The sequence below is a fragment of the Lytechinus pictus genome, chromosome 7 (genome assembly GCF_037042905.1).
Source record: "Lytechinus pictus isolate F3 Inbred chromosome 7, Lp3.0, whole genome shotgun sequence".
NCBI classification, from domain to species: Eukaryota; Metazoa; Echinodermata; class Echinoidea; order Temnopleuroida; family Toxopneustidae; genus Lytechinus; species Lytechinus pictus.
Window position 1 is genome coordinate 43,750,686 of NC_087251.1, and position 72,089 is coordinate 43,822,774.

General features: G+C 36.6%; 2 protein-coding genes across 4 annotated transcripts; one reads left to right on the forward strand and one right to left on the reverse strand.

The window, feature by feature from the left end:
• The first annotated feature begins 785 nt into the window (after positions 1–785).
• On the forward strand, positions 786–31,857 carry LOC129264372 (U4/U6.U5 tri-snRNP-associated protein 1-like). Its single transcript, XM_064102770.1, has 18 exons — positions 786–1,244; positions 4,052–4,130; positions 5,217–5,411; positions 6,775–6,877; positions 8,589–8,672; positions 10,415–10,511; positions 11,728–11,867; positions 12,609–12,755; positions 15,531–15,694; positions 17,714–17,826; positions 19,318–19,472; positions 22,300–22,444; positions 25,064–25,224; positions 26,529–26,701; positions 27,392–27,527; positions 29,901–29,990; positions 30,157–30,278; positions 31,220–31,857. The coding sequence occupies exons 1-18, from the start codon at positions 977–979 to the stop codon at positions 31,236–31,238; spliced, it is 2,391 nt and encodes a 796-aa protein (XP_063958840.1). The 5' UTR covers positions 786–976; the 3' UTR covers positions 31,239–31,857.
• A 7,118-nt stretch (positions 31,858–38,975) lies between these two features.
• Positions 38,976–58,458, reverse strand: LOC129264370 (uncharacterized). Of its 3 annotated transcripts, none has more exons than XM_054902238.2 (12): positions 58,175–58,458; positions 50,612–50,728; positions 49,996–50,163; positions 49,193–49,452; positions 48,290–48,695; positions 47,655–47,909; positions 46,957–47,162; positions 46,136–46,401; positions 44,891–45,093; positions 44,270–44,606; positions 42,972–43,849; positions 38,976–42,382 (listed from the first exon to the last, which is right to left on the reverse strand). In XM_054902238.2, exons 1-12 carry the CDS (start codon positions 58,236–58,238, stop codon positions 42,024–42,026), a joined length of 3,519 nt encoding a protein of 1,172 aa, XP_054758213.2. In that variant the 5' UTR covers positions 58,239–58,458; the 3' UTR covers positions 38,976–42,023. The 3 variants fall into 3 exon arrangements, with proteins under 3 accessions (XP_054758213.2, XP_054758212.2, XP_063958841.1); XM_054902237.2 differs by lacking the exon at positions 58,175–58,458 and adding an exon at positions 53,030–53,179; XM_064102771.1 differs by lacking the exon at positions 58,175–58,458 and adding an exon at positions 51,211–51,450.
• Positions 58,459–72,089: the final 13,631 nt, after the last annotated feature.

The following is a 72,089-nucleotide window of genomic DNA, read 5'->3' on the forward strand; positions in this document are numbered from 1 at the left end:
CTCCCCCGAGAGGACTTATCATAAAATTAAAAAGTATTTGATCTGACCAGGGTATTTCCTTATTCGACCAAAGAAATCTCCATGATCTAACCAGGCTCATCAAAAAAATATTTTTTTTTACGTTTCTTACCCTTTTAAACATGCCCAAGTTAATGGTTTGATGAGCCTTGGAATTAATTCAGCCCTATGTCAGAGGGAAATTGTTGGGGGCACATTACATTACTAATCTTTCTGAATTAGATATTGAATCGAAACCGGCCCCGGCTAAAAAAATGAAAATAGCCCTAATTCACAATTTTATCGTTACCAGATTCAGTTATAATTCAATTCATAACATTAAAACACTGATTTATCCTGAATACAATACAATTAATAATCTGTCCTTTTCCATAAACAAATGAAAAGATAACTTAAAAAAAAACTTATATTAAATGTAAACAATTGACACAAATTTATGTAGATCTGCATGAGGAGGACCATCCGACCTTTCTGAATAAAAGAGATGGATTTGTCTACAAAATATATGGGAACTTGAGACACTGCACTTCAGGGCGAGGAACCATAGGCCTTTTGGGGCTATGCCCCCTAAAAAACGGTAAAGATAAAAAAACAACGAAAACTTGAAATAGGAAGGAGCGAGTAATTACGTTATATCTTTTAATTGTTTTAATGTCAAAATCTACCCCAAAATTAGATTTTTGTAGTTAAAAATATGACAATTTTTGTTCACTCGCTTCGCTCATATAATTTGAAACCTTTTAGGCCTAAAATTGACAACACTCGCCAAACCAAATCGAATCACAATCAGCAACCGGCCGAAAGTTTTCCGAAAGAGCGCCAGCTAGAGTCTAGTCTATAACGCTCGCTGAAAATATACGATTGGAAAACGCATTTCATTTTGCGAATAAATTCTCATCAACGTTTATATATCTAATTTCTTTGGATTTTCTGGTGTACTTTATCGATTTCATTCAACATGGGGTCGTCTAAAAAACACAAGGAAAAGGACAAGGATCGGGAAAGGAAACACAAGCATAAAGACCGTGATAAGGACCGAGATAGAGAGCGGAAACACCGGAGCAAACACAGCCACAAACACAGGGATAAGGACAGGGATCGTCGTGTCGTTGAGAAAGACGTCGAAGCCGGGGAAATTTCTTCACCAGAACAGAAAAATGACCGAAAACGCGGGAGGAGTCTTAGCCCATCCCACATAAAACTTGAGAAAGATGTTGAATTACAAGGTATCTTGACAATAATAGGCCTATTTTAGGTCAATCTTTCAAAATTGTGACAAACTTTTACATCACAAAAATGCACATATGGGACTGAACTTTAGCATATGATTTGCACCATCACCATGCACCAGCGAATATAATAGTAATAGTAATACCGGTATTCCTGAACAATTGCCATGACCATGCATGCCCATGTCATGATGAGACCTCTAAATTAAGGTTTTGATCATAAAGAAATACATTGTCATGACTCATGGATAAAGTAGACTTAACCAGTAGAGGCGCACGGCCAATATGGGAGACTCTCTCCAATAGCAATAGGGGAGACAATCTCCCACATTGGAGACTTGCTTTGCAAAAGGACAAAAGAAACAACACCAACAAAAGCATGATTTTTTCAACCAAAAATTTTGTCTCACTGAGGTCAGAAGCCCATTTGTTTTGTGTGTGATTGACAACAAAAATCCTTATCAAAACAAAAGTAGACGGTGAATTTTTAAAGTAGAAGGTGAAAAAGGGTAATTTTTCATGAGGAATCTCCTTATCACATTTTTATTTGCCGCCAAGGTAATCCTTTTGCAGCAAATGTAAACAAAGGAAATTGGTCGCCAAAACTGGAGACCGTCTCTGAAATTGGATACCCAAATTCTTTACAAAAGTCTCTGATATTGGAGATAATCTCCCACATTGGAGACAGTCTCCAATATTGGCCGTGCGCCTCTACTGTTAACTTCTTGACTTAAAGTACATAATGCATAACAAAGTCTCAAAAGACTCAATGCTCAAAATCAAAATTTTTTTTTTTTAATTCATCAGGTTTTTTTTGTACTAAAAATTTAAAAGTCTAACTTCTCTAACTCTAAGTAAAACAGAGACCAGAGTCAGAAATTTTTGATTGTCAGACTGAGAGGAGAAGAGAGGCCTTCCCCTTTTAAAAACGAAACCTGGAATTCCAGTGGAATTAACTCTAAAACTAAAAGTTCCTGGAATTTTACAAAATATCTCAGAATTTTACAAATGTTCTCCAGTCTTTCATAGATGTTATGTACTTCTTTTCTAAAGTATGCAAAAAAGATGAAATATAGGGCCCAGTGCTGTAATGAGTCAAAAATATTGAGGGGGCAAAATATGACCAAAGACGTATCGGGGAAAAGAATTGCTAGTGAAGCGAGTGAGCGAAAATTTTGACATTTTCATTACAAAGATCTAACTTTGAGATAGATTTTGACATAATGTTCAGAAAATAATATAATTCCTGGAAATGATAACTTCCCGAAATGATCTTGGAAAAGGGCAAAACTTCCCGGAATTTCCTGGATTACGGGAAGAGTGGAAGCCTTGAGGAAGGCTGACGTTAGAGCCTAAGTTAGGCTCAGCTCAGTCAGACTCAGTAAGATCCCTTAGAGCTTCGCAGAGGCTCATGGCATGGCCAATATTGGAATCAATTGGAAGATTTACTTCCATAATGGTGTACTAGTATTGATTCTTATTATATTGATTTTATTTGACCTTTATATTGGCTTAATTTGACAAATTGACCTTATTATATTGACTTTATTTGACTTTTATATTGACCAACGAACGTAGAGGGCAGCGACACAGCAGTGTTGCTTTTAGGAAGGTCCACTCGATACGCGCATACAATTGAAGTTTGCGAACAAGGCATGCCAACAAAACCATGCATCAACACAATACAATCTCGGATAAATAGCGAAATATAGACAAAAATGACAGATTATCACAAAAATACATTTAACTAATAGAAAAACAAAAGTATGGCAAGTTCCCTCAAGTCTGTGCACATGCGTACATGTATCTGCGCGATTCTAGTAAAAGAAGATATGCAAGGAACACAGACTTTACACATGCAATACATAGACAGATATTCATTGAAAAATCTGACTCAAATGGTGGGAAAATAATGAATTTAGGGCGTTTCATGTGACGACCTCAAAATGCAGCCTTTCTCATCAAAATCCCTGAATCGTGTGCAAAGTGAATGGGTGCGCAGACATGGGGTACCATTTTTTTTTTCAATCTGAAAATAACTGCCCGAGGTTTTTATATAAGAAATTCCTATATTTCTTTCAAATTTTTATGAGATATTTGTTACACTTACTCATAATAATATAAGGAACATTATTAAATGAAAGATTTTGTGAAATAAGAAGTTCATGTTAAATCTTAACTCAAATTGTTAGGTGCGCAGACTTTGGGACCACCATCGTATTAATCAAATTCGTTCAATCAATCTTGCCTTGGCGTTGCTAGTGTATTGGCCAGATTCGATCACTGCCTGATGGATTGCCAAGAGCTAGCCCGGATTTGTGGATACATGTACAGCATACTTATTTTTCATATTTTCAGACTCTTGATGGATTGCAAAGAGCTAGCCTGGATTTGTGGATATAACATACTTATTTCATATTTTCAGACTCCAATCTGCATTGAAAGTGAAAATTAAGATTCTAACCTTGAACATTCATCGTTGCTCAACTGCTTTAGTGCCACAACAATGACAGACCAAGTCCATGTCATTCAAGTCCATATGTAGCTAAGTCAAATCTACCAAAAAAGTGCACTGAGAGAAAACGGTCACAAAATCTTAGCCAAGAGGATCTTTCTAATACATGTAGCAACAATTCCGTGTGTTGCTGCCCTCTACGTCCGTTGATATTGATTTTATTTGACCTTTTTACATGTAAGTTGTAATGGGCTATATACAAACTTTTCAATCATTATTATTATTCATCTCTATAAATATTTATATTATTATATTAATATTGGCTCTAATTTTATCTTGTTGCTTTCAGATGAGAGACAAGACAGTGCACCAGCTGGTGGTGGTGACTCAGGAGGGTTTACTGGTAGTCTCAGTATTGAAGATACAAAGTAAGTTCAGTTTACTAATTTTATGCCTTCTGAAAGTCTGCATAAATATGTTTAAAAAAAGTATACTGTCATCTGTGTCAGGATCATTCAAAATGTATATCAATATAGATCTTGTTAATAAGTAAATGCAATGACAATCCACTTAGATACCATAATTCACAGCTTTGAATAGAAGTTGTTTGGGCATGGTTTCTCTAATTGTATTTCAACTGTGTGTGTTTTTTTTTAAAAGTAAATGTTATAAAGTTCTTCCAAATTTCCAACAATGAACATTGTTGCATAATGATCAAGGTTACATGTACTTTGCATTTGTCCACTCAAACTTGTAAGCAAATTTTGAAATAGTGGAGAAATACTTGCCCAACATTGAATTTAATTACCCAAAACATATGAGTATAACAACATTTTCAAGAGGGGGGGGGGGGGGGGGGGTGGTGAGTGGTGTCTTCACTTTATTTTTATCCAGTACATTCATATTGACTTTTTAAACTTAAAAACCACAAAGCAACATCAAACTGATAAATTCAAGATTGTTTTATCTTACAAACTCAAGACCAATTATAAGACATATATATGTATGCTCCTGCTTGTTGCAGTTAATTTTACATTGAGAAATTTTGTGTTTTGAAGGATGAATTGTGTAGTGTGAAAACTTTAAAGAAAATACACTTTTATTAGTGAATTATTGATCGCCCAATTCAGGCATTTTGCTCACTATATATCCTTTAAGTTGTCATTAGAGTGGCGGTGCAGTACCACTGGTGCTCAATTGTTATTTTTTTCAAGCAATCTCTTTATGATGACATTTTTGCATTTTTTTTTTGAAATGATATATTTTAGTACACTTATTCAATGATTCACCATTCAAAGTATCACCATATCATGTTTATTATGTTATGAAAAATGTATTACATGAATGCCAAAGAGAGCAAATTAAATGAGTATGAAATAAAATATATAAAATCAACTGAAAATATATGTAAAATAATATCAAGTCAGTGCACATATTCCAAAGTTCCTAAAAACAAATAGATGAGTAATAATATCAGTTTACTGATCTGTGAGATTTGTATTGACCTTAAACAGCAAACTTCGAGCCAAACTAGGGCTTGCTCCATTGGATGTTGACGGTGAGGGGGCTGGAGAACCGGGGGAGATCGTGGAAGAGAAGAAAGATGTCCACAAGCCCGCAGTCAACATTTCTGATATCAAGAAGACAGAGGCTCTTAAAGAGAAAATGGCACAGATTCGTGAGAAGAGACTCATAAACAAGAAGCTACAGTAAGTGTTCTGTAAAAAGCTTTTATGTGTGTAAGTCGATATAGTATAGAATCAAACCTTAAAGAGAAATTCCAGTAGTTGCAGTAAACACTGATTTCATGAGAAAGTCTGTAAAACCAGGTTTAATTGTCAGTATATCATCGAGGATCTAGATCTGGTACAGTTACATAAACTGAACTTTGTGAAATCTTGAAATCTACGCTGAAAAATGTTCAGACTGAACTTCCCCAACACAGATAAGCGCACGTGGGACAGTGTATAATTATTGCTTTGAGCGTCGGGCCCGACGCTCTACCCGAATCCTGTGCTTATTTGCTGATTTCTCAGCAATTACACAATTTCTTCCAGAATCCTTTGGCACATGCGTTTTATTTATACAAACAGACACTTTGGTGGTCATTTCATTGGATTCTGTACGAACTCATTTTGATATCGTTACCAAAACTAGCATTTACCTTTAACCAGGGCTCGACATTAGCAGTGGCCCGGTGGCCCTGGGCAACCAAAAGTGAGAGTCGGGCCACCAAAATTCTGTAAACGCCAACACTTGGTTTATTGTTTTAGGGCCACTAAGTTTGCTTTGCGGGCCACAAAAAATGTGAAATTGATGATCCTGGTGGACCGATCGGGCCACAGAGAAAAAAAGTTAGTGTGGAGCCTTGCCTTAACCCTAAGCACAAGATAGAAGCTCGATTTTTCCTACAACATTGGACATAATATGATTGAGTGATACATAAAGAATTGATGCAATACCCACTGTCCCCTTAATCATTTCTGAAAATATTCAAGGACAAGTCCATGCCAACAAAAAGTTGATTTGAATAAAAAGAGAAAATTCCAAGAAGCATAACACTGAAAATTTCATCAAAATCGGATGTACTGTAAAATAAGAAAGTTATGACATTTTAAACTTTTGCTAAATTTCACAAAACAGTTATGCACTTTCTGGTTGGTATGCAAATGAGGAGACTGATGACATCACCCACTCTTTCTTTTGTATTTTATTATATGAAAAATTCTATTTTTTTCCTCATGGTCATGTGACACAAAGTTTAACCCCCCCTGATCATGTGAAATTACCAGTTTTTAGAACATTTTATGGTTCAGTCCAGTTGGTCTCTATTGTCTAATCTGTAGATATTAAAATATTGTATATAATCCAAAAAAAAAAAATAGTGAGGGACATCATTGACTCCCTCAATTGTACATATAACTGTTTTGGGGAAAATAAACCAAAATTAGGTAAAATGAATAATAGAATATGCAATCAAATACTTTGGTCGGGTGACTGCAATTTGTGTGTATGTTAATTCAAGTCAAGATATTGAGCAAGGTTTTGACTGTAATTGTATGTTATTTACAGCAAAGTCAAGACCTTAGCTGATGATGATGACGATGATGATGCCGCAGCTTGGGTGGAGAAGATGAGGAAGAAACAGGTTGCTAAGGCTGAAGCAGACAAGAGGGTGAGTTATCAGTTGGAGGAGAGAGAGAGAGATAGAGAGAGGTAGAGGAAAGCGATAGAGAAAGGGGATAGAGAAAGAAAGAGAGAGAGAGAGAGAGAAAGGAAAGACAAGGGAACATAAATAAAGGAGGTAAAAAAAACAATATGAAGCATACTGGTTTTGCCATATCAACACAGATATTCAGTCAGACCGCAGGTCCCTATGCTAATGAGCAAAAAGGCCAGATTCATCCAAATCATCTCGTGGCTGAATCCTCCTTCTTGCAAAATCTCGTGATTCGTGAGATTTTCTTTCTCTAAGAATTTACCTGTTTTAACCTCAAGTTAAATGAAATATTATTGCACCATCAGATAGAGTAAATGTTACTCTTTCATATTGGTCATTTATTTTGTATACAATATTTTGTTAAATAAGTATATTTCTAGCCTGAAATTGTGCCTCAAAACTGAATTTTCTTCCTCTGTTTTCTTTTGCAAATTGTGCAAAACTTTTTATTTTGAGCCTCAATGATATCTATATCACCATAAAGCTGAACTTCTGTATTTTCTGACAATACCACTCTTGATATGCGGCACCTTTTAATCGGGTCAAGATCACACATTTCCCACCAAGGTACAAGACGAGATTTCTGAAATTTTGTACTTGCATGAAATCCAGAGTTCTGATTGGCTGGATAAGGTTCACAGAACAACAGGCGCAGGGTATTTGAGGAGATTACCACATGGGAAGTGTGACCTTCCCATGAACCCAGGCACTGGAACCGTTGGAATTGCCAGTGTGTGGTCTCTTTGACCAATCAGAGTGCAATATTCTTGTTTTCAAGCTGCTTTATGTACTTGGCAAATGAAAAGTGTGATCTTGACCCGATTAAACCAATTCTTATTTTGAAACCTATATCATTTTAAAGCATACATATTCAGCTTTATCATGATCTAAAAATCATTTGGGCACAAACAAAAATAAAGTGTGAAAATAGCAGCTTTTGTCAGGTGAAAATAATTATTTTGTAGCATATTTTAGATCAAAATTTTAACCTATTTACAAAATCTTTGAATAATTTCAAACACATGACCTGAAAGAATGATTCTTCTTCTTTACAATGATACCAAATTCATGACATTCGATGCACAATTAGAGCAGCAATGACCGAATGAAAAGAGGTGTTCTGGTCCGCATCAAGCTCATTAAATATGCAAAACATCTCAAGTCATGAATATCACTTGGATGAAAGAAGCCACTTTCTTGGGACCTGCCGTCTGACTGTATTTTGGTAGAATTTGTAAGAATTTCAGTTGAAATTGTAAGAAATTCCAAAGGAAATTTGTATCAAAGATGACTTCATATGCAGAAAAAGAGACTTTTTGTAATAATTAAGTGTTGCGTTGTGAGAAACAACTGAAAAGCCTGGGGTTTTGAGGGATAACGTAAAGTGACATGATATGTGGAATCTTAGGGAAGGGATTATTATCTGCATATTGTAAACATCTTGAGGGAAGAAAAAAAATATATATTTTTTGTTTTTGTGTTGAGTAGTTAGTTCGCAATTCAGGATTCAGATGTTGTTTGAAGTGAAAAATTTTGACATTGTTTCCACGTAGAAAACAAATATGAAAAACAGTTGACTGTAGTGAACCATGTTTTATAATTGAATAGAAAATAACTTGAATTACTCACAACATTGTAATAATTTCTTTCTACGTTCATATTTCAGGCAAAGATGCTGGAGGAGATGGATGCAGAATTTGGTATTGGAAAAATTGTCGAGGATGAATTCAGCAAGACTAAAGAGCAAAGTGTAAGTATGCTTGTCATCATGATCAATCCAATGTTTTAAATCCGGTTTTGTCCCCGTGAATGGGGGTGGCCGATTTCACCTCACACTCGCCCTTACCCCCCTCCCTCCACTTTGCCCGATTCAGTGCATTCTCCATCCTCTACCTAACCCTCCTATTCTCCTCCTCCACTTGCCTCTTCCATGTCTTCTTTGGCCGTCCCCTCCTCCTCCTCGAACCACCCACCTCAAACTCAAAAGCCCTTCTCAATACACGCCCGTCATTCTTCTTCAACTTAAGTAAAGCGGTGAAATCATACTTCTTGAAGTTCAATGGAAAATGTAGTTTATAGAATCACCACATACCCAACTTTGTATTTTATTGATTTCAAATGTACAATTGTTTTACAGGAAGTATGGTTGAATTGATTGGAACCATAGACTCATCTTTTCCATCTCGCAACTACCACCACTGTCATCACCTTCACCACCACCACCGCCATGAAAACAATCGTCAATGTCACAGCAAGCACCGCCTTCAACCATCACTACCACCACCACTATCACCAATACCACCACCACCAATCACCCTCATCACCACCACTACCACCACCACCAATCACCCTCATCACCACCACCACCACTACCACCAATCACCCTCATCACCACCACTACCACCACCTCCACCACCACCACCAATTACCCTCATCACTACCACCACCACCACCAATCACCCTCATCACTACCACCACCAATACCACCACCACCAATCACCACTATTACCAATACCACTACCACCAATCACCCTCATCACCACCACTACCACCACCTCCACCACCACCACCAATTACCCTCATCACTACCACCACCACCAATCACCCTCATCACTACCACCACCAATACCACCACCACCAATCACCACTACTACCAATACCACTACCACCAATCACCCTCATCACCACCACCACCACCACCACCACCTCCACCACCAATTACCCTCATCACTACCACCACCACCAATCACCCTCATCACTACCACCACCAATACCACCACTATTACCAATACCACTATCACCAATTACCCTCATCACTACCACCACCACCAATCACCCTCATCACTACCACCACTACTACCAATACCACTACCACCAATCACCCTCATCACCACCACTACCACCACCTCCACCACCACCACCAATTACCCTCATCACTACCACCACCACCAATCACCCTCGTCACTACCACCACCAATACCACCACCACCAATCACCACTACTACCAATACCACTACCACCAAACACCCTCATCACCACCACCTCCACCACCACCACCAATTACCCTCATCACTACCACCACCACCAATCACCCTCATCACTACCACCACCAATACCACCACCACCAATCACCCTCATCACCACTACTACCAATACCACCACCACCAATCACCCTCATCACCACCACTACCATCACCACTACCACCCCCACCACCAATCACTCTCATCACCACCAATACCACCACCTCCACTTCACATTTATTACCAACAACCTCAACCTCACTGCCACCACCATCATGACTACCATGCACTAAAGACTGTGATATTTATCGCAATATGAATGAGTGTGACAGTGATTATATTGATGCTATTACACTGCTTTAATTATTTATCCCTTGTAAATGGACTAATGTGGTTTTTTAATGATATATTTCAGATACATAAATGAATGCAAAATAATGTATTTTATTTGACTTCCTCAAAATAATACAGAAATACTCTCGGAGAAACTTGGAAGGTTTTAAAGTGGAACATTCGATGAAGAACTTTCAAGAAGGACAAAATGTCATTCTTACATTAAAAGATATGGGTAAGTAGTAAGTCTACATGTTTGAACTTATGAAATCGCTTTATATGGAAAAAAAATGTACTGGAATGTTCTTTCTAGTTTCGATACTAATATTTATTACCATTTACTGTTCTGTAAAGATGATATGTTTGCGGAAAATGGTATGCCATAAACCTAAACCATAGGCATAGGGACATTGGTGAAGTTGTTAAGAGACGAGAGGAAGTTTGGTTTATGAGGTCAATATTCGAGTACAGAATGTAAGGCAATGTTGTATGAGACCCTTTGCAATCAATTACAAATTTCTGTTGCAATTTTACAATTGATAGATCAATGTTAGCTTTTTTTAAGCCAGCATACACTCCTTGTAAGAAGCAGATTAGTGATCAAGTGTAAATTAGCTATTAATTGCAAGACATACATATGATTGATGTTTGAGACCCAAAATAGATGTGCAATTGATTGCAAGTTTCTTGCAACGCCCCATAAGATTTTTATGCCCCGCAGACGAAGTCCGAAGGGGACATTAAGCGTTGCCCTTGACCGTCCGTCCCCCACTGGTTTCCGCGCAATAACTCGAAAAATATTTAATGGATTTGAAAAATTTTTAGTGTGTAGGTAGATGACACCAAAATACAAGCTAAGTTTGAATTTGGAGTGTGCAGGTCAAAGGTCACAGCTCATTATATATGCGAGTTTTTTTTCCACATGATAACTTTGGAAATATTCACCAGATATTAAAAATGTTTGGTGTCTGGGTAGATGACACCAACACCAAAATACAGGCTAAGTTTGAAATCGGAGTCCAAAGCTCACAGCTCATTATATATGCGAGTTGGTTTCCGCATGATAACTTTGGAAGTATTCACCAGAATCAATCCCAGTTCAAGACACTGCTGCAAGTAGCTGTATTGAAAAAATTTATGAGACAGCAAGACCACATTTTCATATGACACAATGAAGTGAGGGATTATCCACATCAAATGACCTGACTGTCATATCTTCTGTCAGAGATTATTATGGAAAGGATGAGTCTTTAGGTCAAAGGTCTAAATTTGTTCATTATATATGCATATTGGTTTCTGCACGATATTAAGTTCAGTCATATTGAATGAATTTCTGATCGCGTTATGCGGGGCATCTGTGTTTTTTTGAAAACATCAAATTTCTAGTTTAATCAAAGGTTGTTTACTTTTTTAAACACATAATTCCTTGTCTTTTCTTTTACCATATGTAGATGGCCTGCAGGAAGAAGAAGATGTATTAGTGAATGTTAACATGATCGATAACGAGAGAGCTAAGAAAAATGTCGAACTGAGAAAGAAGAAACCAGATTACAAGGCTTACCAAGAAGATGACTTTGATGAAGATGGAATGGTGAGTCAATTCTAACATTATCTGGAGATACAAAATAAAAGATACTTCTATCGGTCCTTGAATGCAGGCACAACATAAAAATTTTGGTGATTCCAATGGCTTCAAATACATATAAAAAAAAACCAAGAGATGGGAAGAAACTACATATGTACAATATATTATAACATTGTGCAAATATCTTTCTGCAATATATACCCTTTGAAATTCATTAGTCAAAAGTAAGATGACTGTCTACTCCTGAATTCATGTACTTGCCCCATGAACACTTTATTTTTGTGACTTAATATTCAATTTTCTCAATTTTAAAGCATCCATGATTATGTGTGCAGGCATTGTGATATCACAAGTTTTGGCCGTGGTTCAATGCATATGAGTAACAAGCCAGTAAACATAGGCGTAAAACCTGCCTTAGTTTCTATACCATTGGCTTGTTATATGATATAGGGCCATATTGTCCAAAAGTTGAAGGACAAGCTATTCTTGTTTTCAGTTTTGTAATATTTGGAGCGTGTAAAGTAATAATAATAATAGTAATATTCTGCTTTGATTTAGCACTCTACATATTTAAAGTGTCTTACAATGTATTATTACCATCGTAATCAGATTTACCTAGATATACCTTGATTTTCAATGCTCAGCCAACTTGTCCACGAATATGCCCATTTATATACAGATTTCTTAGAAGTTTGTCTTTTAATGTGAAAGTAATGTTAGTTTTCCAAACCTATCTTCCTGTAACAGTTCCGGCACAAGACACTTCTTGGCAAGTATGATGAAGAGATCGAAGGAGAGCAGAAGAGATCGTTTCGTCTCAACCAATCAGGAATTGCCAATGTGGGTGATGAAGATTATATGCAGAACATCCGAGATCAACTTAAGCAACAGGCTGTAAGTATCTGTTCCATTCGGTGGATTCACAGTATGGTGCGCCACCTATCAGTTGCAGCGGACAGGCTGATATTCGCAATGCCTAATGGGAAATAAGTTGACATCTGTAGTGCGCGCTAGTGCATGCAAGGATTATGCTGCGCTGGCCGACGCGGCTCGGCCGGCTTGCATAAAATTTTACTGTTAACCAGGGTCCAGGAAGTGGGAGAGAAATTTGCCGCATATTTCTTTGCGAATTTTAGACTTTTTTTGTCTCACCTGCATAGCAGAGTGAGACTTTAGGCGCCGCTTTTCCGACGGCGGCGGCGGCGGCGGCGTCAACACCAAATCTTAACCAAAGGTTAAGTTTTTGAAATGACAGCATAACTTAGAAAGTATATGGACCTAGTTCATGAAACTTGGCCATAAGGTTGATCAAGTATTACTGAATATCCTGCTTGAGTTTCAGGTCACATGACCAAGGTCAAAGGTCATTTAGGGTCAATGTACTTTGGCCAAATTGGGGGTATCTGTTGAATTACCATCATAACTTTGGAAGTTTATGTATCTGATTCATGAAACTTAGACATAATAGTAATCACGTATCACTGAACATCCTGTGCAAGTTTCGGGTCACATGATTAAGGTCAAAGGTCATTTAGGGTCAATGAACTTTGGTCAAATTGGGGGTATTTGTTGAATTACCATCATAACTTTGAAAGTTTATCGGTCTAGTTCATAAAACTTGGACATAGAGTAATTAAGTATCACTGAACATCCTGTGCGAATTTCAGGTCACATGACCAATGTCAAAGGTCAATGAACTTTTTCTATAATGGGGGTATTTGTTGAATTACCATCATAACTCTGTAAGTATATTGGTCTAGTTCATAAAACTTGGACATAAGAGTCATCAAGTATCACTGAACATCTCATGCGAGTGTCAGGTCACTTGACCAAAGTCAAAGATCATTTAAGATCATTGAACTTTGACCATTTTAGAGGTAATCATTAGATTGCTGTCATAACTTTCAAAGTTTATAGATATAGTGTATAAAATGTGGATATAGGGGTAATCAAGTATCACTGACAAGTTTTAGGTCACATGATCAGGGTCAAATGTCAATGAACGTAGTATTGTATCATTATATGAATGGTGTTTGTTGTGAATAATTATTTTATAGTAGTTTTCAGAGTCAGCACTGCTGCTACATGTATATTGAAATGCTTGAGGCAGGTGAGATCGCCAGAGGCATTCCACTTGTTTAATGACTTAATCGGCTTTTGGCATATGGTTTTCATTTTTGAAGCATCACTGTACATTAGCACTGTGCGCTGTCTGCGCCTGCGTGTGATGTCGACCTTAGAACTTAGAAATTGGCCTGTCTGCTGCAACCGATAGATGGCGCAACATTTTGTGAATCAACTAATTTCATTGATAAACCTCAATAGACTTTCAGCAGGACCTATTTTTTTCTGCATTCAGTGGGGTATATGGAGATCCAACCATGTTAACAAGCTGCTGTAGATATGGTAAATGTTTGATAAAAAATAAAATGAGAAAAATACAATTGGGATAGATTGTTTTCATAAAAAGTGGGAGAGTTAGATGAATATCTTGTGCCTGATGCATCAAACTTTTTCCTTAAAAAAAACTCTTGCAAAAAAAAATTGATGCCTTTGACACGTAACATATTAAAAAAGTCTGCCAAAAATTGCTAGAGTTTTTCTTTTACGCAGCGGGTCCTTTGATGGTTAATTTCAATCAGAAAAGTGTAAGAGATGGAAAACTTTACAATTTTTTAAGTTCATCATTTAGACTGTGTATTCCACTCGGAATTAAGTATCTGTAGTAACAAGATTAATTTGTTGTGGTTGAGAGAGAATCAAAGAACTACATCTCTCTACTTCTATTTGAATGTTTCTATATTATCATACACTAAATAGAAGATTTTACACAGTTGATTTCCTGGATTGCAAATGTGAATAATTCTTTTTATGTTTGATGTGATATGAAACATGTACAGGTGATAGTGTTAGTGGAGATGAAGTGCGTTCAAGAGTATTTGAAATGGTGCAATAAGCATGGGGCTTGCTGAGTGCTTTTCCACAACATTGTAAATACACAAGATATCTTTGTACCCACGAGCATCATGAAATGAAACCTGTGCATTATCTGTTTTATCAAGCGGGTCAACAATATAAATATAAAGCAGGAAAAATGGCTACAAATTTGACTTTTTATTAAAAGAAGGCAGGTTGCGTGGCTTATCTATTTGCACCACAAAGCCCTTGCCTCTAATTATCTTGGCGAATAAGACTGCATGCAAAATCTGTTTGCTGTTATGCTTATCAAAGTATGTAGTTCCAGTAAACACTGTTTTAATTAGAAAGTCTTTTATTAAAATCAAGGTTGATTGTCACCATATCATCATAGATCTAGATCTTGTACAGTTACATAGTAAACTGAACTTAAATCTGAGCTGAAAAGCGATTGCCAACACAGATAACCACATGTGGGACAGTGTATTATAATATTGCTTGGAAAAAAACCCTTATATCTGGCTGTAATGCCATGTTTATTTTGCTGATTTCTCAGCAATTACACAATTTCTACTTAAGTCCTTTGTCACATACTGTATATTTACTTATACAGACTAAGACTTGGATGATAATTCTATTGGATTCTTTATGGACTCATTTTCAGATTGTTCCCACAACTGGCATTTATTTTTAAGCAAATTTCATTAGCTACAATCTCTTAACCATTTCATAAATCCTGATCCAAACCTATAGGTCAGTCTGGATATGAAAGCACCTTCTTTAGCATCCGAGTATTACACAACAGCTGAGATGGAAACCTTCAAGAAACCCAAGAAGAAGAGAAGGAAACTAAAAGCCAAGTCAATAGCAGATGAATTAACTCCTCTAGCAGACACAGGCAAGGATCATGGGGCAAGGTAAGTTCTTTTAATACATCCTACATAAATTAAATCCTGTTGAGTGATTGGTTCAAATAGCATCATGTGGCCAATGATATAACTATGATGTTGAAAACGAAACACCGATGAAGAAAACTTGCTCAGTCAGTAGGCAAAATAATAAAGGGGTTAATTTAAGAAAGAAAATCTCACAAATCACGAGATTTTGCAGGGAGGAGGATTCATCCACGAGAGGATTTGGATGAATGTTGCCTATTTGCTCATTAGCATAGGTACCTGCAGACTGACTGTGCTGTGCTTGCTTGCACAGATCATGTGCTTTCTCTGACGCACTGGAAAGGAAGGTGTCTCTACCGGGCAAGTCCCATGAAGGGACGACTCGAGCACTAATCAGATTACATTGAGTGCAGTTGCTAAGGAAAAGTAGGTCAGTCATCGCAAGTTACCGGGCTCTGTAAGTGCAGCACATGATGTAGATATTGGTTCAGATTGGGGATGAATTATCAAATACTATTGTGACTTATTTAAAGTAGGATATAAAAGAAATACATCAAGCATTTCTTTCAAAAGTATATTAATTTAAAGAGAGAATTATTCATCCTTGGTTAGACTGACAATATAAATATAGTTAACTACCAGTCACAATTCTTTAACTCACTATTACACTATAAAGGCAAAGAAAAATTAGATTTTGTTCACTGAATCTATTCCCTGCTTTTAAAATGTAATATCGAGTCAGAGCATTGTGGCTGGTAGTGTGATTACAGTCCTTCAAATATTTCCCAGAATAATTCCTGAAAGCCGAGAATATTTGTTTAATTTAGAGGCCTTACCAAAGATCATCAGGCGTTTTTTTCCCCAACTTCATGATAATAATAATTATGTATACAAGGGTAGGGAATGATGTTTTTTTCAAGGGCTTTCTTTTTTCCACCACATTGGGCATTTGCTGAATTTGAGGGGCTTTTTCGCTCATTGTAAAGGCTACTTATTTAACAAGCAAATATGCTGCAAAAGCATTTATCAATATTCTGCTAACTTCTTTCAATAGTGTTTGTGGCATATCTTGGGGTAAATTTGGAAAAGATGGTCCATCCAGTTTACTTTGAGTGATTTGAGGCCATCAGGGCCCTGTTTTACAAATAGTTGCGATTGTTCAGATCAATCACAGCTATGGAAGGCCAGCAATGTCAAAATCTAATATGCACGTTTGTTCAAAATATTTTCTAGATATGATGTATATTCATGAATTCATTGTTTTCTAGAAAATTCACTGTGCTTCTCTTTGTTTACAAAGGACATTATGCATATTTCCTGTATAAAAAATTATGACACTGATGGACTTCCATAGAGTTACGATTGATTGGATCAATGGTAACTCTTTGTAAGATGGGGCCCTGGACAATGTCTTATTGGCATCTTTGCTGGGTGTTTCTTAAAGTTGTTCTTAAATTACAAGCGACTTTACACGTGACTGGTGACCCTTATGCTCAGTGACATATCCCTGTGCAATACCACCTAAGAACATTTTTCATTCGTGCATCAAGTTGTTTGTAATCTTTACGATAAGCTTTATGGAACATCCACCTGGGGGGTGTTTCACAAAGATTTAAGTATGAATTAGAGTCGCACTTAAATGTTGATTTGCCCACGGTATAAAATGCATGACGCATTGGTCAGAACATGCGAAGAGGATGCACACTACTGTGTATTGATAAATAAGATTGCGTATTGCGTATCTTGTATGCATCAGCATTTAAGTGAGACTTAAGTCATACTAAAATCTTTGTGATACACCCCCTGGTTGGGTTAGCCATCCAGCCACTGATGGCCTTATGCCGCAGTAATTTAGTTATCTTTTTTCTGTCCCTGGTGCTCCAATGGTTGATATTTCTCCTCTTGCATTGTTGTTCTTTATAATTTTCTTTTCTGAATAAATAATAAAATAGAAATATATAAAAAGCTAACCAACCGTCCTGTAAACGTCTGGCTTTTGCCCGTCATGTTATTTTGTTGTCACCATTCATTTTGTTTCAGAGGAGGGATAAGGAGAAGACGTAGAGAAGAGGAAGATGATTCAGAAATAAACCCAAGAGTGCCATCCCAGAATGCAGTTGATATGGATGTAGATTTCCCTGATGCTGATGAAGGTAAACAAAAATCTTCTTATCTTCTGTTGGTCGTAAAACTTCTTATCATTCTTTTTCCACATTTTGTCTGGTGTTTTAATTTGGATGATATCCAAGAAATGAATGGTGTTTGGTCTGTTTAGTGAAATAGTTCCAAGTATAATAATTACTCTTTATCCTTGTATTGTCTTTATATTTTCCTTTCTGATTTTTTTTTGCAGTTTTGATACTTTCCTTGCTATTTTAATTGGAATTGCCTCTGAGAGAAATGGAATGTGTGTGATTCTGTTTAGTTGAATTAGTTTCAAGTATTCTTTTTATTGTTTTTATCTTTCTTTTTCCATCTTTTCTCTGTTATTTTGATTAGAATGACTTCTGAGAGATATGCATAGTGTTTGATATGCTTTTATGAAGTGGTTTGAAGTATTAAATTTCATTCTTTTTATTCTTTATGTCTTTATTTTCCAACCTTATCTTTACTATTTTGCTCAGCTTGTTGAATTAGAATGGGTTTGGAGAAAAATGAATGGTGTTTGATATGCTTTGATGAAAAGGTACAAAGTATTACTCATTATTTTTTTATTCTTGTATCTTTCCCTTCCCACCTTTTCCTAACTAATTTGCTCTTTTATTTGGAAAAATGAATGGTGTTTGATATGTATTGATGAAATGGTCCCAAGTATTAATGATTTATTTGTTAATATTTTTAGTGTCAATTGCCTTGAGTTTGCTTTTCAAGACTTATTTATCACAGACAATATTTTGACAAGGTGTATCATGCGTGAGGTACACACATTTAATTTGCAATCTGCTATACCGCCAGGAGGCTAGGTTTCCCACCATTCATTGAAATATTTGACGCGGCTTTGCCGGGAATCCTTTCCTGCAATTGCCTGCTCACGGCGTCCTGTGAGCGCAAGAATTCATACCAATTTAATCGTTGTCGTCCAACATGAATTTTTGCAGGTAATAACTCACCCTATTGGCACACAAAATCAAAGTGCATCATTGAAAATCAACATTATTTTGTCTTTTCTGAAATTTACATGAAGCAAGTTAACTAGTTCCAGCTAGATAAACCCTCGGATCAACACGACCAATGTGGAAACAGTGTACTACGGCAAAAGGTGCACATCATATCCCGCATGCAGGGAATGATGCAGTGTGAAATTGGTCGTTTCCATGACATTTGCTCCGGCAATAATTGCTCAACTATGAATTTCACACAGTATTTGAATGCCTAACTTCAACCCTGGATTTAACACTACATATACCCTACCCTAAACCTGACATAAAACCTTATTACAACCCTCACCCCAACCCTACATCTTAGACAAAATAAAGCCCACAGAAATTGTTGTATTAGCAAATTTTGGCATTTGTATCAGTAGCAATAATTGTTTTTTTTGCATCGGGTTTCCCCGAATTCCAAGATTTTTACATTATGAAGTCATCGCATGAAGTCCTCTTCATGCGATGACTTCATAATGAGGTTCGTGTTATGTCTTGTAGTACCCATCGAGTACGGCCGAGCAAGGGACGATAGCGATGAGGAGATCTGGGGACAAGTCATTGAAGACGAAGCAGAGAAGGAATTACACAACGTGCTCAACAAAGCCAGGAAACTGAAGCAGAAGGGCAAGAGCAGTCAACGGGTTGAAGATCAGGTGAGAAATAGTTGTTCTTTAAAGGGAAATGAAAGCTTTGGAACAAGTAGGCTTGTGACGAAACAGAAAAATCAAAGAATATGAACAAAGAAAGTTTGAGAAAAATCGGACAAATAATGAGAAAGTTATGAGCATTTGAATATTGCAATCAATAATGCTATGGAGATCCTCCCATTGGCAATGCGACAAGGATGTGTGTGCTTTCCCTTTGATCGACTATAAAATACCCCCAAAATGTATCTTTTTTGCTTTTTATTATGGTGATACAAACTCCTCATCCATGATATATTCTTTATAAATCTGTATTACATGCTCTCCTATAGAAAGAACACATGATCTACTGATAGATGTGATAAAAGAGGCAGTTTAAGTGAAATATATACTAAAGTAATGGGGAGAGTTGTTCACAAGTGACATCACACATCTTTGTCACATTGCCAATGGGAGGATCTCCATAGCATTAGTGATCGCAATATTCAAATGCTCATAACTTTCTCATTATTTGTCTGATATTTCTCAAACTCGCGTTGATCTGTTTCTTTGATTTTTCTGTTTCCACACAAGCTATCTTGTTCCAAAGGTTTCATTCTCCTTTAATATATGTGACCAGCCACTCCAAAACCAACAATAAATTGCCAGGGAAGGTTCTCTGTAAGTACCCAAAATAGTAAATTAGTCTTCAAAAAGCAGCAAAAAAGCGGTATTGTTCTTCATACTGTCAAAATGTGAAGTTTTAAGGGTGAATAAAAGACAGGATACAAGAGTTTCTTTGACACCGTTTCTTGCGAACTTCTCGGAAGTTTCACTGAGAATGCACAGTGTGCACACCTCAGGCTTGAGGGAATTTATCCCAAACTCAAACATTGTTTCTTCCCTTAGTTTTTGAAGCTTTCGTTGAATATCTTCTGCAATCAATTAAGTACTTGTGAAAGCTATTGTAGATTAATTCTAACAAGTTATACATCATTTTAAAGCTTAGGATGTGCTTTTTCAAGCTCAATGAAAATCGCAAAATTCAGTTTGGGCGACTTATTGTTTGTTTTTGGGTGCCTGGTCACATATTTTTTATATGTAAAAAAAAGAGCAAATTTGCCCCAAATGCATGCTTTGGGGCGACCATTCTTTCTAGTGTCGCCCCAAGATCTGTCACAAACAATATTCAAGATTGTTTAGAAAATCAATATTCTAAATATGGCAGAATAATGATATTTGCATTTACTGCACGACTGTTTGTTGCCCCTAAAGAGTAGCACTTTAACCCTATACGTGTCACGGGCCGTTTAGATCGGCCATGTGCTCGTGGCCAGGATGCACGGGCCGATTTGGGACGCCCATATTTCCATTGGCTGCTGCTCAGCAGCGATGTATCGTATGGGCTTGTAAGGCAAGCTATGATTGGTTGAAATAATATGGAATTAATAAAGTATTGTATCGAACCGGTGGCGAAGTTTATCCAATGAAATTGTGTGGTTTATTTCTCATGATTTTGCTCCCGAGGCATGAAAGTTGAATTCGGCCGATGATGCGTTGTTGTGTATAGTGCTAGTGCAGTGTGCTCGGCGCTGATCAGCTGTGTTGTTATTGTCTGACGTGCCGTGTGATGAATAAAAGAAATTGATGTTTGAGTGGATGGAAATAAAGATAGAATGGGTGAATCCGTCGACTTCAACTGGTGAGCGCCGTAATTTATTTGATACATTTGCAATTCGTGATGTTGACGATACCCTGGATAGTTCAGATTTTGATTTAGATATTGATGAATCCGATGTGGATTTTGGCGATGGCGACGCGAGCATGCAAAGTGCAAGTGGTAGCGACACGGAATCAGTGGCTAGGCCGGCCAGCCCGGCGGTTGATGGCCAAGCGAGCCGGTGGATTCCCGTTCAGCCCCCTGAACCTATGCGAGATGCAACAAACATGCCGAGGTTTACAGTCAGGGAAGTTGGGCCTGGGAGAGCTATGTAATTTGCTTTTTGTTTCATTGTGTATTATACCTTGCAAATTTATATTCTCAAGAATACTCAAACTGTAAAATGAAGCAATAACAAAATGAAGCAATAACAAAAGAGATGTATTTTTACGCAAAATTTATTACATGACATGGTCACACAAATTTTATTCCACAACGGTCATAAAGAGTCAAATTATAAAAAACTAATGTTTTTCTGAAAGCCTAATATATGTTCTAAAATATGCATATACTTTTTTTTCCCATATGATATGTGTTTGAATGAGAAAACATGGTGATCAGATGCATTACTGACAATGAATGAATTAGTGCAATGGTGTATGAGGGCGCCCTTTGCTGACAGTGAGGGCGCCCTTCATTCGAAAATCATATCAAAAGATAGGAAATATCATAACCTTCAAAATGGTATATAATTTGTCATGTTTTCTATCAACTGAATACAATAAATCAAGAATTAAAATAAACCTCCTCAAGTTCCTGCATATAGCCCTGACATGCCCCATTTCCCCATGTGACACTTATAGGGTTAAAAGAAAGAAATAGCCCCCATGTTTCCGCAATCGCCCCAATGTGGTAAAAAAGATAGCCTGTCAAAAATAAAGAATTATTTTCTACCCTGTTTGCAACCTTCCTGATATGATTTGTCTATGTTTTCTATTTTTCATGAAAATTGCTCTCAAATTATCATGACTTGGGCAGTTCATTAAGTTCTAAGAGCAGTGAAAGATGAGGGGGGGTCAGTCATTTAAAAGGTACTTGACAGGTAGAAAGATGATAACTTGATTTGTTTTCAGAATTTGATTTGAAATACTGTCAAGTATGTAGACTGTTGTTGACATAATCTCTTCTCCGTACCAGGTTGCCAGAGTTGTTGCCAGTATCAAAGAAGAGCCTGAGGATGAAGAGCCAGCGGCTGCAGCATCGGTCTCAAATAAAGGACCCAACATCATCTTCAACTCAACATCAGAATTCTGTAGAACCTTGGGTGATATTCCTTCATATGGTAAGTGTCAAAAGGTCATGCAATATGTCATCAGTGATTTTATTAACCAGCTTAAACCTAATTTTCTGTCAAATTTTCTAAATTTATTTTTTTGCCATATTCTTAAAGCCTGTGGTTCACTCTAATGATTTGCCAAATTCTAGATCAAAATTAATATTATTTAAAGAGTAAGATCATATTTAAATATGTTACGAATGGGCTCAACCCCCTAATTTACAAACTGGCTGAAACCATTCTTTGTGTACCATGACCGGTGTGTTGGCTCAGTTGGTAGAGAGTCCGTCTCACAACGGGGAGGTCGGGGGTTCAAACCCTGGCTGCGTCAGAACAAAAGACGTTAAAAGATGGGAGTTGCTGCTACCCTGTTTGGCGTTCAACGATTAAAGGGATAGAGCCTCGTCGATCTGGCGCTGCACAGCGGCTGCCGGGCCCATGATCAATTGGGCAAAGCAAATTTTCGGAGTATTTAATTTCATGTCTATTTCAAACAATAAATTATGGATTTTCATTTTTTTTTTCTTTTATAAATTCTCTGGAATGGTGCACACAAGTGGCACGTATGTGGCTTGTGCCTCTGAAAAAACATGTGCATGGCATGAATTATTTTACGAACTGGCTCAAACCATGGTTTTGTGCCGTTGTAAAACAGTGCGCATGGTGTGAATGATTTAATGAAGTGACTCAAACCCGCTGTTTTTGGTAAAAATTAGCAGCTTCTGAAATGCATACATGCACTTCATTTCAAATATTGAACAAAAGAATTTATGAGCGTCTGAAAAACATCAAAAATTTGAACACGATTATTTCGAAATCATGTTTTGGAGACCAGCCGAGGTTTGAGCCAGTTCGTAAATTGGCTGACGATGTGTGTGTGAACAGTGGAGTGGGTATGATATTGTGGCCCAAGTTTATGCAATGCCCCATGTCTTTGAGTACATCGTTCTGTATGGTTAAAAGCACAAAAACCAACAAGGCAATAATTGGATCTGCAATACATAGAAAGTTGATAAGCAGTGATAATGATGAAGAATATTTAAATTCAGGCATTTCATTCAAACGCTTCAAATTTGATATTCTTCATCAATTTTCTCGAAGTGTAAGTAAAGTAGATGGGTGTTCAGACATGGGGCACCATTTTTTTTTTTCATTGTTATAATGACAGACCTTTTTATTTTGGAGAAAGTTTCATATTTGTTGCGCTTATTTTTGTAATATTTTCAGCACACTTAACTCTTCAGACGATAACGATAAATATCAAGTAAGGCTTTGGGGGAATACTGAAGAAATTCATGTTAACCTTACGTCCAATTTTGGTTGTGCTGATAAAGGGGTCCCTTGAGGAAAAAAATTACAACATGGCTTGGATCAATTTGCCCACCCCCCCCCCCCCCCCCCCCCGAAAAAAAAAAAAAAAAAAAAATTGCTCGAAACAGCACTGGAAACTAAAAGGAAGCCCCTGAAAATCCCCATTTATTTCAATGTTAAAGCTTATCCAATGTAGCAGATTTGCATAGTAAGTTGTGAAAAGTAACCCTTGAAAATCTGCCTGGCACCCCCTTAATATATCTCAGTTGGTAAAGTACTGGTGATGTAATCATTTATCCCTGGTCAAAATCCAAGTCAACTCATTTGTGCCCTGTACAAAGCATCAACCCTCATTAACAGGTCCCTCAGAGAGGAGCTTAAACTGACAGTGCCTTAGCTCTTGATATTAAGTGAGAAGTAGCAATTTCTATTTTTGATGATGTTCAAGTATGACTAAAAAAGTTGTTAAAGTAATCTATTGAAGCAGTCTTGCTATTGAAGACCACTAGTCAAATGGAGAGTGTAATATTGATCAACCATTCTGAAGTGATATATCTTTGTCATTATACTGTGAAATATGCCTGTCCTATTGCATTTATCAGTATGCAAATAGCGAATGGGCATGAGTGTGATGGTACAATATTTCGCATGAAGTGAAAAACTGATACTCTATTCCTTACAGTGAATTTGAATTGTCGTACCATCGTACGAATAAGAAAATTTGCTATTTGTGTTGTACGTTTCAGAAGTTAGTTTGCACTTGCTTTTTTAGAGAATGGTATATTTTGGTACAAGTTCTACATTCATTTTCCTATTTGCTTGCGTAGAACACGCTTCGTAGGCGTCGTACCATAGAAAATGATAGAAAACCTTTTCCCACTTAAAGAGAAATGCCAGTAGTTGCAGTAAACACTGATTTCATGAGAAAGTCTGTAAAACCAGGCTTAATTGTCAGTATATCATCGAGGATCTAGATCTGGTACAGTTACATAAACTAAACTTTGTGAAATCTTGAAATCTACGCTGGAAAATGTTCACGCTGAAGATCACTAACACAGATAAGCGCACGTGGGACAGTGTATTATTATTGCTTTGAATGTCGGCCCGACGCTTGACCCAAATCCTGTGCTTATTTGCTGATTTCTCAGCAATCACACAATTTCTTCCAGAATCCATTGGCACATATGTTTTATTTATACAAACAGACACTTTGGTGGTCATTTCATTGGATTCTGTACGAACTCATTTTGATATCGTTACCACAACTGGAATTTACCTTTAACACGATAGATGTGTCTTCCTTTGTATTTTCAGGCAAGTCGGGTCTTCGTGATGAAGAAGAAGAAACAACGTTGGTAGACATTGAGAAGGACGATGAGGAGGATGAGGCGATGGAAGATGAAGAAGGAGAAGAAGCAGCCGGAGCATGGAATACAGTCAGCATGGATGATAGGGAAGAAATCAATCAAGAGGAGGTAAAATTTCCATTTCTTCTTACCAGGCTTCCCATAACTATTTAAATGATACAATACTAACGGTAGTGTATGTTAGTAATGGTATGTCTAAACTTGTAGTGTAATCTCGTGGTTTGAAAGCACTAGTTCATCTGATGAGTTGTTCAGGGGAGCGAATCATGGAAAGACTTGCCAGACGTTTTATCCGACAAGTCCTGTTTTATCGACAGTTTCCATAGTAACATAGATACTTAGCCAATCAAAATCGAGGAAAGTTGTCATACAGAAATGTTGATGAAACCCTCCCCAGGGTCATGACAAGCACTCAATTCAAAATGATGGCACATGGTCTTTTTTTTCTCTTTACTCTTAAAATACTGCATGAAATATTCTAAGTCGCTGGAGCACTGACAAATACTTTAGAAGATTGGAAGCTCAGGCTCCTGTTACATGAAATCTGTGTCGAAAGCCAATCAGAAAGTCAAATGTATCCTTGATTTTCATCCACTAAAAAAGCACAGGAAGAATTTGTGATCAATATCACAGGCCCTGACTGGATGCAGCTAGGTTTGATGTTATACCTTTTCAGGGACTGTATCGTCTGTGTAGAGTAGTCGGTCACAATTATTGGCACGTGTTCTGAATTCTGGCTGTTTCTAAGTTAAGAGCGACTTTAAGAATGACTGGTGATCTTTCTTACATGCTAAATAATCACCAATAAACATCTAATAGTGAATATCATTATCTACAAGAAAGGATCACCAGTCGTTCTTAAAGTCACTCTTAACTTATGAACAGCTTTATGAACCCCCCGGTTTACCTTGATTTATAAGTTAAAGTTGTGGTATATCTATGGGCAGCCAAATTGACACAAATCTCCATAATTAGATGATCAATGTGCTATCACAGTTTACACTCATATCATTACAAGCCATCTTGAAATGATAAATGCCATAGATTTCTTCACCATTGAAACATGGTTAAGATCCCAGTAAACTCAAAAGAAGGAAACAGTGCAAACAATTGTTTCATACTTCCAGCTTTTCATGATTTTTCAGACTTTGACAGTGTTCTAAGTCAATCTGGGGCCTGTTTCATAAAGAGTTACAACTGTTGTAACTTTGTCATTATTGCAACTACCATGGCAACAGGGCCCAGCAGTCAATCAAACTCAAGGTTTTCAGAATGTGGATCATTGTGTCTAGTCTAGCTGGATTCTTGCCTGACTTGGTGATGTTCAAATGTGAATTAATGTAATAACCTCACAGATCTCATCAGTTCCTGCATTTATGAATGTATTCCCCCTTCTGTCTCTTGTACCTTAGGAGGAGCTTGGCCCTGTACTTGATGACGAACCAACCCTTCAAGTGGGCATTGCTGGGGCATTGAATTTAGCAACCAAGAAGGGCTACCTCATCAAAGAGAAAGAGAAGAAGAAGAAGGGAGACTCGCTCACACTTACAGCCAAGAATTTCACAGTAGAGGACAAAAACTTCAAGTGCGTACATTCTTAATCAATTTTGTATTGTATGTGTTGCTTTTTTTTCTAAGTTGTACTCTTTTATCTATTCAATGTAATTGGATCATTCAATACGTGAAAGTATGTATTGCATTGGTAAATTCAAGAGTGCAAATCCCGTACTATGGAGCTTATCATTGGTTTTCCACTGGTATTATTCTCACGTCATAGAAGATTTTTAACTTCTTGTATGTGTGTTCTGCTACACAAAATCAAAGCAGAGTCGGGAGAAACAGTGAGTTATGATATTTATTTTTTTTAAAAGCTACAGATTAACAAATTAGACTTGAATTTAGCAAAGTCCGTGAATTATAACTGCCTGCAAGTAAAAAAAATCAAAAACAACAACTGAAATAAAACAAACCTCAAAGTCAGAAATTTGAAAAAGGCTCTTTTGAGTAACAAATATATAAATTATAGTTGAATTTATAGTCGTTATGAGTATCAGTTTTTTTCATATTTATATTCATATTTTGAAAGAATTTTTTACAGCTTAAAAAATGTTTTTATTCCTTTTATACACACTGCACAGCTTATATGGTAACTATTACCTTTTAAGTATTGTAATGCGCAGTTGAGTATATATATATAGAAATTGCGCAATATAAAAGTACAATTATTATTATCATTATTAAATTATCGATGAACATCATTTCGTCTCGTTTTCAGTGACATTGATTCCAAGTACAACAAGAATGATCGGTTTCGAGGGCCACTCATGGACTTCAAAGAGAAGTCGGGTTATAAACCAGACGTCAAGATTACCTACACCGATGAGTCTGGCCGGTCGCTTAATCAAAAAGAGGTAAGTCCACATTCACAGGGATGGAGATGATGCCTTTTGACTAAATCGCATTCATTTGATGATAATAACATGCAACATTTATGTAGCACATTAAGTGGGAGGGGGGCGCGGCGAACTGACCAACACATTGTGTTATCTCTTATTGACTGTGTGTTATAAATAACTAGTCTTAAACATATACATGATGGGATAACCATTGATAATACAGAGAATGAATTTTATTCATACAGAGAAAAAAAAATGTTTTTGATAGGAAAGTACTTGTCGTCTCGACTGCATAGCAGAGCAAGACCACAGACACCGCTTTTCTGAAGGCGGCGGCGTCGTCAACATTGAAATCTTAACCAAGCTTAAGTTTTTGAAATGTTGTCATAACTTAGAAAGTAAATGGACCTAGTTCAAGAAACTTGGACATAAGGGTAATCAAGTATTACTGAACATCCTGCCTGAGTTTCAGATCACATGACCAAGGTCAAAGGTCATTTAGGGTCAATGAACTTAAACCATGTTGGGGGAATCAATATCGAAACCTTAACCGAGGTTAAGTTTTTTAAATGTCATCATAACTTAAAAAGTAAATGGACCTAGTTAATGAAACTTAGACATAAGGGTAATGGTGTATCACTAAAGATCCTGCTCGAGTTTCAGGTCACCTGACTAAGGTCAAAGGTCATTTAGAGTCAACGAACTTAGGTAATGTTAGGGGTATTGTGGAATTGTCATCATAACTTTAAAAGTGTATGGATCTAGTTCATGAAATTTGGACACATAGAGCAACCATGTATCCTTGAATATCCTGTGCGTGTTTTAGGTCACATGACCAATATCAAAGGTCATTTATGGTCAATGAAATTTAGCTAAGTTGGGGATATTTGTTGAATTGGGTAAAGGGTAATCAAGTGTGAGTGATTGTCTTGCACACGTCTTAGGTCACATGATCATGGTCAAAGGTCATTTTGGGTCAATGGACATAGTATTTTATTATCATATAAACATTTTTTTTTTGTAAATAATTATTCAAATAGCTGTTTTCAAAGTCAGCACTGCTGCTATATCGAATCGTGTTATGCAAGCGAGACTGCTAGAGGCGTTCCACTTGTTTTGCTACTTGGTGCTATAATTAGTGTGGTATGAATTTATTGGAAAATTGGTATGTTATCATTGAAGTGGGCCTATATTACAAGACTACACAGCTCAGAACGGTGTATTGTAATGGCCAGATGTGGGTAGTTGAAGACTAGAGGTGTCACTATTAAGGATGCCGGTTGGTTTCTGCTCTAATACAATGTTACTATGCGCTGCCTACTGTTACCCTGGCTATAGCATGGCTACCCTGATCAGGTGCTTGAGCAGTCAAGCAATTCCTTCTTACCTTTCCTCATTACTATATCTGGGTGTAGAGTGTAGATAAATGCCTTGCAAGTGCTGCAGAATAATTTAAACCATAGGGCCCGTATTCTGAAGTTGGGTTTAACTTAAACTCGGGTTTAAAGTTGTGGTTTAAGTATGGATAGCCAATTGTTACCATAAATCACCAACAGTAGATATATCATATTTCAGCTCATTTGGCTCTAAAATCATTCATTATTGTTCTAGGAAGCATAAATAGACGATTGTCTTCACCACTGAAGAATCAGGAAAGAGCACAGTAAATATAAGAAACATACAACTTAATAAAAAAATTGACACTTTTGGCTTCCCATAATTTTAGCACAGAGTTAGACCATGGTTTAAGTTAAACCTGACTTCAGAATATGGGCCTAGGACTTTTTGTTCTATGTACAAAGACTTATCCATTGAGCCATAACATGTCTATATACTCTCCTTTTGGGGGCTAATACTTAGGCTAAAGACTGGTTCCTGTCTGGCCAAAGGAAGAAAAAATTATTAATAGTTTATAAGTTTATTAATTCCATGTTCATAATGATGAAGGGGGAAGCGCTAGCATCGCGCTACAGTGGAAGTGTTATTATGCAAACTATTTCTCTTATTCTCAGTTGTAACATTCCAATTTGTTATGACCTGTAGTGTGTTTGTAATTGATATGGACTCCTCTTGATCTCTGTCTTGGCAACATGTGACTGTCTTAAACTGAAAAAAATATCAGTTATCAGAATCATGTGAATTATTGATGAAAAATCTTTTAATATTCTTGACTTATTCTTTAATACAAGGCATTGGAATTACTGTATGAGGTTGGGAATAAGAGGGAGGTGAAATTTTTTGTTTTGTCATTGTCAATGTGGTAATGAAATAAAAAAAATATAAGTCAGTTCAGATATGATAGTAAATGATTTTTTTTTAATTTTAATTCAAAATACATGAAATTTGATATTGAAATCCTCTCTTTCTCTTTCCCTTTTTTTTTCAAAGGCTTTCCGTGTGCTTTCACATCGTTTCCATGGTAAAGGGTCAGGAAAAATGAAGACAGAAAAAAGAGCAAAGAAACTTCTTGAGGAAGAGGTGAGTACTTTTATGTGTGAACTACCAACAGTTTCTTAGCACCTCTTTTGCTACCCTTTAACTTGTAAAAAAAAAATCAGGCGGTTTTGGTATGTCTGAAAAAAACCCTCACCCAAAACTTTGAAATTGACAAACACCAATTATTTTTATCTTGGTTGTTACCTAGGCGATGAAGAAGATGTCTTCCACTGACACGCCCCTCAACACGGTTGCAAGGATGCAGGAAAAACAAAAGAACCTCCAATCAGCTTACATTGTACTCAGTGGAGGCAGCAAGACAATGACTGCGTAAGAATATTCGTTGGTTTATAATGATGATGATGGTGATGGTGATGGTGGTGGTGATGGTGATGTGTTGATGGTGATGATGTTGGTGGTGGTGGTGATGATGATGATGATGGTCATGATGATGATGTTGATGATGATGTTGATGGTCATGATGATGATGATGATGATAATGATGGTGGTGATGCTGATGATGAAGATGGTCATGATGATGATGATGATGGTGGTGGTGATGGTGATGGAGATGATGATGGTGGTGATGATGATGATGATGATGCTCATGATGATGATTATGATGATGATTATGATGATGATGGTGATGATGATGATGATGATGATTATGATGATGATGATTATGATGGTGGTGATGGTGGTGATGATGATGATGATGATGGTCTTGATGATGATGATGGTGGTGATAATAATGTGACATTCATCTCGTTATCGATGCTCAAGTGAAGGGGGAGCAAACAAAGTAACAAACAGACATTCACTTGTTCTATAAGCAGTTGGACTACCTCTTTAATAGTCATCACATAGTCAAACCCATTTTGTCTCCCTTAATTTTGGTCTAATTGCCATTTTGGTCTACACTTCATTGGTCTAATGCCCACTTAGTCTTATTCTCATTTAGTGTAATTGCCTTAAGATCTAATTTTCACTTTGTGTACTTTGTGGTGTTGGACCAAGTGGATATTAGACAAAATGGGTATTGCCTAAATGGAAATTATATAAAATGGTAAGTGGGCTAAATGGAGATCAGACCAAATGGTCAGTAGATGAACTGGTAGACTATTATTACTTTGAAAGATAGGTGCATGCTTTGTATAGGCTATAGACGAATGAATGAAAGTATGTAAGTGCATTATTAAAAATATCATGTCACATAGCGGCTCTACATTTTAATCTTATTTTGCTTTCCTTTTCTTTTTGTCTATTCACAGCCACAGTATCACAAAGTGATTGAATGCCAATAAAAGCACTGGATCCGGTTTGACCATTAAGGCACAGTGAGGACCCACTGTTTATATACTACATTCGACATGAAGTATATCGAGATCAAAGGGTCTATCAAAATCACCATCGTACAGCAGGAGTGTAATGTCAGGAACAGAGAGCATGCTGTTAATGATGGCTTTGCAATCAATCGTTATGACCATGGTGATATCACACAACATCTGACTAGAATCATTATTTCAATCGAAGGTGCCATAGATAGGCACATTATATATTATAGAATATGTATCATGCATAAGTAATTACCGACGCATGGCTAGCCATACGTCGGTAATTAATTATGCATGGTTGTAAAAACAAAATTAAAAAATTCCACCATTGTATAAAACAAATGATACACAGGTTTATGTGCATTAGTTGGACTAGTGAGCTTGCAGTAACCTAGTTAACCTTATGCTCTCAAAACCTACTGATGCACTCACATCTGTGCATCATTTGTATATCGTCAATCTGTCCCAGGTTGGAAAGCAATAGAACGTGAAGAGCTTGAACCAGATGGGAGTTTCTTAAAGCTGTTTTCAAAGTTATGCATGAATTTACAAACGACCAGATATATATATATATATATATATATACAGTGCGTCCCAGAAAAAACGAAACCGAGATTAAGCGATGATTTATCATAACTTAATCACAAATACAATAGACAAATGACCTACCAATGTAAAGCTTAGAATCTCCTCTTTCATCTGATATTACTTAGATTATTCTTCATTCACGAGTGAGCAACAACAATTTGTAGAAAGGATACCAAAAACTAATTTGGCGGAGGGTATCTGAATTTTAAAAAGAAAATCACATGCCTAAAAAGTTCAATACCTGCCCTTTTATTTGATACCTTAATCACAAAAAATGGTCAAGAAGTAAAAAAGTTATGTTCCCTCGAAACAATTTCCATAATTTCATTAAATAAACGTGTTTTCACCGGTTTCTCACAGAAGCTATGGCATGGTTAACAAAAGACTAAATGCATGGCTGATCGTCAACAAAAAGGAGTGTCGAGTGAGTTTGAACGCTAGCATGTAAAACCTCTTCATTTTATGAAATTATTGAAATTCAAGCCTTATTTCAAATAACCAGAACTTTGTTATTTCTTGACCATTTTCTGTAATTGAGGTATCAAATTAAAGAGCAGATATTGAACTTTTTATAAATGTGGTTTTCTTTTTTAAACCCAGATACAGCCCGCCAAATGACTTTTTGGTATCCCCTCTTCAAATTGTTTCTGCTCACTCATGCGTGAATGAGAAATAATCTAAGTAATTTCAGATGAAAGAGGAGATTCTAAGCTTTACAATGGTAGGTCATTTGTCTATTGTATTTGTGATTAAGTTATGATAAATCATCGATAAATCTCGGTTTCGTTTTTTGTGGGACGCACTGTATATATATATATCTATATATATATATGCCTACATCCTACGTAAGGGCGAAGTCTATGAATGGGTTTATTCCATCATAATACACATATAGACGTAAAGACGAAGGTAGAGGGCGTTAAGGCGCATTACGAACATTGAAAGAAGACAAAAAAAATATCGCCTTAAACACAGATGTATTGAAATATATATATATATATATATATGTTACAAAAAGCTTTATGAAACTGCCCCCAGGAGCATTATCCGGTTGTATTAAAAATGATTGTCAAATTGCAATTATCCTTGTACTGACTATTCAATATGTTCTAGAGTGGGGTTTTAATTTATTTCCACATTTCGTACCAATAATGTACAATCGGGAAACATTACTTTAGGCATTGCTTGGTGATCAAGATGGCATTCAGAAATCAGGGAAAGTGTCATCTTTAAGTTGATTGGGGCCTCGAAATGAAAAGGAAAAAACACATTACTTTTTGTAGTGCAATATTACTACTTTAATGAGGGGGGGGGAAGGGGAATATATTCTCTTTCTGTAATTGCCACCTTTTAATCTGATATTTAAATGAATTATGCAAACTAAATTATCACAGTGAAATTACAGATGATTTGTTTCTTAAATTGTTTTGACAGACATGACATGATTATGCATTGGAGAAAATCTACACACAATTGCATATCAATCCCTGGAGTCGTTTGTCTTATTTGCATCATTTGATTTGTCCATGCTTTGTTCAGAAAAAAATATTTCATTTGGACATTGTGATATTTCAGTGAAGAAAACTCCCAACCAAGTTAGAAGAGTTCTTTGTGCAGATAGATTAATCTCTTTCAGCATTTGAATGCAATTTATGATTTATTTCATGAATTGATGACGGGTATCTGGGTTTTTTGTCTCACCTGCATAGCAGAGTGAGACTATAGGCGCCGCTTTTCTGACGGCGGCGGCGGCGTCAACACCAAATCTTAACCTGAGGTTAAGTTTTTGAAATGACAGCATAACTTAGAAAGTATATGGACCTAGTTCATGAAACTTGGCCATAAGGTTAATCAAGTATTACTGAACATCCTGCCTGAGTTTCATGTCACATGACCAAGGTCAAAGGTCATTTAGGGTCAATGAACTTAGACCATGTTGGGGGAATCAACATCAAAATCTTAACCTAAGGTTAAGTTTTTGAAATGTCATCATAACTTAGAAAATATATGGACCTAGTTCATGAAACTTATACATAAGGTTAATCAAGTATCACTGAACATCCTGCATGAGTTTCACGTCACATGACCAAGGTCAAAGGTCATTTAGGGTCAATGAACTTTGGCCGAATTGGGGGTATCTGTTGAATTACCATCATAACTTTGAAAGTTTATGGATCTGATTCATGAAACGTGGACATAATAGTAATCAAGTATTACTGAACATCCTGTGCAAGTTTCAGGTCACATGATCAAGGTCAAAGGTCATTTAGGGTCAATGAACTTTGGCCAAATTGGGGTATTTGTTGAATTACAGCCATAAATTTGAAAGTGTGTTGGTCTAGTTCATAAAACTTGGACATAATAGTAATCAAGTATCACTGAACATCCTGTGCGAGTTTCAGGTCACATGATCAAGGTCAAAGGTCATGTAAGGTCAAAGAACTTTGGCCACGTTGGGGGTATTTGTTGAATTGCTATCATATCTCTATAAGTGTATTGGTCTAGTTCATAAAACGTGGAAATAAGAGTAACCAAGTATCACTGAACATCTTGTGCGAGTTATAGTAGTTTTCAAAATCAGCACTGCTGCTATATTGAATCGCGTGATGCAGGTGAGACGGCCAGAGGCATTCCACTTGTTTTATATTTTAGTTTCTTGTCTGAAACTGGAGCCTGAAACTGCTATATTTGGAGAGTCCTTGCCAATCGGTATTTTGATAAGTGTGGGAGACAAAACAATGGACTAAGTTGAAGCATTTTTTTTAAAGACCAGGGCCCCGTCTTACAAAGAGTTACAATTGATCCAATCGACCTCAACTGTATGGAAATCCATCCATACCATAATTTTCTTCTACAGGAAATTTGCACAATCTCCTTTAGTAAACAAAGAGAATCACACTGAATCTTCAAGAGAACAATATCATACATCATATCTAGAAAATATTTTGAACAAATTTGCATTTTAGATGTTGATCTTGCTGGCTTTCCATAGTTGTGGTTGATAGGATCAATCGTAACTATTTATAAGACGGAACTCAGAATGTACAGAATGAATTAACATCTGAATCAAATTTTGCCAAAGTCAAACAGAATTCTGTGGTCCTAAGTGATTGAATCTACTTTCTTCTTTGACTTTATTTCTGATTTTTTGAAAAGAGCGAAAAATTTAACCAAATAAAAAAAATTAAAGCCATTTTCAGAAATGTTTTATTGACTTTAAAAGAATGTGAAATCTTTGTCTCAATTCTCTTTATCTTAACTCACTTTAAATTATGTGTAAATAAATGTTCATCTTCGTGTATAATAAACAAAGATTTTGTACAAACCATCCTTGTTGGTCATCTATACTGCATTATTTTGTGTGATTTTTTTTCTAATTTTTATTAAAACAGTAATGGATCTCTGTTTATTGATGTGTCGTGAATGAAGCTATCCTGTATCCTATATGAGAAATGTATGGTAAACTGCCAATTCGTCCACTGCCAACTTGTCTACTCACCACATGGTCTACCTTCATTTAGTCTTATGCCATTCCGTCCAACATTTCGCCTAACATACATGTGGTCCAATAACCATTTGGTCCAATCATCACTTCGTCTAATCACAATTTTGTCTATTACCATTTCGTCTAATAACCAGTTGGTCTAATACCCATTTTCTTTTCATTCATTTTGCACAATTAACACTTTAGTTTAATTAGACCAAATGGTATATGGACTAAATGGCTATTGGACCAACTGGTTATTAGACGGAATGGCATTAGACTAAATGAAAGTAGACCATGTGGTGAGTAGACGAACTGATGATAGACCAAATGGTAGTAGACGAGTTGGCAATTCGACGAATTGGAAATAAACCAAATACATTGGGATGTACTCTTCCCATGAAAATTTATTTATCTATGATTCAATTGCATGTAAATATGTACATGTATGTCTTCTTATTGTCCTACCCCCTTCACTGTATGTGAGACCTTCCTGAATTTATTGTCTCTGTTTTTTCTATTCATTTGAAAAAAGATCATAACGCTCTCAAATTATGATGGCTTGATCAGTTCATGCAGTGTAGTAAGAATGGAGAATGATTGTTTCACAAGTAAAAAAAAAAAAAGTTGATTCTAATGGAATTGCCTTAATTCTGTGTGTCTATAATTTTGTTCTAAGATATCGGTCATTGTGGATGAATGTAAATTATAAATGCATTCCCGTACGAAATGAAAATAAAAACAAGGGATGTTCAGTAGGATGGATTGGATGAGATGAACATCTTTAAAGATAGGGAAGCTATAGCAGGAAGTAATGCACAATTAATAGATGAGTTTGGATATGTGATGGTTGGAAAATGGTTATCAAATCGGTTCCAAGACTTGCTCGGGCGACAGTTGCTCCACTATAAATTCCAAACATTAATTGAATGACTAACTTCATCCCTACCCTAGCATAAACCATGGACCTATGAAAGCTGGACATTCATTGGTTAGTTAATGAATTCACTAAAATCTGACTGTCATTGTCATGTGAATAACATTCTCTAAATATTTATCTCCTGTGATCCCATCATGGTCTCCATCAATTAAGCCATGAGCTACAGAAAACTACGGTGATCAGACATTAACATTAGACAAATGGTATGTGCAGAAGGTAATAAATAACCTAAATTCTGGGAAATTAATGTGCAGTTCTGGTTTACAAATGGTTATCTTAGTTCCATGATTTTTATTTGGGAAAATGTATGAATATTTCAAGATAGAGGCTGAAATGAAATAGATTGATTGTAATTTATAATCACATTTTAAAGATTTCCTCATAATATTCCAGAGAAACATGGTGGATTTCTTGTAGGGGTCGTCTCTCTCTCACATTGTTAGTAAGGTCATTATGAGTGTGCAGAAGTGTGCAAATCGATAATAATATATTTGATATCACAAAAATCGTCTGCTTCTCAATTTGCTGTTCCAAATCTGAAACATCTTGATTGAAAGGTATAATCTGATGCCGGACATCAGCCAACAAACGCCAAGAATAGGAAAAAGATTCCTTTGTAAAGATCAGATTCGCCTTGGTAGCCGCTATCGTCAAAACACCTGTATGTTCTCATTAATATGCACATAATCAGGATACGGCGACTATGATTGCATCAAAAGAATGCTCGCGTTAATCATCCATTTCTTGTAGGACCATGCCTAAACCTAACCTTAACACAGAGTAAATGTTGTGTCACTGCCAAATCCTACATAATCAGGTATGTATGTGACATGCATTCCTGTTCAACCTCATTTTTAATGCCGTAAAGCCATGAATGTACTTGAAATGGTAGAAGTTGTGTGAAATATACAGAGCCTTTAAAGTGCCATCGACTTGACAACTTGGCGAGATACTTTATCTTGCCATGTCGACATAATAACCTTATTATGTCGACATGGCGAGATACGTTATCTTGCCAAGTTGACTTATAAAACATATGTCAACATAGCGAGATATTTTATCTGGCTAAGTCGACTTATAAAACATTATATGTCGACATGGCAAGATATGAAGTGTCCAAGGCCCGGCGAGAGTCCAAATATCTCGCCAAGTTGACATATTACTTTTTATAAGTCAACTTGACAAGATAAAATATCTCACCATGTTGACATATAACTTTTTATAAGTCAACTTGGCAAGATAACGTATCTCGCCATGTCGACATATAACCTTTTATAAGTCGACTTGGCAAGATAACGTATCTCGCCTTGTCGACATAATAAGGTTATTATGTCGACATGGCAAGATAAAGTATCTCGCCAAGTCGTCAAGTCAATGGCTCTTTAAAGGCTCCGTAGAAATAGTCTCACAATTGTGTGGACAATAATTCCTAGTAGAACATGAGGCTTGCTGTCAGCAACTTTATTGCTCGTATCTGTATCTGAGAGTTGTAGTAGCATGATCATCACAGAGTGAAGTTGGCTCAGTCGGTAAAGCATCTGCCTGTCGAACCAAAGGTCATGGGTTCAAGTCAAACCAGGGCGGAAGACTGAAGCCTGCATTGTGTTAAAACATTACGTAGATGCAGGCTATGTTACAGTGGTAAACAATCCGTCCCTCGGATGGGATGTTAAATGGAGGTCCCATATAGGGGAGAGTCACCACCTTTGCACTTTAAGAACCCACAGCACTATTCATATAAGAGTAGGGGGAAACCCCGGTGTAGCGGTCCACCTGCACTCCCCCATCAGTTATATCAGGAGAGACCTGCGGGTCACAGTGATTCAGTTCGCTTTTTGCCTCCCAGGCACAGGTGATCCCAATCAAAATAATAATAGTGTTAAGAGCCACTTTTTCTTACAATATGGGTTTCTCTGTATTCTGATATATGCCGGAGCACCACTAAAACTCAGGGTCCCTTATCAAAAAGGTAAGCGATTAATCTTTGCTTGATGTTTGTAATTGATTTTAGATTATAAGTCAATTCATTCAATCAGTAAAACAATGTTCTGTAATAATTGCTAAGCTTTGTGTTACGGGCCCCTGGCCTGACTCACATCAAATTTCATACACTTAAAGGGGAAGTTTGTCCTGATGTAAAGTTGGTTATATAAAAGCATAAATATAAAAGAAACACATGAGTGAAGGTTCGGCGAAAATCCATCCAAGAATTACCGCTATGAAGTTTAAAGGTTTTTTAAAATCTGTTTTTTTTTTAATGTCACATGTGAGCAACTCTTCTGCAAGTCATGGGATATGAATTCTGCGAAATTTCCATTTCTCATGAAATAGATTATGGCTTTGCCTGCGCATTTAATATGTCATCAGACATATCATTTCATACCCGCTTCAGTGGGGAAACATATTAACTAGTAAATATTGGGAATTGAAATTACATTCCATGACGTATATGTAGGGGCAGTTTCTCACATATAACATCACAAAGAAATTAAACACTTGAGAAGTAATATCTCTTGTTCTTCGATGGATCTTGGTCAAACCTGTAACAATGCTTTTCTGTAATTTTTTCTACTTTAATTAAAAAACCAACATGCCATCAGCATAACCCCCCTACCCTTTAAAAACCGATGCACTCACATCTCATTTTACACCATATATTACTGACAAGTGCAAACAATCCATTTGATTTCAACATTTAATTCAATCATTAACGTTCAGGTGCAATTATGTTGAACTTGAGTACATTTCATCAAAGTGGCTTTCTGACATTGAGCATATTGATACTTTGAATACACAGAATCAAAGGTGATGATTGGAAAAAGGCAATAACTCAATTATGACATATTCAGGGAAACAAGGTAGGTTGTCTCCATAGGGTATCTTAATAATCATATTTCATAGGATATCTTAATGATCATACTTCGTAGGATATCTTAATAATACTGCATAGGATATCTTAATAATCATACTTCTTAGGATACCTTAATCATACTTCATAGGACATCTTAGGCCAAGGAATTACATATTACATTTTTTCACCAGCAGGTACTAGGTTTGAAGACAGACATTTTTCCTAATTTGTAATTTACCTTACTTGTACTTCTCTTAGTTTCTCTTTACTTTTATGTTTTGCTCTCTTCTAAGTGCCTTGAGCATTTAATCAAAATGGAAAAGACGCCATATAAATCATATGTATTGTTATTATTATTTAATCCATTGACTACTAAATCCTCTAGTTCCCATGGGTTTTGTACAGGGATCATCCGATTCCAAGAGGCAAGGGGTTTAGATTCAATTTGGTCAAAATCAGATTTACATGGGTTACAGGGCAAAAGATAACAAAAGTTATCACGTTACAATATCCGACTAGTGTCGGCTTACCAACTCATGCAAGGTCAATGATATTTCAAAAATAAGTAGACATTAAGAAATGCATTCAGGGCCCTGCAATTTAAAGCTCGGCGACTGATTGCAGGGCTGGTTTTTACGATTGATCATACACAATAATCAATGCAATCAATCGTAGAAATCAACCCTACTATCGATAGCTAAGTTTTATAGTACAGGGGACCATTTCACAGAGGTGTTTGAAAGTTAAGAGCGACTTTTAAGAACGACTGGTGGACCTGATTTACGCGCTAAATAATCACCAATGAGTAATGGTCAATATCATTTACCACAAGAAAGGTTCACCAGTCGTTCTTAAAGTCTCTCTAAACTTACGAACAGCTTCATGTAACACTCGTCTGGGCCCTAATTGGCAAGGAAAATGGAAAGTACTTTAGCATCAATGATGAACGTTATCCAGTAAATGCTACTGGGCCGTGATTAATCAACATTTAATCTACATAAAAAGGCCTACATGGAACATTAACTTGCATTTCATTATATGATACACTTACATTACTTAGTATAGCAAAGTTAAGTTCACAAATGTCACTTTCTTTTGTATTCCTGGTGTGTGTTTCATAAAGCTGTTCGTAAGATACGAATGACTGTACTCACGACTGGTGATCCTTTCTTGTGCTATGTGATCCTTATGTAATTGAGTTATGACCTAAGAAAATGTTCCAGTCGTGCGTCAAGTCGTTCGTAACTTTACGAGCAGCTTTATGAAACACCCCCCTGGACTATTGGTAAATTTCATACATAATTCCTACAACACATTAGATTCTATCACACATGTATTACAGTTACAGAATAAAAAAATAAAATAAAATCTGCTTCTAATAGCCATTAATCCTAAAAAAGTATTCTCTTACATTTTAGTAATTTCTAGTACTATGATTTTTAATACAATTTTTTTGTTTTACAACTCCTCAACACACAAATCTCGTCAATTGTCATCTATAATGAAAGAATACAATGTAGCAACAAGAATTTTTTGTATTAACAACATTTGAATAGTACCTGTATTCTCCAGTGAATTGATATTCATTCCATTTTGTGCTTTATTCCATTATTGAGCATTTCATTGAATAAGAGGTTCAGATCTCTTGAAATTTACATTTACAAAATTCCACTCTTGCATTCTAGAGATAGATGTAATATTCAGATTTCTAATATCAAACTAGAAATATAGTTTCCTAACGAGAACAGTACTGTTAAGTTCTGAGAAAAGGAAAATATCAGAATAGTAAAATAGATTGATTGCATTCAAAAGTTCAGAACTCTTGAAAATTACATTTACATAATTACACTCTCGCATTCTGGAGATAATTGTTGAAATTGGATTTCTAATATTGATCTAGAAAGATAGTTTCCTAATGATAAGTATATCGGTACTGTTAATTTCTTCTGAGAAATGGAAAATGTTAGATTAGCAACACACATGATTATACTGAAGCTTTGAGGTTTTGACCATTCTCATTTATTCACTCACTAAAATTTGGTCCCGTTTTGAAATAATAGATATCATATTCCCTACAAATGAAATATATTATTATGATGGTAGATGAAAAAAAAGTAAAAATATACATCCCTATTTAAAATTATCAGCAAAATATACAACGGAAAGCATCATGGATGCTAAACATAACCATTATAAAGCAAGTAAAAAAATATGGTGAAAGGAATTCAAGAAGTAGATATTTCAATACAATTTTGATACAAATTGTATCCCGCAGTTGCAATCCTGCAGACAAAATTAGCACTATCTGCCTGCTCCTAATGACCTTGTAATTAACATACCGTATTCGAAATGCAAATAATTGTTGCCATCTCTAATATTTGTGTCAATTAATTCTTGGTAGCTAGACAATCAATATACATGTAGGTCCATATATTACACAGATATATTGCAAACATAAGAAGAAATAGACCATTCACATCCAATATTAAGTACGAACTTACGCAATGAAATAAATAGTTATATTCAGTATGTACAGACACCTCTTTGAGGCATACAATTTACATTAAAATAAGGGCATAAATATTATACCCTTTATCTCGCTTAATGTGCAAATATAGTTGGAATTCAACAACCTTACTTGACCCTAACAATTCTCTTCAATCCATACTGGCACATGAAATTCATGATTCCTTACTACTGATGTAAAACCAATCTCTTGTTCTTTTTTTTCATTCTTTTGCCATCTTCCTTCCTTAATATTTTGGGCTCAAAATGAGCTACATCGGTAAAACCAACAAATCGATAATAGAAATACGCAATTTTTTCAACTGGTACAGTTTACTTACTAGAGTCTCCAAAAAAATAATAAATGTAAAGATTAAATACAGGTTCTGCGAAATAACCTCTGAACGATTCTTGTATGGTAGTTCCCCAAGAAATCTTGCTTGGTCAGCCAAAGAGAAGTATCTTCTACATCTCCTGCCGAGAGGACTATGTACTTCTCCCCCTCTTTCAACTTCCTGCACTCTGTGTCCGCTGGTAGAACCAGGGTGTTTAACTCGACATTGCTGTTGTGAGGTAGGATATGGTGGACGACGTCGAGCTCGATGGTGGTGTGGGTGTCGTTGGTGTCGATATGCCGGGCGATGAAACTGAAGGTGAAATCCCTGCCGCAATCATCAGATGCTTCCTTCCACAAACTTCCACCTTCAAGACCCATACAGACCAATGGAATGGCTGAAAGAAAAAGAAAATCACTTTGAAATCATGGTTTTCGTACTATGGTACTAGGCCCATTTATTTTGTTACCACAAGTCAAGTCATGATTTTACAGAAAAACAGTGCACCCGTATGAAGCCAAAAAGGGTTCTGTGTTATCATTTGAATTTCTTATCCAGATATGTGTATATATATATCAATAGCTAGAGTTATTATCTTTAGAATAGTAGCTGCTGGCTTCATCGTTCGTCCATTTTCTTTCTTCATATGGTACTACTACAATTTATAATGAATATGACATAAACCATTCATCGTTACATAAATGTAACATAGAACTATGAATCTACAATAAGAGGATGATTTTGATTGATTTGGTATGAAGACAAAAAAAAACTTTTTTTAAATAGCTAAACCAAGAAATACATGCAAACTTGCTTCATTCGTCCTTCCATAAGTCAAATATTTGCCTAAGTCAAAGCCATTTTAAGACCAGGTAGATTATTACATACCTCTTCTAATTCAAATAGCTCCCAAATTGAACAGATTTCTGTGTACCAACAAGGTTTGCCTTCAGAAAAGTTACCTGCATCACTCAAAGATTACTTACCTTCACAGTATCCTGTTGTAAAGTTTGGTTGAAGTCCTCGCTTACAGCAGTTACCGTTGTCCAACTTCTGAAGTTTTTGTTTGGTACGGGGTTTTCTGGTAGGTCCCGATGCGCAGCACATCTCTTTGTTGAAGTCAAACGCTAATGCACCACAGCACTGGTTTCTACCTCTGCGGATGCGTCGCACATAACCTTGGCAACAGATCTTGGATGTTGGGTCATAGGCAGTATTCTGACAGCATTGTCCATTGGGGATATCAGTCAGGGAACCATTACAACAAGTCTGTTCATCTGGAGAGTAGAAGTCTTCACCACAAAGAAAGAAGACCTTGTCATCTCTACACTGGGCATCGCTCAGAGAATAGACCATGCCAGCACAGCATCCCTGGGTTAGCGGGAAGAACTCAGTATCATTACAAAGCTGATGACCAAAGTCAGAATGGTACGGGTTGCACCCTAGCGATTGATGCATGATCTGACCAGATGGACAGCACTGGGATTCCTCACCATATATCTTCTGATGGATGGCACCGTTGCAACAGATTTCTTGAGAGGGCGCTTTGATCACCCGGTTGCTGCAGCACTCCCTGAGGCCATTGTGGAGGAGGCCATCGCAGCAGGTCTGGTTGGTCGCGTTGTAGGACCCCTCGATGCAGAAAGCATTGGTAGCAGATAGTGTATGATCATCCAGGAGCTGGATGATGATATTCTGACCTCCTGTTGAGAAGCACTGGTGAGTTGAAGGGTAGAAGGCAGCACGGTTACAACACTCCTTCCCTTCTGCCTGTGTATGGAGGGTTCCGTTACAGCATAAGTGACTCCCATTAGCCTGGTATGGCTTATTCCCACAGCAAACACTGTTCTCTTCTGCTTCGTATCTATAAAAAAGTATGATAAGGAACAAACATGACAACAATAATGAATCAATCTGGACAACAGAAGGTGAGAACAGGAGGAAGAACTAGACATTAACCCTACCCTATCTTCAAACCATTGTATGCTTGGGAAGTGGGGATGAGGTATTTTATCAAGGATTGATTCTACAAAACTATTGAACTTCGACTGTCCCTGGGACATAAATATCAAATTTGTATACCTATCAAACACTACATATTTCTAATTCAGGAGGGTGTTTCAAAAGACTTGTTTTATCTAACAGTTACCATAGTACCAGTCATAGTAACAGTCAGATATCCGTGCTATTGGCCAACATCAAGGGAGGTCGCCAGATGACAAACATTTATTAAATGCTCTCCAGATATCTGAAGAAACTGTAAAAGAAGAACCTTAATTCTCACCTGAACCCATCACAGCACAGTTCCGTTGTCGGGTCGTAGAGGTCGGATCCGCAGCACTGTCCCTGTCCAGCTGGGTGTCTCACACCATTACACACAATCTCATCCAGTCTGTGAACCACTCCATCGGCCATCGAGCATTCCGTCTCCTCCTCCGCCTTCCTACTAAGCTTCCCACCGCAGCATGTGATGTTCAGTACAGATCGGTCATAGGCCTGATCCAGGCAGCAAGCGGGATCTTCCATTCCACTGGTAGGGGTGAGGGAACCCATACAGCAACTGTGAGTTGAGGGATTAAAACCAATTGATCCACAGCACTGGCCTTCTTTCAATGATGTCCCTGGAATGAAAAGTGATTTTTGTAGCTGTTGGTATGCAATCTTCAAGTAGAGCATATGAAGGACTCTGACAATAAATATAAGAAAACACGACTGAAAGGGGGCACTAATTACACTCACATGCACAATTCTAAGTTTCACAAACAGATGAAAAGAAGATCTAAAGAACATCACACTTTAGTGAGGTTATAATTTTGGATGATACTCCACTAAAATAAAATATTAATGAACCTTCACCATTTTTTTTTTTAAAGGCACTGAATAAAATCTACTCCTCTTTACTCACCTGGTGTTTGATATTGGATGCCATGGCAACAGGTTTGTCCTCGACCAATAAGATGTTCTCCACAGCATTCCTGATCTCTCTTATCATAGACCTCTCTCATCCTGCCACATAGTCTGATGTGAGGGCCAGCTTCTTGAGGAACAAGATCTCTGCCGTTAACGCAGTCGTATCGGCTGTTATCGTACACCTCTGATCCACACAATCTGTGCCAGATCATAGAAAATATTTTAAAAATAATTCAAATCAATTAAAACCACGTACAGCTGGACTATTTACTCTATCATGACAAAGCCACAGTGACAGAACCAAATCCAGGCAAAAAAAAGCTATTGATTGATTGATTGCAGTTATTCTTTTTTTTTTCATTCCAAAATTCAACAAAAGTTACAATGTAAGGTAAAACACAAATATAATATACAGAAATGAAAAAAAAGGGAACCCACTGGAATGCAAAGCTTGTTAGTATGGGTTCCCTGCAATAAATAGTAAATTTAAGTATATATTTGATCAATGAAATTCAAATCGTAAATTGAAAGGGTTTGTACCATGAAAAAGAATACTAATGGGGTCTAGCTTTTTATGCCTACTCACCATGTGACAATTAACAAAAAATATAATATCATACCCCTGGTGAATAAAACAAACCTGAATTCAGGAGTGTGTGAACAGACAATCACTTAGACAAGACAGGACAAAAACTAAAAACAAAAAAAAGACACACACACAAACATGATGGAGAGCCGCTTCGCACCGAAGTTGTGCTAAACTTGTGCTTAACCTCAATCGATCAGCTTGATGAAACACCCACCAGAAATAGGGAAATGCTGGAACAAACTTGCTACACTTCTTGGTTCCTCTTTTATCCAAGTACAAGTTTTATTTTATCAATGCCTATCAATATGATGTGGGGGCTTCATGGTCTAGTGGTTACGACTCTCGTCTTTCAATCAAAGGGACGTGGGTTCAAATCCCAGCCATGGCGTGTTTTCCTTCAGCAAGAAATTTACCCATATTGTGCTGCACTCGACCAAGGTGAGATGAATGGGTATCCGGTAGGATTTATTCCTTGAATGCTTTAGCGCCTAAACGGCGGCTCAGCTACAGTTGGGGTAATAATATGATACTAAGTATCAAGCGCAGTAGAGTATATGCAATTATAATAGCTGTGCTATATGAATGGAACATATTATTATTATCCTTTATTTTCTAATTGCCGATCTTCTCTTAAAAATAAACAATGCGTACCTTGCGTTGTTGTGGGGGATGCCATCCTTTATGGTTCCATAGAAACAGGTGGATGTGACGGAATGGTAGGCCTGTAGTCCACAGCACTCTAGAGGGAGCCCTTCATCATTTACCCTAGGCTGAATACTGTACTCGCAACACTGCTGAGTGACGAGCCTGTAGATACGTGATCCGCAGCAGCCATGTGTGTCGGTGTCATAGATCTGCCCCCCACAGAGGTCCTTGCCTTCAGCTCTGGGAATGATCTCGCCATTATCGGAACAAAACTGGAGGTAAATGTGGAAATGGAGGAAATCATTACTGAAAAGTGCTGAAATACTACAATTTTAGATACAATTCCATACATTCATGAACGGTGAAGTGTATTTTTTCAAAATAGTTACAACTTTAGCAAGGCAAATGGGATGCATGCTGATACTAAACTCCTGAAAAAAAAATAGAATGTTGATTATTATTGTGAATCTTTCTCTGTGTGAGTACCTCTGCATTATTTCTCCCCAATCATGCTCTTTCTATTCCAATCATACTTTTTTTTCATGCTATTGCCTGAGAATACAAATTATGCGAGAAACCGTGCGTTCTCAACAAAGTTGGCCTACAGATAGCAGTCAAACCTTCTTCAGCAGCCACTGGTATAGAATGGACAACCTGTCTATAATGACTACAAATTTGGTTTCCCTTGCATATAATTCCCCATTGATATATATTGTATTAAAGGAACCTTTCTATAAAGACCACCTGTTCATAAATATCACTATTTTCCCTCGTATCCCGTGGGTGCCTTTAGACGGGTTATACAAAGTATAATGGTTTTCACATACCTCCCTGTTGCTGTCATAAGTCTGGCGTATGTTATTATGTTCCCGATCTAACGGAACACAGACTTTATCGTGGGTTCTGTTTTCGGGAATGTCAACCACTTCTTGCATTGCGTCGTCGCAAAGTTGCTTTCCTTGGACAATCATCTCTGGTCCGCAGCATTCTCCCTCACCGCGTGGGACTGGATGTACCTTCTGATGTTCTCCGGCTGGGATGATATAAAATGAGATTAAAGGTAAATCTTGGTATCATACTCATAATCATATGTTGTTATTTAACGTGTCCTGAGCAAGATGTGGAATGCCAACCTATACATCGTTCATTGCTCGTGTTTGTTGAAGACCAGAGCAAATTGTTCTTTGTAGATTTGTTTAGAATACTGTTTTATAACCAACTTGGTACCAAATTGATGGTCATCATCAACATATTCATCACATCATCATCATCATGATCATCGTTACCACCGTCAACACCACCACCATCATCATCATCCTCCTACTCTTCCCCCTACCTCCTCCTCATCTTCACCATATCACTATTATTGCCACAATCATCAACATCATCACCATCACCATCATCATCATCATCATCAACATTATCATCACCACCACCACCACCACCATCTCCTCCACCAACACCATCATCACCAGAGGTGTTTAAACACTCCCTCCATCCATCACACTAACTGCCTAAAGCTCACCTTTGCAGCATGTTTCCGACGTCGGATCAGTAAATACAACCTCGGTCTGCGAGAGTAAGCAGCACTCCCCCTCTGTACTGTTGAAGACCCTCCAATACTGGGACTCCCAAGATTCCCTGCAGCAGGTCTGTGTCTCTGGATCGTACTGAAGATCCATCTCCTGGCCAGAGGTGGTACAGATTTCCGCATTTGAGGCTATTTTATCCACAACGATGCTTCCATCGATACAGAATTGCTCTTTGTATCTGTAGGATTCTACAGGGGAAACAAAGAGGCATGACATGCAATTTTTGTTATCATAAGCTATTAAAACTAGCCAATCTTTCATGTACATATATATTTATCCCAACTCAAATATCAGTTTGCCGACAGCATTCAAGGGTTTCCTATCGATTCGTTCCAAAATACCTCATTTGCGTGTGGCAAACAAAGATTCATTCTTTCTTTATTCAATGATCCATACTACTTAATACATATGAATCTTGAATTTCCAGGACTATGTAATTTGTGATGACATTTCCTGATTAAAAATAATAAGAACATGAGAATATGATTGATAGTGTATTCTGAGCTATTACTAATCACTATATTATTTTCTGTTAAAGCAACTATCATTCAGATAAAAAAGGACTTACTTGAACCACAGCAGCGAGAATCATCAAATTTGGATGACAGGTGCCCACCACAGCAGATGAGGAGTGTGCTGGCATACCTAGACCCATCACACAGTCCCCATAGGTCGTTTTGACCTTTGACCTCCGGGTACTCTGTTCTAATGCCTCCAACGCACGACGACTGGGTAGGGTCGTAGATCTCTCTTCCATACCTATAACCACAGCAAGAGAATGGAGATTTCCGCAGGAGAGCCGGATCATTACAGCAAGGCTCATCGTTCGGGTTGATGAGATTACCATGGCAACATTCCGTCTTTCCATCTTGGATGTCGTGCAGTCTGCCCCCACAATCCACTTGCCTGGTCGGGTCATACGGTTGGTTGCCATAGCAACTTGCAGGGCCGTGACCTCGTGGATGAGCTTCACCCTGTGGTACAGATTCAAACAAATCAATGTTACAAATGGACAGTTTATTACAAGATGAAGGATGGTACAGGTGAATATGCCTGATTACGTGAAATCTTTCCGTGCATTCTTTTGGTGCATTTCAGGCCAAAACGGAATAATAATCTTTATTTTGGTACAGTTCTTTTTATATATTTTTATGGAATAAAGACAAAATTCGATGAGCCCGTCGGGGGGATTTTACATTGTTAACCCCCTAATGGTGGCTGCACGATAGCGAGCCGTCTGTGTACGTGGGTAAATTTACAAAAAATGTTTAAAAACTCCTCGAAGCAGATGGCTGCCAGCTGTCTAATGTTCGCATTACCTCATCTGCATGGTCTTAAAAAATGACTTGGGCGATTATTTGGCTGATGGAAGGTTGACTTCAGCTGAGCCTACTGTATTTGACTGTTGCTACATGAAAAAAGCCCTAAAACAATACTACAAATCAGATCCGATCCTCATGCATGCACCTACCTGGCAGCATATGTGGGTAGTCTTATTAATCCAGCCAGCCCCGCAACACTCAGTCTCTCGAAGCAGCACACCATACTTTCCAACGACGTGGGATTCCATGCCCCCTGTTGGTAGAGGGCAGCAGATCTCGGAGGAGGCATCGTAAGTACGTGACCCACAGCACGAGCCGACTCCGTCAGCGACGAGGGGAGAATAGCGATCTTGACTACAGCATGTTTGCCTTTCCTTGTCATAGTACGACGTGCCGCAACATTCATGTCCTTTGGCGACGAAGAATAAAAAAAGGGAGTGATAAAATCAAATTAGAATCTGACATTTGAATACCATCCATCCCATTTTCCCATCAGTTTCACAATTAACGAAAATATCAAATGGTGGTACTTTTGAATTTTATGTTCACAGTTTAAATGTAAGTAGATGTATCTTTTGCCAGTCACTGTTTCAGAAGCAATGAAGTAATGATAATGATAACTATTATCATGTGCAACATTGTTTACATAAAAAAGATATTGCAAGAGCACTTACATTGAAGAAAAAAAAAGTTAGTAGCTATTAAAGTTGCCTTGGTCAGTTATGTGATACGTACTTTGGATTGTTGCTTTGATTTCTCAAGAATTGATTTTGAGAAGTTGGTTTGTTATTCCAGTCTGCTAACAAACAAGTACAAAATATTAATTTTCGTAAAGGTGCAGGGTTGACTGCAGTTGCTATAGGAGATTGATGAAAGAATTGTCTACTGTCCATGTCGGAGAGTCCTGTGTGCAAGTGAAGTGCAAAAAGAATGGAATTGTCAGCGACACTACCTTGTTGCTTTGGATGTTGGAGTTGAGATGTTTGCTGATCACCGCAGCACTCATGGGTGGTGGAATTGATGATTTCGTTGTTGCAACAGACAGCATCTTCTCTTAACTCCATCTTTTTGTTGCCGCAACATTGCCAGGTGTTGTCCATAGGGTACAGATCATCTCCACCTAACAGAGATTTAAACAAAAAAATCAACTTAGCATTCTTTGAAATTAAAAATTTAATTAAAAAATTTCTAATCTCAAATAATGTTTACTTGATAAGTGTGAACATAGTATAACTAGCTAACTTTGCTGGTTTAACGGAGTATAATGTTTAAAATGACTTTGGTGCAACTGTTGCTATTATTTCCTACGTAATCTATCAATTTATTGAATACATACATACACTCAGTATCTACATTGTAAACAATCAATATCTTACTTTATTTTTGACAAATAAAATGACAGAGGGGGGGGGGGGCAAAGATTGGATTGAAGAGACAGTATTCTGATGTACCCCCACATTCCTCATAATTATGCCTAATTATGGTAATTAAATCATATTAACAATAAATAATTGTTAAATGGACACTTCTTTTTCAACAAGCTAAGAATATGAAGTCAATGTACTTACAGCATCTGAATTCCATACCAAGTGCCACAGGAGTGCTATGCACACGACCCCCACAACATGTCTGAAGTGTGGGTATGTATGTATACTTCCCACATTCGGCAGAGTAAATGGCAGTAACTGGAAATACAAAAAAAATAATAAAATGGGTTAATTTTTTAATGAAAAACAGGAGAATGTTAAAGAAGAAAGTAAAACCAGGAATAAAAAAAAGGGGAGGGGGCTTGCCAGTCTACAAGTGAAAAATAAAAAATGTCATATTAATCACAGATGCAGTAATGGTTGAATTCCACTCAAAAGAGAGAGTGTACGTACAAGGATCAACAATTTAGCAATCACAAATTAGAACGCAAGTCAACGATTTTCTTCATAATAATTAAGAAAGTCTAAGCTGCAATCTAGCAGTAGCAGCGCCTTTAACTTTGCGCTAGGCCGGCCTATTCTGCACTTAACTCTTAAGGCCCAGAGCCCCGGTCGGCTTCGAAAATTAGAGTGACTGGGAGAATATACAAGGCAAAGTCAGAAATTTGAAAAATACAACAATGAACAAGCTTGCCAAATCTAATCATTGTCTAATAATTGCAAGTTTTGCTGAAATTTACCCGAAACAGTGCCTGTCCTCTCGTCTCACTCAGCTCCACTCATTCACGTTTAGCATCACATGTGGATATTTCGGGAGCTAACTTCAACAATTCCAGCAACAATTACACCCAATCATATGCACTAAATGTAACGTTAGATCTCAATCTAAGTTGAAAGCACAGATTGACTGGCTGGCCGCCCAACAAGATATTGCATGCATGCTTCCATGAACTTTACAGGTCATCGCTCAGTGCAGTCGTGGCTAGTCTTAATTGAGTTAGACTTTTTGTCAATCGTAAGGAATCGTGATTTGAAAAAAAGCTTCAAGTATATCTATCATTTGTGTTTTTGAATTGATTATACATTTTTATATATAAATCTATGTGTGAGAATATATTTTAATTCGCTTTCTCTTGCCTTCTTATAAAATACCGTGCCTATCACATTACTATACAGAACTTGTGTCTAAAATCAAAGACTATTAAAACTTGATTACGGGGATTCCCCGATATGATCGACGCGCGCTACCGTGTACAACATGGTTCTTCGGTTGATTTTTCCTCCTCGCCGAACCCATTTTATTTAGTTATATTATTTCAGCTCGATTTAAAAAAGGGATTACACTTTAAATATAGCATTATAATGTTCATAGTACATGGAATTCTTTGTGATGGTGAGCAACATCATCAACAATATCACTGAACATTGTCTATGACTATGAGCCTGAGACAAGTCCAGATCCAGCGAACTTGCAAGAGAACCAGCCATGCCCATTGGATTTTATGTGGAAACATCGATTCGGGAAATCAAAGGAAAACATGGAATACACAATCAGACGTCAAGAAACGGCACCAGTACAAGGTAAGCACACATATTGCGTGTACTTCTGTCGTCTTTATCAAGATGGAATCCTTGGTTAGGGCATAGAGCTGTAGCTCCATGGTTAGGGTAGCCATGCAGAATTTCGGATGGTCCGCTGCACAGCTAGCGCAAGCTTGCTTCCGGTCTATACAGACACTGTGTACCGAGCGATGACGAGATTGGGGGGAATTCCCGTATTCCACGAGGATAGAAAACTGGTTTGGCGAAGTGTCAAATTGAAATAAAGAAGCTGCTGGCTGTCCGTGACCACTCAGAGCAGTCAGCTCCCGAATTGATTTAAATTCCTCGAGCTTATGTATTATAAACATTGATATTACATGTAGGCCCATTACCAAACTATGTAAATTGGATGTCTGTAATATGGAATGATATAGACTTTACAAATTTATGTAACCATATTTAAAAGCACCTATATCAAAAATCGCGGCTCGTCTGACGTGACAGTTTTGGTTCACATTGTATTTTCTTTTATTCTGTGAAAAAAATCAAGTTGTAGCCGTCAGAAGCACTCTGGCACAGAACATGCCTATATAAGAATTAAATCAGCTACAAAAAAATACTGAAGAATTCGACATTATTGTAGTGCAGATTAATTTTTTAAAGAAACCTTTTCATAGCTATAGGTATTCTGATTTATGCTGCTATTCTAAGAAATGCACAAGTGAACCAAACACATTCACCATTCATTTTCATTGTAGACTGGTAGTCTAGTTCCTGCATTTTTAAAGAAATGATAATATTAAAACAGAAAAATTAAGTACAATTCAAGTTCTTCAGTTCTATTTCGTATCTTTAAAAAGAAGGTAGACTCAAGAAATTGGCTGCATTAAGAACACTATGATAGAGCAAGGAGTAGAGTAATAGAATGTGGGAAAGTGGAGTGAAAAAGTGAGTGTAGAACGGATCAGAGAGAGAAAGAGAGGGGGGGGGGGATTCACTGCTTATATGCCTATATACCTGGTTTAACTGATAAATATGCACACACTACCAGCCACCCATATATCAATTTTTGTAGAGTCAATCGCATCGTGAAATCATTCAATGAGACTGTTGAGTTGTGAAGTAGAAATCTTGAAGTTCAGTAAAATATTCCTCGTAATATTTTGAAAAGAGTGCAAGTCGTATTAAATTCGAGAGCTCAATTTCAAATAGCGTCCGCACGGAGAGCCGACAAGGCGTTTACTGAGCTGCGCTGGAGCTCACTTGTATTTATCAACTTTTGAGGGAATGGGAATTCCCCATTTCTTCACGGGGATGGCCTATAGTCGCAAAATTGTGACGTCACGTCACGATCATAATGCTCGTACTCTCATCATCGCTGTTGAATATTTATGAGATGAAAGGATGACGTACATGTATATCAGGGGCCGCGGAACGGTTTTCAAAGTTGGGGGGGCTGACCATGCAAAAAAATCACAATCATATGGTAATTTTTACGTTTTTGTACGTGGTTTTGGAAAAAAGTGGGGGGCTGAAGCCCCAAACCCCCACCCCCCAGCCCCCCGCTTCCACGGCCCCTGTATATTCAATCAGACTTGCGTACTAAAACTCTCAGTTTCAATAATAATCTGATTAAAAGTACACTGAAGTTATATGCAGCCTCGATTTAATGTACTAGACGAATCAAGTGATATTTATTTCCTTTAATGTATTTGGAGCGAGAGGAGGGGGATGGGGTGTTGCGTGAAAAGGGGGGGGGGGTGATGCGTGGTGTTGCGAGAACGAGAATCCCAGGCCCAATTGGTTTAAAATTAAATGCAGCCATCATGAAGAGGTCTTATCCCTAAATATATCTTCTCGTTTTGAATACGTTATCGTAGAAGTTGTCTGCCTGTATGGCTTAAGCTAAGGTTCCATGACATTTGCTCCGGCGACAATTGCTCCGATGGAAAATCTCGTGCTCGTTTAGCCAAACATAAAACCTAACCTCCAACACTGAATAATCCTTATCTTTATATTTTTCTGAATCTGAACCAAAATTTTATTACAATCCTAATTCTAACCCTATGCCCTCTGACATATTAAGACCAGAGCAAATGTCGCAGGAGAGGCGTAAATAATATTTTGAGGGTCGCGCGGTGTGGAGGAAAAGCGTATAGCAGTGATGATAATGAAGGGGAAAAAATCTCGAAGGGCCAGTATCTTGTCTAAGTGTCTGTAATTGACAAAGAATCCCAAAGAATAGATCAGATAGATAGAATTCACTGCTTGTATACCTGGTTCAACTGATAAATATGCACACACCACCAGCCACCCATATATCAATTTTTGTAGAGTCAATCGCATCGTGAAATCATTCACCGAGACTGCAGAGTTGAGAAGTAGAATCTTGAAGTTCAGTATAATAATATTCCTCGTAATATTTTGAAAAGAGTGCAAGTCAAATAAAATTCGAGAGCTCTATTTCGAAGCGTGCACACGGAGAGCCGACAAGGCGTTTACTGAGCTGCGCTGGTAGCTCACTTGTATTTATAAACTTTTGAGGGAAATCCCCAATGTCAATCGGCTATTAATATGTCTTCATGGGGATGGTCGCAAAATTGTGACGTCGCGATAATAATGCTGATACTTTCATCGTCGCTGTTGAATATTTATGAGATGAAAGGATGACGTATATTTATCAGATTCGCCTACTAAAACTCTCAGTTTCAATAATAATCTAATTGAAAGTACACTGAAAGTAAATGCAGCCTCGTACCTGACGAATCAAGTGATATTTATTTCCTTTTCTGCATGTGAAGAGAGAACGAGAGGGGAGCGGCGTGAAAGAGGGGGGGGGGGGTGCGAGAATCCCCTTTGCTTTTCATGCAGCCACGAGGTCTAATCCCTTAATTAAATTGCCTTTCTAGTTTTGAATACGTCATCTTTAAAATACGGTATACAAGTTAACTGCCTTTGTGGCCTATAAAATTTAAAACCTCCTTGCTATAACCAGCTGAACCGGCCCACTCGTTCGGTTGGATGGGGGGAGGCACTCTCCCCGGCACTCTCCACATTCATCGCGCCCAGAATAAGTCCCGAAATGGCTTTGCTCTTTGCCGCATCCATATAATACAATTATTTTAAGAATATATTTATTTTGGGTGTGTGCGTTTTAACAAGCCTTCTCCTGGCTTTTTAGTACACTCCTGTTTCCCATTCATGATTTGGCAATAATACTTTGATTATCACTTTCGTCTGTATTTATTCATGTTTCAATGATATGTTTTAATTTTTATTGTCTCTTTGTTTGTACATGATCATGATATCAACTTGTATTTTTAATGAATTGGAAATAAATGCTGAATTGCTGAATTGATAATTATATTGGTCGCTATTAAAAGTTCGGTTGCTAGTGAATTGATGGTAACTGTCGTACTGCGGAGTTCATGCAATGTGGAATTTTGTAATTTTACGAAGTGGAATGATCTGAACAAAACAAAACAAGTTTTGTATTTGTCGACGTCTTATGTCCCTCGCAAATTCATACTTTCATCTGTTGTAAAAACGATATCGTTTGCTCTGTGCGTAGAATCCATTAATTACCCGCGACCGGGTAACATGCTATTGGGACGAAAACATACTCTGTGAAGTTACATCAATTTGTGTGCGGTGAGCGCTCATCGAGCATCGGGCTTGGGCAATGGTATTTCATTGACAGCGGGTATTGCGCAATGTCAGCTGTGACGTCGTGGTGTAAACAAACCCAACACGTGCGTTTTCTTTCATGAATACTGTCAGTACACACTACACACTCGCGTATAACGAAATTAATGATCGTGGAAGAATGGCGACATTTTCCTTTTTTTCAATACCAAAGAAGCAGGGCTGCTTTCCCCCGTTTCTTTTGATCATTTGCATATCATTAATGGATTAAAGGAATATCATGAATGAGTGACAATTGTTGTTGCACGATCAATTATCATGGTCCGATCCAACTCGGTGGGATTTATTTAAAAATCGAAATGAAAAAACCTCAGACTGGTTCATAATTTTCGTGGAAAAAAGCTTTGAATGTTTATATCAATAGGCTTCGTAGGGGAAAATTGGAGTCGGATGGGATAGTGACACAGCCCCCCCCCCCCCTTCCCCCCCACCCCCGACACAATTGCCATGGGTAAACTGCCGATTCTTTTATTGCCAACTCGTTCACTCACCGCATGGTACACCTTCATTTAATCTATTGCCATTACGTCCATCAACCTTTCGTCTACAAACCATTTGGTCCAATAATTATAATCACTTCGTCTAATCATCAGTTCGTCTATGACCATTTCGTCCCGTAACCAGTTGGTCTAATGCCCATTTTCTTTTCATTCATGTCGCCCGATTAACACTTAGGCCTGTATACTCAAATAAGACCAAATGGTATATGGACTAAATGGCTATTGGACCAACAGGTTATTAGACGAAATGGCAATTGGACCATGTGGATAGTGGACGAACTAATGATACACCAAATGATAGTAGACGAGTTGGTAATAAGACGAATTGGCATTAGACCAATGAAAAAAAAACCTTGCCATGTAGATACACAATAAGGGTATAGGCCTACATGTTTGAAAGTGGTCCCCGATGTGCCCTGATGCTGACTCGCTGAGCAATAATTGTTCACCTGGCGTGTACTATACAGCGATCTATAACGCTCTTGTTTGAAATTAAAAAAAATCCCCTTGAAAATATTGCAGCATCATTATACGTCGAGATCTCATTTTTATGCAATACAAAGGAATGAAGATCTCCTGTCATCAACGAGTGACGACAGTGATATCGATTATTCATTAGTTTGTGTCTTGATGAACAGATCCCAACACCATCACTTCTTGTAAAGGATAACAATTCACATACAACTAACAATCTAGGCTGGTGGTAGGGGCGGATCCAGGATTTTCCAAAAAAAAGGGGAGGGGGGCACATTTTCCAGAGGAAAATTTTGACAAGCCCCCCCCCCCAAAAAAAAAAAATATATATATTTTAAACCTAAAATACTGACATTTCGTCCACGAAAAATAATTGACAAGCACAAAAAAATGTCTTCACTTTCAAGGGGGGTACACTTCTATTTTAATGGCATTTTTAAATTACAAATATCCACTGTGCCTCTCAAAGGGGGGGGGGGCGGGCACGGGCCGGCTTTGCTCCCCCCCCCCCCCCCCATGGATCCGCCAGTGGGTGGTGGTATACATAATCCATCTCACAATATGTAACATATATGTTTCCAAGCATTGATTACCTTCTGGGTTAAGACTAGGATGTTATTGAAATGAAGAAATTATTATTTTGTTATTTCATTAAATTCATTTCAATGAATTAAACTGTAATCATGTGTATCATCTAAACCACCTGTAACCATCTATGCTGTAACCGTGCTTCGTCCACTCATGTATGATAAACTATACGTGTCATATAATGACCAATGAAGCATATCTTTGTCGCACTTCGCATTCATCGACATGAACTTTTCCAGTAGTTTACCATGACTCATCACGGCTAGGGGATTTTTTTTAAAATCTAGTGTTGATAAAACATTTGGTTCTCAGTTGTAAAATTTCGTTTTCGTTAGGGTATATCGTAATTTCCGACACAACGGTCAGTTCGATCGGTGTGGCTCATTCAGTAAACCAATCCCGCAATCCAGTTCTTGGACGCAGGTTCTCGACTCGCCTACAACGATTGTTCAAAGATTTTTTAAATAAAAAATTGAGGCAAGACCGAGAATTGTAATATGATTTCAATGCTTTCAAAACAGCCTATTATAACCATTCCCACTTCCCTCTCGCTTCGGGTGCACAAGTAGTATACTGGCGGCAAAAAATCGCGGCGGGGGGGGGGGGGGTGGTAACATTGACAACTTACCAACAGGTCCAATATAAGATAATAATGACTGCAGTCAAGGACCACTACCCCTGAAATACCTTCAAAGGTAAATCTAACCCGGGGGCGGGGGGGGGGGGGGGTCTGTTGACTAAATGCCGTGATTGTATACTCGTAACAAGAAATGGATAAAGCATAAATCAACTTAAACATTCTTATATGAACCATAGTTGTTTCCTGCTATTGCCGAAAAATTATTTTAGCTTCATTAGAATTAATAAGGGATAAAACAACTGTGTATTTACTCACCAGACGATATACCTGTAAAAGCCAATAGTATTAAGGACACGGCGGTAGATACATGAAACGTCATGTTTATTCTCACTGATAGGAATTGAATACAATTTTCTTGTTTTCCTTGTGATGCCACCAAGATTAATAAATTCAACTTGCGGATGAAACCTCGGTAATTATCTCACTTCCAATCTAAACAGTTCAAAAGTTTGGTCACTTCATATAATCCCACACATTTTCTCGATTTTTGTAGCACTCTAAAAACACGTCCTTCCACCTTCACGTCTAAATGTTCTTCTGTCAGTCTGTCGATTCACCCTTCATCAAAACTCCATGTCGACCTGCTGAAATTAGTACCCAAGTTCTAAAAATAAAAAGGGGTTTCCTTGAGGTTTAGCTATATCATTTACGCATGCTCATTTTCATTGCAATATTTCGAATTGAACTCTTCCGTCCACCCAAAAAGTTTGCAGTGGCGGTATGTTGATAATGGGGAAATCCCCGTTCCGAAATTAGCTCACGCGCGTGCACACGACGGATTGTTTGGGAGAGTTGTGTGTAACGACATCTCAGGCGAGCAATATAATCGCACAACGTATTGCACAATATTCATTATCAAAAGTCTCCGTGTTTTCAACTTGCACTAATCTTTATGACGTGAGGTATGCATTTTCACCAATATTGATTTTATATCAAAGGCATTGACAAATATTTTCTCGGGCATAAAATCTTCTTTTTTTTTCACTTTTGAATATGGATATCTACATTCAATGCCAATGTGTGAAGAAAGATAAATATTATTTGTTAACTAAAGTTATTATTAATGTTTATCTAATAAATATTAATACAAACCACAACTGGTATTATACCTGTTATAACTTGTGCTACATAGTTTATTGAAGTGTCACAAGACATTGCTTAAAAAGAAATATATTATTTTGTGTCACCATCATAATAATTAAAAAGTGTGCAGATGGTGGGTTAACATTGATAGACGATCACTGCTAATAGCACTGAAAATTTCTTTCTGGAAATGCTCATGAGTAATAGTTTGTTTTGTGGTTAGGTGCAGGCATTGCATGAAAATTATCTACATGCTCATCTTTGCTTGTTTTACTGTCATAAATTTGATTTCAAATAAATAGATCTTAAAAAGCCTATCTCAAATTTTGGGTAAATGACACCAAAAGTGATGGTAACTATATAGTCCAGTTTTTTCCTTGAATTTGTTTGTCCTAAAACTGCTTTCATGTCGATAATAATAACCCTAAACGTGTTCTTCAGGATGTGATTATCATTTTGCATCAACTGCATCAATTTCGTCGAGATCCTGACCAAAATAAAAATGTATTTTTTGTTCATTAAGTTTTCAAACCATTATTATCAAGTTCACGTATATAATGGGCTGAGAATCTTGGATATGATCTTTGTCGTCTGTAGCTTACTAATATGCTATCACTAAATCAAAGTGTTCAAATAATTTTTAAAATATAATACGTAGGGCCTACATATAACATATTATGTATATATGATAAATTATAAAAAAATGAGGGCTCCTATAGAATAGATATGGCACTCTTGCAACGTTAAAATTTTAAATGATACTCCTATAATGCACATTTTTGAACCGTCATCAATGTACATGTAGGTCCATGATCAAATCTCCTTTTTGGTGATGTTTTTTTTTATATTTCCGGTGTTTATTTCCTGTGAAAATTTATTTCAATTCAGTAAATTGATAATAAACGAGAATTTAAATTTCTCGTTGTCTCAACAATAAATATGATTCTCATTTCCGCTATATAGGGAAAGTGTGTGGTATAATAAAGGGAGGGGGCATTGGTTTCGGTTAAGAATTATTATGAAATACATTTCTGCACGGATATTCATAGATGACCAACCCTTTACTATCGATGAGATTGTTAAAATTGTGGGTGGTCGAAACTCGAAAGTGATAATCTGGCTGGATTTCTTGAAACCTTTACACTCCTACAGTTTCATTACCCACTGTAAAAACGCTGTTTAAAAAATGTTTAAGCTCGTTGTTAGAGCCTGTCACTCTAGCAAGTATTGTTTTAAGTTTCATACAAGTTTTTGTTTTAATCAATTTTTTTCAGATTAAACAATATTAAGTTTAAAGAATTGTTTAAAAGTTTAACAATTTTAAGTTTAAACAATCGTTTAAAAGTTTAAACAAGTTGTTAGAGTGACGAGCTTAAACCACATGCTTAAAATTTCAATCAGTTCTCTCTCTCAATTGAACCCACCCCAACCCCGCCCCTCTCCCTTTCTGCCTGTTCTTTCCCCAGTCCCGATAACTTGTATTATACCCGTCGAAACGCTGTTCTCTATTTTCCATCACTATATATACCATAATAAAGAGATACCGAATACCAAGACTCACTGGTGTACGGGAGGGCTTGGGGAACTTTGCCCCCAAAACATTCATGACCCCCCCCCAAAAAAAAAAAAAAAAAAAAAACGCAAGAAGAAAATGTATGAAAGAAATAAGAAAGAAAGGGGGAAAGGTGAAATATTATATCATTTTCTGAATAATTATGTAAAAAAATATGAAAATAATTTTTTGTCTCACCTGCACAGCAGAGTGAGACTATAGGCGCCGCTTTTCCGACGGCGGCAGCGGCGTCAACATCAAATCTTAACCGAAGGTTAAGTTTTTGAAATGACAGCATAACTTTGAAACCTGAATATAAGGTTAATCAAGTATTACTGAACATTCTGCCTCGGTTTCAGGTCACATGACCAAGGTCAAAGGTCATTTAGGGTCAATGAACTTAGACCATGTTGGAGGAGTCAATATCGAAATCTTAACCTAAGGTTAAGTTTTTTGAAATGTCATCATAACTTAGAAAGTATATGAACCTAGTTCATGGACCTTTGCCATAAGGGTATTCATTTACTGAACATCCTGCCTGAGTTCCAAGGTCAAAGGTCATTAAGGGCCATTGAACTTGTTGGGGGTATTTGTTGAATTACCATCATAACTTTGAAAGTTTGGTCTGAGTAGCAGCAGGTTGAACCTGCTACAACTCAAACCATTGCTACTCAAGCCATATTCAGCTCATCTCATCTGGTTTACAGTCCTTTTCAGGACTTCACTCACTTTCAAGAAAGAATACCTCTAATTTTCTCTTTTCATCTCGTCTTTCCATTTCAATCTTTCTGCCTGTATTTCCTTCCCTTCTTCATATTACACATGGTAAACCATAAACTTTTTCCACGTTATAAACTCCACCATGCAAACCTACAAAGATCAGCTATTAAATTGCTGTCATAACTTTCAAAGTTTATGAATTGTGGACATAGTAGGGGTAATCAAGTATCACTGACAAGTCTTAGGTCACATGATCAAGGCCATATGTCATTTAGGGTCAATGAACGTATTATTATATCACTATAGGAATTGTATTTTTTGTGAATAATTATTTTATAGTAGTTTTCAAAGTCAGCACTGCTGCTATATTGAATTTTGAATCGCGTAATGCAGGTAAGACTGCCTGAGGCGCTCCACTTGTTTATATTAAAAAGGTCAATATTTCGCTTGCTTGCAACATTTGAGATGTTTTGGTTTCACCCAAAGGTTTTACCCCATACGCCACGTTTACCCCTCAAAATGTTTGTTTCGTTACTCCACTGCCAAGACAAAATAGATAATTTGTAATGAAGAAAAAGGAGAAAAATCTTCTTCGAGTATATACTAGAGAAAGTGAAACAGAGGATGACCAACATCAATGTTTTCAATTTGTTGAAAGTTGATGAATTGCGCGACATTCGTTACTGTCCGCTCTTTACATCAGACATAAGTGTAAAGTTGTGTGCTGTGTATAATAGAGATCATGTTTCTACCCTATGTTTTAAAGGGGAAGTTCTCCCCGACAAAAAGTTAATTGTAAAAATAGCAGAAAAGATAATAGAAAGAAAGAAATTGAAGGGGAAATAATTAAATGACAATAAGTCACGTTAAAGCTCCCTACTCCAACTTGTCTGGATATCGTACCAGGTATACCGTCGGGTGGAGGGGGGGGGGGGGGGTCACTCAACTCTACAATTACCCCTGTCCAAATTTTAGAGAAGATTTTATTCACCTGCAATTAAACATTACGTTTATTTGTTATCTCTACCGGTATTATCTGGTTTAATGCGGAAATGTGTGATTGCTAGATTAGTTGCTCAGTGATTACGTTAATGGTGTCAATAATCCACCGGGAAAAATTATCAAAATGTATTTTTCCATATTATTATTTATTTTGATTCTTTTAATAAAGTGATGTATTTTCTCCTGTTTAAACTTAAGAAAAAAATCGACACAACGGTACTCTTTTAGAACATCAACTCCTTTATTTTTAGGCTTCTTCTTTTTTCCTTTTAAGGCAAACTGATCAAATTATATTAAAAGGGATGAGAACATTATTGAATAGAGAAAGGGGGAAGGGAACAGTCTCGGACCTTGTTTTTATTAAACCCGCTCTACAAACAAAATATACTGACTGAAACGAAAGAGAAAGAAACTCAGTCAAAAAGGGTTTAACTGTTTTGGAAGGACATCAGAATGACAGTAATACAGAACCGGTAATGGAATTGTCTTTTCAGTGATGAGTTGTCCTTTTATATTTTCATACACGGTAAATAGAAAACTTTGCCATACTTGCTTGCATACACTGCAAAAACTCTGGTGTTGATTTAACACCAGCCCGGAATCTATATATGTCCACACCGGAGAAGCATTGAAACAACACCAGTTTGGAATCGAACCGATGCTGTTTTAAAATTATGGTGTTGTATAAACACCTATCTGGTGTTAGACCAAAACGAAACTGGTGTTGTTTAACACTTCTCTGGTGTGGACATATATAGATTCCAGGCTGGTGTTAAATCAACACCAGAGTTTTTTTGCAGTGTAGTACAGGGGAAAATTGATACTAAAAATTACACCAGATTTTTAGTGACATGATAATGAATATACGAGTGGAGCGTAAGGACCAAAGCTGATCGAGATCGAGTCGGTAAATTTGGGGAAAACGGTGGCTAGTTATTATGTTGAAACAGTGTCGGCGCACTGCAAAAACTCTGGTGTTAATTTAACACTATCTAATATATATATGTCCACACCAGAGAAGTTTTAAACAACATCAGTTTCGTTTTGGTCTTACACCAGATAGGTGTTTTATGCTATATGAGGACCACTCGGTAGACCAGCAGCACCATGATTGATGCTGCTGAGTAGGGCCATCCTCCCGTTTTCTATTTTCACATGTATCATTTTATATGTATTGTTATCTGTCTTTTTAACGGAAATAAATTCAATTCAATTCAATTCAACACCAATTAGTATTAAACATCATCCGTTTGATTCCAAACTGTGTTGTTTCAATACATAGATTCCGGGCTGGTGTTAAATCAACACCGGAGTTTTTGCAGTGTGTGAGAATGAGAATATGAAGGTTTACTTAACGTGTGTGTGAGTTTTTTTCTTCTTGTTCTTTAAGGGGAGGGGGCCAGTGGACGTTAACACTCAATTTAATTTCATTATCGTGGATTTCCCCGTTTTTGTTTTTCTTCTGAATGAATGAATATATAATTTTAGATGTACATGTACATACACGTTTATATTTCAATCAATAAGATAATTTATGCTTGATTAGTTTTCATCATTTTCCATTATTTTCTCTTTTACAGTTCAGAAAAAAAACCAATAAATGATTATACATAACCTGTGCGCAATTACCCTCCTTTTTTCATCTAGCGTTAAAATGTGTTTTATACTATTATGATACGTGTTTACTATGTGTTTCACTTTTTGGCGATCCAGTCTCACGGTTTTTTTTTTATTAGTAACCTTCACGCAAAGCCAGGGGGGGAAAAGTTTTGTATTAACTTATATTATATAACTTTGTATATTGTTTGGGCTTTTAAAACTTATTTGCAAAATTTACAAGATTGAATTGGAGAACAGTTTCAACATAATATCCCTTGTATTCAATAATGAATGTTCAATTAATATGTAAACTTTTTTATGCGATCATGTCAAATGTCGCAATTTATTTTATTATCTAATCACATTATTTGATGTTTCTTTGTATTTTTATCCTATTTGCGAGATAATTATTGAATTGAATTGAATTGAAATAGGCGTGGGAAGAGATGGGATTTGACCGATCTTTCGAGATCACTGCCGATAAATTATAAGACGTTGCAGACTCGGACCTAAAGGACAGTATAGGAGTACGCTGGATATTAGGCGCGTGCCTCGATGCCCGTTCTCATAATGACCAATGACATATAAACGTCTTAAGGGGTCCGTTGCATAAAACTTTTTACCTGAGAAAAGTCAGGTTGTTTTTACCGGAGTTATTGCCCTGTGTTAAAGTCAATGGCAGAAATCAGACTAACCTTAGTTTTCAGTTTTTACCAGAGTTTTCTCAGGTAAAAAGTTTTATGCAACAGGCCCAAGGGTGCGTTTTATCATTAATGACAAGTTGTAATTTTCCGACAAGTTGTTCAATCCGACAATCCGACAACTATTGACCGAGAAACACACTTCCTGTGGTCGGATAGAACTGATTTTGTCGGATATTAACATCCGACGAGTCCTCTCACATGAAACGGTCTCCGGTCGGATTTGACACGAACTATAAAAATGGACTATCTTGCTTTTAGAGTGTATCATTTTTGTTTTTCAGCACACATTATTTCTGGAGCATGAAGTTCATGTCATTATAAGAAGAAACATAAAAATAGAAGCATGTTAAAGAAATTAATAAAGTCTGAGAATGGAAGTGCGATGTTTTGAGTGGGGAGGAGATCTCGATATTTGTCATGTTTGTGAAGGTTACACAGAGATCCTGTTCCTTTTGTTTTCCTATATTATGTTTGGAATAGTGTTTTTAATTTTTTTAAATCATATAACTAGTATTTAAAGGTCATAAGGGAAAAAAGGAACTCATGTAATTATGATTTCTGTAGCGGGGAGGGGAAACGCCAGAAATGATGATTACTACATGCATGACTGGCTAAGACAAATAATACATTTAGGTAATAAATATGTCTTATTACCCTTGCCAGAACTAAATCGGGTGAAAATATTCTGAAAAGTTATAAGGATATCCTGAATATAGAATCGGACAAAAAAAAACTAACAGGGATGTATAACTTGTTTGAGTATTATTTTGAGTAAGCACTCGCCTCGGTTGATCTATTATCATCAGATCATATTTTTTCCCCCTCTTTTTCTTTTTGATTATTACTTTGACACCGAAGTCATGCTGAAGAAATTATGGAGGTAAAATTTTGTTTGGCAACGCATTGTTGGGTAGAATTGTGCCCCAAACTGCGCAAATTATGCCCGAGCATCGTAAAACATGGTCAAGATCAATACACCAATTTGTACAAAGAAAATGCTGCTCAACTGTTGGTCATATTCTTACCAACAGAATTGATGTTGGGCGAAATTAAAAAAAAATACCTCTCCATATATCTTTACCAGTGATTCTTATTTGTTGGTAAAATGACCAACATAATATTCAGTTATTAATAATACTAATAGTAATATTAAATAATTTTTACTTATCCAGTTACACTAAGCATATAGGTCCACGCATTAAATAACTCTAATGACCAACATAGTTTGGGCAATATGGCGATCCAACGTTGGTGAATGATTTGTTAAATCATTGACCAACCATTTTAAAAGTGTGAGATAAACCCCAAAGGTAATGAAAATTTTAGAATGTCAACAAAATATTTATATCCATTGAATTCATTTTTTTTTTCAGAATGTCCATCTGTGACGAATTTATTATACTAAAAATGCAAGAGAATTAATTTGTTAAATCGTAATATTCAAATGGTCCTTAGTAAAACAAATTTGACATATTTTAAATATTCTAAGGATGTCGAGGTTTAAATACTAATTACATGTAGATCACCATTGTAATTGATCTTTAATTACTTTGAAAATAGGTGGAAGGCAACAGCATCCGCATGCGTTGTAATTAATTTTGTAAGAATTTTGGATCCGCTAAAATGGGGAAACAAAACGATCCTCTCCCGTAGGTTGAGCTTTATGAAATATTTGAATGATGAGGGCGCGTCCCCCACCCCTTGTACCGCCGCCCTTGCCATTGCTTAATTACACTTTTAGTGAGGCAATTAATGCGAGACATATACATTCTGTGACATAGAAAATTACTCACACTTTGCTTGGTGTGAAGTAAATTATTATTTTTCCTATCTGGCTCAATTAGCTCTATAAGCTTATTTATAATAACAATGTCCTGAAATATAAATAAATAATTATATATTTACAATTGATTCGAATTATACATGTACTGTGTCAGGTCAGGTTGAACCTAGACCACGGTCTAACTATGTGCTAAAATTATGGGGAGTCAAATATTCAAAAATTCTGTTTATATTGTATATTTCTTATGATTACTATTTTGTTTCCCTTTGCTTTCATTATGAAGAAAAATACTTCATTTATCATTCCCAGACATTTATGAACAATTTGAGCGTCAAATGAGTTAAGAAATTGGATGTGTGTTGTTTCGGATATGTGCCCCAATCAGCTCTCTATTCTTAAACCACAACTTTAATCCAGGGTTTGATTTAAACCCAAGTTCAGAACACGGGCCAATGGGTTCGAATTTTTGACCCTCAATGTCCATAATATTAATCTCATTATTGAATATTTGCCTGTGGACGTAATTCCTTGGAGATATAAATCGTGTAATAAGGATAGATGATACGATGATGGAGCACAACAAGATGATATGGATTTTCTCCATTTCCGATTTACGTCACACCCGAATATCCCTTAATGTAAATTATTATTATTGAACTTGAATCGAAATCCTATGATTATGCTTATTTTACCGCACTTTTGTACTTTCGTAAATAGCAGTTTCAATTGTAAACAGACACTATTATAAAATAGTCAATTTATAATTTCTATCCAGACAGTATATAGGACTGACTATGAAATCACTTTTTACATAATTACAGTATTACAAAATAGTTTCATGGTGGTAACTTTCGTTTGAGGGGAATGCTCTTCAATAAGTAACCGTTTGGTAATTCAATTTCAATTAATGAGGTAGCTGGTAAACCACCACTCGTGATGTTCTAATAAAATCAGCTAATTTAAGATGTAATTTACGCCCAATATTACTATTATTATCCGGTTATCATGATGATGTTTCCGGCATTTCCTCTGATTTGATGTAACGAAAATTTATTCATATCTTTAGCTTTAGACATACTGATATGATTATATTTCCAGCCATTAAAGTTGTCAGTTATTATGTATACCCAATTTAAGAAAACTGCATTTGTAAAAGATATTATTATTAAGAATGTATTTAAATGTCATTTTTATAGGCCTACAGTTTTCTAAACCGTTAATAAGATGTATGGATATAGGGAGGATTAGGAAAAGGATATATTTTCCATATGTGATTTTTTATGAATACGCGTTTCCTCTAATTTTAAAGCTTTTGCTTTACTTTAGGTCCATCCACTTTGAATCTGCATTTATATTGTAATTATGCATACTATTTCGGAATGAGTTATATGTTTTTGTATTTTGATTGATTTGTGGAAAATAAATGAAATGAAATGAAATATATATATATATATATATTTTAAATTTATTGTGCCCTAGAGGACAAGGCGTAGGCTGGTTTGAGCATGGGGAGGTGCACATCCCGGGGAGGTGGAACTATAAAAGTGGTATTGGGGTGCTCATCTTGGGGAGGTGGAACTAAAGTTTGGAAAACCAGCTGTTGAAAGCAGACGAAGATTTACAAATTTCGTTTTGCTTGCCAGAATCGGAACTCCTCTGCCTCAGCGGGAGGGTGCGTGCATCCAGTGCATCCCCAGCCTACACTCTAGGCAACATACTGTTCACACAACCGTTGGTTAAAATCTGCCCAAATTGTGTAATAAAAACTGATTATTGGGTAATAAATTTGCTTAATTGGATAATAATTGCACAGAATATATATATATATATATTGTACCAACATACATTACCCAACACAGTGGACAGTATGTTGCCCAACGTTTTAAGTGTGTACGCCTTTCCCGCACAAGAGATGGTTATATTTTCTTCAGCATTATACATTAAATCTCAATAATCATGATAATAATTGTTTTTGATGTATTAAAGATTTCATCCTAAACCAATAAAGTTAAATTGTGATATGATACGATATAATTAGTGATTCACCCAAATTAGATAATAATGATTGTGGTTAATGAATTTTAGTCTATTTATAATACATAGTCTCAACATTTTTTTTTACAATCATTACAAATTAGTATCTGATTGCAGTTTCTGTGAAGGTTTTTGCTTTCCCTGTAAGACTATACGGAGTGACTATTTTCCTTATTTCCACATAATTAAAATGCATAATCAAAACTAACTGATATTGACCGCATTATTGAAGGTAATTTTCCCCAAGTGAGAACCAATATACTTGCTTTTGTATTATGTTTATATTGATTTTTCATTTTATGGGAATATCAGCACATATTGATTTATTTTAAGATGCAAGAAATAACATTCTTCCTTCTGTTATTAAGAAAGTTAAGTTGTATAATATAGCCATGAATTTATTCGATGTTTCCGCTATAATTGTACTTTTTGAAACTGAGTCTTTGAGAATCCGGTACAAATCAAGCTAGTTCAGAAACAACGTGGATAAGAATGGAATATATCAATTTCTTATATAGCTAAGGCTTTGTAGGATGCATTTATGAATATGTTTTCATGAAAATAGTAAGCCTGTGTATAATGATTTCGTGATATATGGTTTAATTAATAATTATAGTGTTACTTGATTTCATTGTTCTTAAAAGTTTTATTCCTTTGTTTTTAGCGCTGCCTTCTTTAAATTTCACGCAGAATTATAATCATATTTCCTTTCTACCCCCTCTATTTCTCTCCCTCTGTTCCATAATATTGTTTCTCTTTTAAGTGTTATTCTTTCAGTCATTTTGCTAATAACTTTATTTGTTTACATAATATACAGGAATTACACATACACATTTCATGATATTCATATCGCGTATTTCCATTTCTTTCTCCATGACAACAAAGTTAACGTAAATTTATATCTGTTTTATCAGTCAGTATTTGTCTTTTACTTTGGCGGTTTTCTTTGCAACAACTGGGGCCCGTTGCATAAAACTTTTTACCTGAGAAAACTCGGGTAAAAACTGAAAGCTAAGGTTAGTCTGATTTCTGCCATTGACTTTAACACAGGGCAAAAACTCCGGTAAAAACAACCTGAGTTTTCTCAGGTAAAAAGTTTTATGCAACGGGCCCCTGCAGTCGTTTTTTTTTAACCCCGAACTAGCATTCTTTATGAATAACAACTATTATGAACAGCGGTCCTTCTGAATCATAGTCATTATGAATAGCGGTCCTTATGTCCAGTGGTTGGCCCTATTTTAAATTTATTGAGCATCATTCGATAGCATCGGTGAAAATAAAACCATGCGTGTTATGCACGCACAGATTAATTTCCTGTAGTTGTAGTTTTTAGAGTTCCGACAGTTGAAGCATTTGCAAAAGAAAAACAATAAAACGGAAGTCGTATTCAGAATGTGAAGTAGTCCAATTACCTATGTAAGTACGTCAACTTAAGTTTCTTGACTTAAAGGGAATATCGAACACATTTTATTTTTACATTCAAAATAACATCCATCTTTACATGAAATCTTTGAGTCTTTTATAGATGAAATCAACATGGATTCGTGTTAATTGATTTCCCCAATTATTTTTAAAGCTCATTATGATAATGATATGGTAATAATGTTGATGATGATAATGATGATGATGATGATAATAATAATAGTAATAATGATAAAGTTAATGATTATATCAACAACAATGATAATAATGAAAGTAATGATAATAATCATCATCATGATCTTCACCAACATCATCTTCATCCTTATAATCATCATCATAATGATGGTGATAATTGCTAATCACGAAAATGAAGATACTAAAATTAAATACCATCCATCATTCTCGTTTTATAATAAGTCGTAATTATTTTTTTTTCATTAGACTTTCATGATAGTGATATTACACACTGTCATAGTCATCTTCGTATTTTCTAAGGTTAAGTCCATCCAAGAACAAGTTTGATTTTATTAAAAATAAGAAAATGAAACAACCTGAAACTGAAAATTTGCATGAAAATCGGACAGTTTAGTTATATGTACAAATTCTGGACTGTGCAAATAAGGGACTCGATGATGCAACTCACTGTTGTTTTCGTCCATTATAAGATATAAGATAAAGTAGCTATCTCGTTTTAAGGTGTGAAATGGATTAATGACCCCATAAAAGTATCAAATTGCCATGAATGTTTTCTTTATTCACTTATTAGACCCAATGTTTATTTATCATTAAATTTTCCCCCAAAAGAAATACTTTCATACAAAATGAGGAGTGAGTATGTGATGTCATCGACTCCCTAATTTGCTTGCAACTCATTTGGTGCATTTATTTTTATTTTTAAACAAAACTTTAACATGTCATAACTTTCTCTCTCATTTTACATTTAAGTGTTATGCTAGTTTGACCCTTATCAATTTTCTTTTTTTTAGGGTAAACGTAGCATTTGCTTTTTCTTGAGTAAATTTTCAGGAATCCTTTTAAAGATGACACATGAATTATTGTCATTATCCGCTGCTCGGTTACCATGGTTACTGCCTTCTCATTATCACGCAGAATAGTAGAGTATACCCTCAAAATAGATTTTCTATTAAAATAAGATTTATAAAAAAAAACGACAATCCAGGATGAGTATTATTAAAAGATATCTTATTGTAGGCAAATAAACATGTAAGATTGAACTTTGTAACCGGAACTATTGCAGTTCCGTTTGTCATAAAACTGTGACGTATGTATATTGCCTACCGTCTAAGGCTGACATAATTATATTCAGTCAACCAAGGACATAAACGTGTTGAATATCGTGAATGAATGAATGAATAGAATCATCTCCGGAATAAAAAAAGCTTTCGATTTATTTATCTTTGTGCGGAGCCATTATTGCATGATCTTAATTGACGGGTTTGTCAATAGATGTGCGTTAGATAAACAAACAGGTATTGTTATTCATATAGAGGTCTGATTTCGTGACCCTTACCTGATTTTAGAAATCATATCATTGAGAAAAATGACATCATTGGTTATAATGCAATCGTGAATTATTGTGCCCGACGTGTTTTTGTTATTTCATGGACCAATACTAGGTCCATGTTTATTTCAAACCGATTACAGGTATTTTGCAAACAGAATACAAGCTTTATTAATATTGTTGGAATCTTAAATGACCCTTTTTTCCAACGCAAGAGCTACTTTCAAAGAAGTAGGCTACTTCCTGTCAAGTTGGTACAGTCCCTTCCTTCCTTCCTTCATTCCTTACTATCTTTCTTTCTTTTTCTTTCTTTCTTTCTTCCTTTTTCCTTACTTCCTTCCTTTCTTTCTTCCTTCCTTCCTTTATTTATTTCTTCTTTCCTCTCATTCCTTTATAATAATAATTATAATGATAACGATGAGGATACAAATTGTGATAGTACTGATCATAATAGGGCGGCGCTGGAGGGGGCTGGGGGCCCTATGAGAATTTAGTGAAAGGAGGGGGGGGGATAATAATAAGACGAAGGGTATATAAGAAAGAGAAAAGACTGAAGAGATTTTTTTTTATAAATAGAGGTATAAAAGTCATATTACTCCATATTATTCCTGTATTTCAATTTAGAAAAAAGAGGTCATCTTACCCCCCCCTTATCAAAGTACTCTCCCCCCCTTATCAAAATACATCTGCCCCCCCCCCCTTATCAAAATACTCCTGGTGCCGCCTCTGGATAATAATGACGATTGATA

Bases quoted from the DNA above. Each gene is read 5' to 3' on its own strand.
- LOC129264372 (XM_064102770.1), top strand. From the start codon at position 977: ATGGGGTCGTCTAAAAAACACAAGGAAAAGGACAAGGATCGGGAAAGG. The intron at 19,473-22,299 runs GTGAGAAATAGT...TCTCCGTACCAG, and splicing joins GTCAACGGGTTGAAGATCAG to GTTGCCAGAGTTGTTGCCAG. The intron at 22,445-25,063 runs GTAAGTGTCAAA...TTGTATTTTCAG, and splicing joins GGGTGATATTCCTTCATATG to GCAAGTCGGGTCTTCGTGAT.
- LOC129264370 (XM_054902237.2), bottom strand. From the start codon at position 53,099: ATGCGATTGACTCTACAAAAATTGATATATGGGTGGCTGGTAGTGTGT. The intron at 48,696-49,192 runs GTAGGTGCATGC...TCTGTACCACAG, and splicing joins CTACCCACATATGCTGCCAG to GGTGAAGCTCATCCACGAGG. The intron at 47,910-48,289 runs GTAAGTCCTTTT...TTTCCCCTGTAG, and splicing joins TTCTCGCTGCTGTGGTTCAA to AATCCTACAGATACAAAGAG.